Source organism: Mchenga conophoros, unplaced genomic scaffold (assembly GCF_057382185.1).
Source record: "Mchenga conophoros isolate Kocher_MC1m ecotype Shallow Benthic unplaced genomic scaffold, M_conophoros_male_GT1.1 unmapped_scaffold_5, whole genome shotgun sequence".
In the NCBI taxonomy this organism is placed as follows: Eukaryota; Metazoa; Chordata; class Actinopteri; order Cichliformes; family Cichlidae; genus Mchenga; species Mchenga conophoros.
Window position 1 is genome coordinate 673,357 of NW_028182332.1, and position 69,144 is coordinate 742,500.

General features: G+C 43.0%; 3 protein-coding genes across 3 annotated transcripts; 1 reads left to right on the forward strand and 2 right to left on the reverse strand.

Annotated features, from left to right (window-relative positions):
- Nucleotides 1–14,187: 14,187 nt before the first annotated feature.
- On the forward strand, nt 14,188–27,402 carry LOC146546203 (protein NLRC3-like). Its single transcript, XM_085266620.1, has 7 exons — nt 14,188–14,424; nt 16,242–16,318; nt 16,435–18,226; nt 19,737–19,913; nt 22,929–23,105; nt 26,119–26,292; nt 26,968–27,402. The coding sequence occupies exons 1-6, from the start codon at nt 14,315–14,317 to the stop codon at nt 26,282–26,284; spliced, it is 2,499 nt and encodes an 832-aa protein (XP_085122746.1). The 5' UTR covers nt 14,188–14,314; the 3' UTR covers nt 26,285–26,292; nt 26,968–27,402.
- A 6,745-nt stretch (nt 27,403–34,147) lies between these two features.
- On the reverse strand, nt 34,148–39,081 carry LOC146546204 (uncharacterized). Its single transcript, XM_085266627.1, has 3 exons — nt 38,402–39,081; nt 34,337–34,574; nt 34,148–34,191 (listed from the first exon to the last, which is right to left on the reverse strand). Exons 1-3 carry the CDS (start codon nt 38,591–38,593, stop codon nt 34,148–34,150), a joined length of 474 nt encoding a protein of 157 aa, XP_085122753.1. The 5' UTR covers nt 38,594–39,081.
- A 14,981-nt stretch (nt 39,082–54,062) lies between these two features.
- Nucleotides 54,063–60,069, reverse strand: LOC146546205 (histone H1.5-like). The gene is made up of 4 exons (XM_085266644.1): nt 59,991–60,069; nt 57,615–57,757; nt 55,455–55,673; nt 54,063–54,119 (listed from the first exon to the last, which is right to left on the reverse strand). Exons 1-4 carry the CDS (start codon nt 60,067–60,069, stop codon nt 54,063–54,065), a joined length of 498 nt encoding a protein of 165 aa, XP_085122770.1.
- Nucleotides 60,070–69,144: the final 9,075 nt, after the last annotated feature.

A 69,144-nucleotide genomic window follows, 5' to 3' on the forward strand; every position in this document is an offset into this window, starting at 1 on the left:
TCATTACTCACCTGAAATCTTTCTTTGCCCGTCACGGCATCCCAGAGGTCCTCATGTCTGATAATGGACCACAGTATTCAGGTCAAATCTTTACAGACTTTGCAGCAGCATACGGCTTCAAACACATCACAAGCAGTCCCAAGTTTCCGCAAAGTAATGGAGAAGCAGAACGTGCTGTGCAGACTGTAAAAAATCTTCTGAAAAAAGCAGCTGATCCTTATCTAGCTCTTCTTGCCTATAGAGCTACACCACTGCAGTCCGGATACAGCCCTGCAGAGCTTTTAATGGGCAGACGTCTGCGAACCACACTGCCGATGCTTCCATCGCAGCTGGAGCCCACACTGCCGGACAACGCACTGCTCGCTCGAAAGGAAAGGGAGAAGAGGATGATGGACATGGCAAACTTCAACAGGCGCCACCGCGCAAAACCTTTATGCAGCCTGTCCCCAGGAGAGCGAGTTTGGGTGACTGATGTCAAAACTACAGGCACTGTTATCCAAAATCACTCTACACCCCGATCATACACAGTGGAGTTACCACAAGGGACTGTGAGGCGTAATCGTGTGCATTTGATTCCTTTAAGTTCACCTGTGCATGAACCTGCTAATGTGCCTGTGTTGCAGAAGCCTCAAACACCCAGTGTGATCCCTGCTACACCTGTTAACACTGATGTGGTCAGAACCAAGTCAGGGAGGCCAATAGTTAAACCTAAAAAGTTAGATCTGTAAGAAAAAAAAAAGGTTGTTGTTATGTAACTGTGTTATAAGGGTTTTGTAGAGCACAGTAAAATAAAGCTAAAAAGAGTTGTTAAGAAAAGAAAAGAACAAGAAAACAAAAACAAAAGGTTAAAAATGTAATGCAGATTGTTTGCCAGATGTTCTTGTATGGCTTTGAAAAAGAGAAGTTCTGTCCTGAGAAAAGGAATATTCTGTTTTTGTTTAAAAGGGGAGATGTGGTGTATTCATAATTGTCTCTGGTACATTTGTTGTATGGGCAGTATGTGTTCACTGTTTGATTGTGTAATTACGTGTTACGCACTGGCAATGCATGCCGGTAGATGGTAATACAGGAAGTAAAAGAGATGGTCTTACCGCACACAGTGGTCCCGCGTACTTATTCAGATTCAGAGTAAGAATCACACAATACCCTTTTTCAGGCTGGTGGCGAATTGAATGGTTATATTGGGACCAGCACGCAATGTGGCGCAGGTCTGGGAGGTTTGTTCAGCAGCCTGTTTAGAATTGCTGTACTGGGCCCTATTTCAGGAAGCCGGTTTAGAAAACTCAGAGTGAAAAACGATACTCAGGGTTGAGTAACCCTGAACTGTCCAACTCGGAATATTCGGTTTCAGAAAGGCTGATAACAATTAGTTCAATCAACGCGGAGTTGCTTTAACCCCAAGTTAAGCGCGCGCACGAGGATACATAAAGCCCTGATTAGTGGAGCACAGATTAAGCGAGTCACCATGGAGACGGAGGGAAAGAAGGCGCGGTCAACGTATCTTACAGCGCTTGAGGCCGAAATTCTGATGGCAGCATATGCTGATAACATGCAAATTTTGCGGAAAAAAAGTAACACAGCCTCAGCTGCAAAAGAAAGGGCGCATGCATGGCAAAACATAGCCGACAGAGTCAATGCGTGAGTGTTAATTTAAACATTGATCTAGGGATTTCCACCCATTTAACACGTTATTTTATTATATTTTATTTTATTTTTTATTTTATACATTTTATTTTGTGATGTGATGTGAGCGCAGGTGCAACCCAACAGGCCCCAAACGTGCCTGGCAGCAAGTAAAAATGAAATATAAAAATATAGTCCAAACAGGTAAGGTGTAATTGTATTATGAGCCATAGTGCTTGGTCTGTTTGTCCCATGTAAATCAATTGCAGTTAGAGGCTACATTAATTTTCTTTCTGTAAGCACTTATTGAAATTATCTGAGCACATTACAAGTACATATTTGCTTACTCTGTATGCTCAAATGTGACCCCGTTATAGCCAACAGAAAAAAAGCGGAGGCCTGAAAAACACCACCACTCACAGAGGCTGAGCAGTTGGCCCTCAGCCAAAACAGTGGGCGCCCTGTGGCTGAAGGCATCTCTGCGGGGACATCCTCTGAGTCAATTACCCCGCAAGACACAAGTGCCTACATAAGAGGTAAATTCAAAATAATACATGATGTGCATACATCCTTTCTTCACAGTCACCTTTGCAGTGCTACTCATTCATCTGATAAACTCTTTACCATAATGAATTATTTTGTAGTGAAGTTATTTTCCTACTGATTTTGCCTTCCCTCAGTCTTGGTTGTCTTTGAGAGCATAATGACAATGAAATGTAAGGTGATTGGTATGTTTGTTAATTGCCATTTGGTCCCTTGTAAGTTATAAGTGACCTGTATAAACCTCATATTCTATCAGTTGATGGTGATGGTGTACTGCATCTGGTGCAGCCTCCTGTTGAGCCAGACCAACATGCAGTTGTGAGTAATACTCCACAGATTATATGAGTTTACAGTAGAACAGCAATGTTGTTAATTTCTTTACTACAGGAAAATAATGAAGAAACATTGACAGCTGTTACAGAGGAGAAAGCAACAGAGACACTTTATGAGGTTTACATCTTTTAATACTTTGTGTACAGGAAACACAGGCGACCAATAAAGCCAGTTGAACAAAAAATCTGTTTTTTCGTCTTTCAACATGTTGAGGTGATGGGTCAAAGGAAATGATTGTGACATATGGTGTCTCTGACTGCGCTTCCATCTTGTATGTCCGTGGGAGGGTCAGGATGTTCATGGTTTGGATCACTGCTGATGTTTGGTTCAGAAGGACAGTGTTCTCCTCTAATTGTGGCAATGTTGTGAAGAATCACACATGCCACAATAATGTCACATGCCCTTTCTGGGGTGACCCTGAGTCTTTGCAGGCACTGGAACTGGGCCTTAAGCATTCCGATAGTCATTTCAACTCTGGCTCTTGTCCTGCAATTAGCCAGATTATATCGCTGCTGTGGGCCCGGTTCAGGGTCAGGGTAAGGGGTAAGCAAATAGGGTAAACATGGATACCCCCTATCACCAAGCAAGTAGCCAGTGAACTCTCCTAAGACAGAAGGATACACTTCAGTTCAAATGTCCCTGAAGCAATTGGTCTTTATATATTTTAAAGTATTTTCAACTCACCATGTCCAAATTTTGTGCTCAGTGTACATTCACGAAAAATTTGTGAGTCATGGACAGAGCCTGGCCACTTGGCTTCCACATTTGTGATAATGTTGGCAGCATCACATATGATCTTCACAGTGCAGAGAACACAAATTAGCATCCATTACTATAATGAAATAATTTGTTAGTTTGAAATGCTACAGGGAACTATGTACCTGTACATTAATGCTGTGGAAAGACTTCCTGTTCACATAGTCTCCTTCATTTACTGAAGGAGCAATGATTGGAATGTGAGTGCCATCTATACAGCCAATCACGCCTGGGAACCGTGAAAATAAATTTAAAATTTAAGTAGTAGTTCAAGTATCACCACATCATGAATTGAGTTTTGTTCATCCTAATACCTGCAATTTTGTGGCATCCCTCTTTGATGAATCTTGTGGGTCTATGACCGGGGAACACCACAAACGAGTACAGGAGATGTTTCAGTGCAACTGTAACATTCCTGACTGCCCGACAGACGGTAGCCTTGGAAATGTGCTCAGCGTCACCAATATTATACAGAAAGCTCCCGTTTGCAAAAAAACGAAGTGCAATACAAATAATATGTACAGAACTGAGAGGATGTCCGCGATGTGTCACATGAGCAATATTAGGCCTGAGGATGTTATTCAAATGAATTATAGATTGTGCTGAAAAACGGTAACGTTCACACAGAAAATCATCAGGTAATGATAAAATGTCCAAACGCGCTCTGATCACTCTCTCCCGGCGGAGAGCTCTGCGGAGAATTTGGGCTTCAACATCTACTGGCTCTTCAAGGAAGGGGCACGCCATGTCTGACACTTCCTACAGTCAGGTTTCCGACAAAGAGGCGGAGAAAGTCAGGGTTAGTTGAAGTAAACCTGCTAGGGGGCAGGTTAGCTTCACGGAGTGTGTCGTCATAGTGACTCACTCAGAATGAATCTAAACTCGCTTTGTGAAACCGAAAACCCAGAGTTTTCGTTAACTCAGGGTATACTTACTCAGAGTTTGCACTAAACCGGCTTCCTGAAACAGGGCCCTGTTGTTTAAAAAAGGAGTCAGCATAGTCAAACCCCACCTAAAGAAAGCAGCATCAGGCATAGTGTCTGATGTGATAGCCAACATAACCAAGCCAACATCTACTAAGCAGGATGGCAACGGCTTGTATGTGTATACACCCAAACCTTCTAAGACCCCTCCCACTGCACTTCTTTTTTAGCTGTCTGTACTGTTGATCAGTCAGCGGGATAACACCTTTCAAAACATTGAGCGATATCTCACACAGAGCATTAATAAAATCCCTGCTTGCATTACAAATAATATTCCTCCGTACGCTGGGTGGGGATTTATACAACAACTCCAACAGTGCAATGTTTCTCTGCATCCGTGAATACGACATCCTTTTTACCGCTTTAGCCGTTTTTTGGGGATATAAACAACTTGAGGATCTGACAACAAATTGGTTCTGAGTCTTAAATACTCAGGCGTCTTAGATTTATAATCGATTAGAAGATACCCGTATGGGGTGGATGTGGCATCATTAAAAGCTTCTAAGAAGTATTTTGTATTACCTGGAAACATCTGTCTACCTAAAACTGAAATTTGATATTTATCTCTCGGGTTGTTAAACAGAGTTAAATAATTAGTGTTCAACGAAGTTGTTGCATAAACAAATTCTGAACTAAACACATGCAGCTCAAGTTCCTATGATGAACGTATTGTGTGAACACATTTTGAACTTCTATGCTGTCAGACGCAGTATTCATCACATCGTCGATAATGAGCAAGTTGTTCTTATCCGGAGGTAAAAGGACATCGTCACTCAGAGACTCCGGTATACCATTCACAAAGGTGATTTTTCTTATCTGAAGAAGTTGATTGTATAAAGGTTGCCAGCAGGAGTAGATGTAAACAATATTGTCAATTTTGGCTGAAATAATAGTGGATGCTTTTTCAATGATGCTTTTGACAAAGAAAGTCTTTCCACAATTACTCGGCCCGCTAATAACTAAACTAAAGGGTGCTGGAGCCTCCCATCAAAGGCTTGATCCTGATCAGTATCCATAAGGGAGTGTTGTATAGTCAGGCAGAACCCTTCTCTTGTTATAGACCACCTGAACTTTTTTTACAACTGTTTCATTCCTGAGATGAAACCTCTTCTTATTGCGTTTGATGGTGTCAGACTCTGCAACTAAACGCGCATCCCTGTTGGCCACAAATGCCTTGACTAAGCCTTTCAACGATTCGTGGGTAACAACTTTAGAATTAACATCATTGAGTGTTACACCTTTACACTTAACCTGAGTCTTGCCCTGTTTTGTGTAATAACATTAGCATTTTGGACCTCCAGAGACAAACTCAGTAATGTGATCATCCTCTCCAGACCCGCCATCATTGAGCTCATCAGTCAGCTCACCGAGGTATGATCCTAAAGGGGGTACCCACTCCCCGGGATGAGAGGTGAAGATAACTGAATCTGTGTCGCAGTAAAGAATGCGTTCCTGCAGCTTGTCTAACAAGTCATACAGAGTGAGCCTCGCATAGGCCGTAGTCATAGCACCGACAAAGACATTCACATCCTTCACCCGCGACCCTCTACCATCAGCGTGACACCACTGAACCATTGCAACATCATCAGAGATGAAACAAAACTGGCGTCCGTCATAATGGTCACTGAACATCAGCTGTGTGAATCTGGCGGGGTCTGTAATCAGCTCGCAAGATGGCATATTTGTTCGCATGCAGAATCACCCCCAGAGAGAGTTCAGAAGCAGTTTATTACAACTTCTGATTGCTTTGTTTACACAAATCTTAGCAGGGTCAAGTCTGATGCCTTCTCTCTCATAATAGTCTTGAACAAACTTCTGCTGCTCCTCAGCTGTTTTGACATTTTTCGGGTATCCAGATGCCTGCTGCTTGAATTTCAAAAATGTTTTGACATACGGCTTAAACAGTGTGTCAGTCTTATTAGGGAGGTGCCAAACTTCAGCGATGCAGACAATCTGATGCCCTTTTTCAAGAGCCTTTTCAAGCTCAAAGGAAACCCAAGTACCTGACAGTTGCCTCTCACTCTCAGCATGCACACAATCACTGTGCTGGCGCTGCTCTTCAGCACACGTTCTGCAGAGAGGAAACATCAGCTTATTGTGGCACTTGTAGGGCAGAACAGGATGAAATAGACCCCTTGGAGGAAGCACAGTGCACTTAACAAACCCGAAATAATTTTCAACTCTGTCAAAATTGTTGTATATGATCTGAGGGTGACCTATTGGATAATTTTTCGTGCACTGCACAGTGGGGTAAAGACTTGTAAAATCATAGTATCTGATCTTTTCATCTCCACCATCATCAACCTGGTGGTACAGTTTCATCGCATTTGTCCTCCCCCCCAGAGGGTCAGGCTTTTTGTATTTGTGCATAAAGTCCTTGACTGACTGATCAGTCGACTTTAATGATGACCAATCACCAGGGTGTCTTTTGGAAGAAACAAGGTTTTGAAAATCCCCATGCAGTATGATGCCAGGGTGGCGTGTGAAAATGGATCAATCTGCGTGCACTCCATCAAGGTCTCGCGGTATATTTTACAAGCCATTCTCAACACTTCGACATCATTAATGCAGTACTTACGCATTTCAGCCTGTAAATCAAATGGTTTCTCGCAGGCAGGCTTGTACCACGCCATAAATTTCTCCTTTTCAAATTCAGATATTTTTTCATACCTGTAAAAAGACGGGGCAGGATAAGGACCTACAGAGAATTCGTCAGCCCTTGTGTAAAATGTGTGTGGAAAGAAGCCTTTTTCAAAGTCCTCGAATCCCAAGGCAGAAGGTGTTTTGGCCAAACGCATGGGCAGAGAGCTAAATGAGTCCATCCATCTCTGATCATAGGATTGGTCATACATTAGAACGACACGACTCCCTCTCATTGTTACACCCGGAGCAATACCCTGTTTAACGAGGTATTCCAGGAGAATATAGCTGTCGAAACCCGAAGAATTATGGGCTATAAATGTATAGCCACGGTATTTAGGCCTTCTGTAGTGGATACATGAATTAAACCTGATTATAAAAACACATCGAGGCAACGAAGACCAGCTTACACTCAATATTAATATGAATACACAACATACACGCAACAAAGACACACTTACACTCATGAATGTGAAAACATGACATAAATTGGAGTTTCTGGCCAGAGAGAGAGAAGTGTGTTGTTTAAGCAGTGATGATAATAATGAAAATGTCTTAGTTTTGTCACTTTTAGGTGAAAAGCAGACCTGGATCAATTTCCCACATGCAGCAGTCGGAAGCAAGTTATAGTTTAACATCACTGGAAACGTTCAGGCCAAGTTTCTGGCTGAATTGTTTACAGCGCCATGTGTCACTAAACCTGACAAGCGAGCTCTCACTCCTGGCTGAAGACGAGGAATGCAGCTCCAAAGAGCAATAACATGGCAGTTAAAGAGAGACAGTGGAGAATGCAGGACAAAGCTGAAAGAGAACTTCCTGTTATTGGACTGTTGAAGTGGGAGAGGACAAAGGAGTGAGAGCAGTAGGTGAGAACACAGAGGAACGCTGTTATTTAATGTGGGAAATCTAAATTTGGGTTAGCAAACCTGGGGAAAAGAAAACTGACTGCTTAAGTGGGAAAATTGTGAAGGAGTCTGAAACACTGCAAAAAGAAACATACACAAAATCACACACACAAACAGAAAATGTATTAACCTTACAAAGACTTACAAATACAAGAGAGCTCATGAAGATTAGACAGCATCTTCAGCATTTGAGTCTGTTTTTCATCTTGTCCAAGTCGCTTAGTGTGATGAAAAAGTGATACAAAGATCATTGGACTCATAGCAAAGTAGTTAAAAATGATCCAGTTATAGCAGAGAAATGTGTAGGAAAGGCAGCTTTGAGAACATGCCCTGGTGGATCTGCAGCTCCACTGCACAGACATCGATTAAACCTGACTAATAACACACATGCAATGAAAATCAGCTTGTTATCGTTCATCAGTGTTAAAATAGTGTGAATGTAACACACTTAAACCCTGAAGTTGAGGAATAACTCAGGGACGTTTCATGACAATAGAGTGATTCTTGTGAAAAGGAAAAAGTGATTAAAGCTTAAAGTAGTTTTTAGAATAGTGAATTAGAAGTGCTCCTGTACAGATTGATCAAAACAAGTGATTACTGTAGAAAGAAAATAAAATAATTCAATAATGTGGCGATGTTTAAATATGCATTTGTCTTGTCACGGCAACTTCTTGAGATATGACTCAGTATGCAAATGAGTTGAATGACTGGGGACAGGAAAAGAAAAAGAAGAACTTGTGTTTCCTGTCTGACTGGATGAGTGAAGCTTGCACTGAAACACACACTGTGACTGTGTGAGAAGAAAGGCTTGGTAACAGACAGGATAATTAAATAAAGTGTTCAGGTCTGTGACTAAGTGCAGTCGTCCAGATTTGGAAAAGAAATTTAGAATTTAGTGATGATAGATGGTTATAACGTCTTTAGAAAGGGCTTAATGAGAATATCAATGGTCTGCAAAACTGTGCAGCTTTTAACAAGATTTTCTGTGTATTGAGCAGGTGAGACTATGTCAGTTGACCTCAGACTGTCAGGACGCTGAAGAACTTGAGGCAAAACTTTTCTGTGATTAAGATTTTTGGGGTTGTTGTTTTAGTGATGGGTTGATTCTGTCGGTTAGGTTTGGGTTGTTTTCTTATTTTAATAGAGGGAGTTTTATTAAACATGGACATGGTTAGAACTGGGCCCTTTAAAATGGTAACAGTGCACTTAGAGAAAACCTGTCAGGTGATGATGTTTTGTGCTCTGATGAGCTAATAATCAGCTCTCTTTTTCTCGGTTTTGTTCTAAGCAGGCCTGAAATATTGAATTAACAGCGCTGTAAAAATTTTCGGGAGAACAAATATAAGGTGAGCTTTTCCAGATTACAACTGGCTGAGGAAAAGCCGACCTGTGGGGACCTGATCAGGTTGTAAGTCCCTGTCTAAAATGATTGCAGCGAGTCAATCCAGTCCAAGAGCATAAAGAACTCTTTTCCTAAAAAACAAAAAACAAAACAAAATAAAACAAATGAATGAGCTCACGTTGCTGAGGGTGGAGAATCTGATTATTTGCGCAGGAATCTCCACTATCAGCAATATCTGGTGTGAATGCGTGTGACTGGACTGTGACTGACGATGTGGACTAAAGGTTGGACTGACTGGACACTGAGATAAAGACTGGACCAAGAGTAGGATGAATAAATGCTGATAAATAATTCACCACGCTGGCAAGAGAAAGGGGATGCTTTGCTTTGCTTTGCTTTTGCCTCGAGAAGGAGGAGCGCAAGTCTTAATTCTGGGGCTGCTGATTTTGGGTTGCTGATGTTTGCTTTGAGAAAATTCTGTTTTATTGACTGGGTGTAGATTATGGTAGTACATTATATAGTGGGGGAAATACCAAATGCTAAAGGGGAGAAAATGTTGGATGTTACTCATGTTACTATTAACAAAAGCAGGCCACTGTAGAAGTCAATTAAGTTTGATAGAGGAAAATAATTACAAAGACTTGTCCAAGTGACCAAGGTTTTTTCCCTTTTAAACAGTAAATTTTTAAAAGAGCTGGTACTGGAGGGAGACAGGAGCAAAGTAACGAAAGCATATATATTTTGGGTAAGTCTGATAAAGTAAAATAAAATGTACCATTACATTAAGAGAAGCAGGAAACAAAAAGGAGACCAGTCCTGACGGTGCATTACACTAGGACTGAGGACCTGATTGAGCGTGCCACTGGCTTCAGTGACAGTAACCTCTGGCTGGACTGGGTGGCTCAAAATGCTAAAGAACAACATGTATCTGATTGTGTTGCCTGTGCTTCAGCTAGACCACGTTTGTTCACGGAGCCCGCACCACTGTATCCAGAGGACAAGTGGGGCTATGACTGCATGTTGCGGTTGACTAGAGAAGCGGTGAGCACTGGCAACTGGACTATCTTGTCCAGCTTATTTCCCCTAATTCACAAGCAAACGCAAGTAGGACCATTCATGCCCAAACAAAACAACTACACATGCTTTAAATTCTCAACGGATACGGTAAAGTACAAGTTGGGAGAGATTGAAAGAAAGAAAGAAAGAAAGTGTGTACATTATTGTACTTTATTGAGCCCCGTGGGGAAATTGCTCTCTGCATTTAACCCATTCACTCAGTGAAGCAGTGGGCAGCCATTGGGCGCCCGGGGAGCAGTGTGTAAGGACGGTACCTTGCTCAGGGGTACCTCAGGGTAGCTGTTAAGGGGAATCGAACCCCCGACCTTCCGATCATGGGGCAACCACTCTACCTACTGAGCTATCCCTGCCCAGGTTGGTGCTCTGTCACACTCACGGGGAGAACCACAAACAAAGTAAGCCAAACGAACACTTTAATTGGAACATGGGCAAGAAGTGGGCTCTATTATTATTGTGGACTGCTACAATATAGCCTTCATCATTAACACTGCATTAAAATGTTTATTAAAGCTACTGGCATTAGACTAAAACTTTTATTAAAGGTGCAGCTATAATCATTGTATACACACATTGCATATTGTGCTCATGAAAGAGTTGATGCTCAGTCTATTCAAGGTCTTAAGCTTCGTTTGGCACGATGTCCCGATGATCTATTGTGTAAGTGACTTGGAGCAGCAGACGGTTAAACCGCATACACGCTTACAAACACAAATGATTTAAACATGGGCCAGGCCGAGGGCCTGGAATTCGTTTAGCTTCTAACTGCATTTGAGCTGCCTAGTAACAAGTGACAGAAGAAGAGTCAAGAAATTGTAAGTCCCCAGGAATCATCTGGAAGGTGAAACAAATTGCCATGTATGGAAGAATGTGACAGAAAGAGGAACGTCTCTGTCTGTTTTTATGCTGATAGGGTGATGGTGTATATCTGACCCTGGATGTGTTTAATAAAATTAAAAGTGTTGCTCACACACTTAAAGAACATTGAGATCAAGTAAATTAAGATTGGTGTATGAAGGAAATCTCTGTCATCCATAGATCGGGTTTCCTCCTGAGGCGTGGGCAGCAATAAGCAGAGTTCATCCTTTAACATATAACAAAATTAAAATATTCTCGAGCATGATCAACGGTTAATCACGGTACCGGCCTGAGTACCGGGAGCAGTTTGGAAGAACAAGAAGACGCGGAGACTGTTCTAGATTGTCATTCCAAACTGACTAAAAGTTTATTCTTCTGTGCAGGGTTTTTATAGGCAGAAGGGTTCGTGTGTCAACAAGTTTCAAGTTACAAGTTACAACCATATAAGGAAGTTCCCCCTAGCTCTGAAAGGGGCCTTCTATAATCTCAACATACTTTTGACAGGTCCATTAAACACTAGACATTTAGAATCCTTTAGTGATATAAGTTTGCACATGGTAGAATACTACATGTAGTTATTTGCATTAGGAAATGTTTAACCATATATACCTAAAGGCACATAATCAATGGTGTGTGATTTTTAGCAGGCTGCACTGAGGAATGCACTGTCCCACGGCAGGATCAATGCAGCTATGCCTGTTCCAGTTTAAGTGCCTTCTTTACATATAGATGAACTGTTGGATTTTCCAGACTAGCAGGCCAAAGGAAGTTGCCGTGGGGTCACAAGAAGAGGGGATGAAGTTTAAAACAAAGGGCATTGCAGAAACAGGGTCCTTTGTATAATATCATCAAAAACAATATCCTGTAAATGCTAACCGTAGTGCTAAAATTCACAACAGTGTATATCTTACCCTGGGTGTGTTTAATAAAATTAAAAGTGTTGCAAGTAAATTAAGATTAATTAAAGATTAAGTAAAGTTAATATAAAGGATAGAAGGATTTTTAGAATAGGATCCTTTACAGGAGAAGATTTCAGGACTACAGCGACCACATTGGTGGCGAGAATCCTGGAAGCCCGAGACCGAACGGAACCAACCAGAGAAAGGGGAACCAAAAGAAGCACAGAGCACAGAGAACCATAGTTCCAGAAAATGTGTTGTTTAGGAAATTAAAAGCTCGTTAGACACAGGTTAAATGTGAGCATAAAAGTAATGAAGAGTAATGAGAGGGACTTTAGGAATAGTTGCAGGATTTCTATGTTATGTAAATTGCCCAAACACAGTGTTCAGGCCGGATATGCTCTACCCGTTAAAGGGGGCAAAGAAACCAGGACTAAGTTTTGAAGATGAAACGGGTTAACTCTATAGAGGATGTTTCCAAAGATTGACAAAATAATCTAGGACCTTTTACCAGAAAAGCTAATTGTACCTGTTTGGAGTTTACAGTGAGCACTGAGGGAAGTCAGAAGTGGGTTTAAACTGGGATTCTGGGTAAAAAAGGGGGTGTAGGAAGTAGATTTAGGACATTTCACAGGTGCTGTCTTAGAGCTTGATTTATTTGTTGTGGATAGAAGTAATTATGACGGAATAATAAGGAAACATTGAAAACATACAACCCGTTGAGGGGACAGATAGGGTTGGGCAATTGAAAGGTTTCATTTTGTTTAGCATAATCTCTTTTGGTATATTTTAGCCTTTTAACATGCAAGTAAACTTAATGGGATAAATCAGGAATTATGTCGTGTTTCTTAGGAAACACAAAAAGCGGGAGAACTGTCATGTAATTAATATATTCTTAGTGCTTATTTTCTGATTATATTGTTTTATGTACTTTAATAATGAAGGTTTGTAAAGCAAGGCCACTTTTGACTCACAAACTAAGTGCTCAGCCAGACTGAAAAACAGGAAGTTAGTGTAGAAATATACAAGCATATTAATAAATACAGCAAGCCAGACAGAAAAGAGGAACTTGTACCATATAAGGAGTTGTTGAAACTGTGTGATGTGTAAAGTACCAAAATAACACCTATATGTGACACATTTTTAGATTCTAATGTTAGAGATCCTGCAACTGGCGAGACCTCTTCCCTCTGACCCCTCCCCAAACCCTCAAACCCTCCTACCCACCTCGACATACAAACTCTGTGTGGCTTCACGTGTTCTGTTGATGTTTACATGATCGAAATAACTTGAACACAAACACAAACAAACAAAGAGGAAGACCGCACCGGAAGGAAAAAACAGACAAGTCCCAGCATCCTCTGTGTTTAGGGAGCAGCAGTGAAAGTGAAAGTATTGAGCCTCTGTTCAGAGCAGCAGGAGGAAGGTGGAGCTGAGGCAGGTGAGTGTTTACATGAATATATTTCTTCTTATGACATAAAATAATTCCACGCTGTTCATGTCTGTGGGTGAAATGTGAGGCCGGTCGGCTCCTCTGAGCGCTGGTTTCCTGTAAGTAGAGAGGAAGTGAGTTTAGCTGAGCCTCCGTTTAGTGTGAGAGAGCAGGAGGAGAGTGAGAGCTGTGCTGAGGCAGGGTGAGTGTTAACACCGCTCTGACATTACTGTGTCTCTGTGGCGGGAACAACAGGCTCCGTCAGTGGAGGCAAAAATAATCAGACTTTGGTTTTTCAAAGGAAACAACTTTATGTCGGAAGTTCCCGCACGCTCATTGGATAACGATGTGTCAATCTCGAGCTATTAGCCAATGAGCGTGCGGATTCACAGAAAGTAAGGGAATATCTGTGGTCTGATACCGCGGGCTCATGGGCTAAGGACTTGGATTGACAAGTCAAGCGCAGATGATTGTGTTGTTTCTTATAAAGGCTTGTGTGTGTGTGCCTTCCTGTGTGTGTCCTTGTGTCAGTGGAACTGAATCAGTGTGTTAGAGAAAGTGCTCCTCTGCTGTGCCGTCATCGTGTGAACGCTTCTTTTAAAGTTGGAACTCATGTTTTTATGATCTGCTTCATTTCATTGAACCTTTATTTCTAACCATGAAGTCCCTTTGAGGTTACAGCCTCCTGGTTAGGTTTAGGCTGTTATTGTGCTTCAGGCTGAAATATGAGGAGTAAGGAGTGGGGCTGGTTAGCCCTCATGACCCTCACCATAACACCTACGTCACAGGACAGTGTTTACCACAGAAACTCCATGAAATGATCAATGAGAACTTTAGAAACCCGTCAGTGTGATGCTTCCAGTACAACAGCACCTCTGAGTGTGTGTGTTTGCCTCTCAGACTAACTCCACCCTGACATCAAGAAGATGGAGGAAGAGGATGGAGCAGGATCTGCAGCATCCAGCTGTGTGTCTGTGAGGAGTGACTGGTCCAAAGAAGAACCTCCAGACTTCAGTAATGAACCTGCAGCAACAATGTAAGAGAGCTGCTGACTCATTTATTCAGTGTAAATAAGGATTTTTGATGCAATGGGAGAAGAAAAATGACAAAAACAGTTTAAAAAATAAGGATTAAAATATTACAAACTATGTTTTTGAGTTTCCTGATGTAGTACAAAAATATATGAACATAACTGTATATAGGACAGATATTTTACGGTTCTTTTAGGCAGCACCAAAAAACAAAAAGACTATTTTTAAGCTGTCTGATGTAGTGAGTCAACATGTCACACTGGGTCAAAGGTCAGGGAGTAAAAGTGTGTTTTAAAGGAGGTTTAAAAGCAGCGAGTGAAGGAGCCTGTCGAGGTAAATCGTTCCATAACTGATCAAATTCAGTTGGTGGACCTCTGTGTGAAATCAAGCATCTGGTTCACAGAGAGGATAACCCTCACATGGGCTGTACAACATTATATAGGGAGACAAAAACAGAGATTATCGTAGCCATCGCTCTCTCGCATGGACGTGGCAGTCTTGCTGTCTGCTGCGAATCCTCCCCGTACCTCCGTGACCTCGTCTGGTATCTGCTCCCTCCTCTGTAAGAGACAGTAACGGAAAACACGTCTCTGCCTAGTCTTGAAAATCTAATCTTATCATCCATTGTTCTTCTAGGGCCTCTTCTTCTTGTGGCCTCAGCTAACTGCTAACATTTAAATGGCTAACATTAACATGTGTGCCAGCCAGGTTAACATTTATGATGAACTATGATTAATTAACTGATGTTGAAACTGGAGCTTTACTGACCTCTGAAATTCCTCCTAAAGTGTTATTCAGTATTGTGACAGTCAGCTGCTTCAGCTGCTGCTGGGATGGGCTGTGGCAAAGAGAACAGAGAAAATCCAAATCAGAGTTTTTCTCTGAATTAAAAGCAAGGAAACAACAATATATTCTACATGGTGAAACTGATGGTTTGTGGTGTTTGGGTCTGTTTTTCTGTATTCATGCAGATAAAGTGTAAACTCAGATGAATTATACCATCAAATGTTAAAGGAAAATATCAGGATGAGTGTCTGTGAGCTGAGAAGGACGTGAAGCGAGCAGTTTATCTCAGAGCTGAAGCTGCTCTGTGTGCAGAGATGAGCTCAGATTCCTGCTGTGATTGATCAACAGTCACAGAAATGTAGACTTGTAGTTATTACTGCAGTATGGTCACAGCAGATACTGATAAACATGTATTATGAGGATGGATGATCAAGTTTCTCACTCTCTCCTTTAAATCTCAGTTTTTTTCTTCTTCACAGTTTATCTGTTAATTTATTAATGAATAACACTGAAAGAGTTTCTGTTATATTTCCCCTTGAACATCAGCTTATTAGGGCGGCATTAGGAAATAGCCCCCCTCCAAAGAATGAATAAATTAATGATGATAATAATAAAATGATTAAAAAGCAGAGCTCAGAGTGGTAGAATGGTCAAACATGGATCCACGGGTGGTTCAACTGCATTTGAAGACGTGACTAAAGCAAATCTTTCAAATAATCCCACCATCAACGGGATGTTGTCTCCTTTACTACGGTTACTTTACTTGGTCACCGTGTGAGTTTCTTTGAAATGAACCAAATTCTTTTATTTGTTGGTTGTTGCATATTTAACCTCTACAGTCAGGAAAGGAGGAGATGAGGCCTCAACAATGTTGGGTTGTAGCTGTGGTTCAGGTTAGAGTGAGTGTCCATGGAATAAATGTAAGTCAGTGAAGTGGAAACATGACTGTGTTCAAACTTTGTTTTCCTTTTTATAATGAGTCTAATCAAAGGTGGACAGAAGTATCTCCACTTTGACTTTTCTGTGTCTCCATCAGAGCTTCTGCACAGTGTGGAGAAAGATCCAGAAGCAGAGCTGGACTGCAGACAGCCAGTCAGAGCAGCTGTGTACAAAGTAAGACTGAACATCTGTCTGCTGATGGACTCATTTCTGAAAACTGGACTTCTTGTGTTGTTCAGACATTGAAGAGTTTTCTTTCTCTTTAGTCTCTTTGTTTTTCTTTCTTTCAGCAGATGTTGGTCTGCAGGAGGTTTTAGATGAACATAAGATCAGTCTGAGGAGGAGATGTGAACGTGTGACTGAAGGAAGTGATGAAACAGGAAGTAGAACCCTCCTCAACACCATCTACACTGAGCTCTACATCACAGAGGGACAGAGTGAAGAGGTTCATACCCAACATGAGGTGAGGCAGCTGGAGACAGCTTCCAAGATGGACGCCCTCCATGACGCTCCAATCAGGTGCCAGGACATCTTTAAAGCCTTACCTGACCAACAGAGACCCATCAGAGTGGTTCTGACCAACGGCGTGGCTGGTGTTGGAAAAACCTTCTCAGTGCAGAAGTTCACTCTGGACTGGGCAGAGGGCTTGGAGAACCAACATGTCAGTGTGGTGGTTCTGCTTTCATTCAGGGAGCTGAACCTGATCAGAGATGAGCAGTACAGTCTTCTGGAGCTGCTCCATGTTTTCCATCCAACATTACAGAAGGTCACAGCAGAGAAGCTGGCTGTCTCTCAGCTTTTGTTCATCTTTGACGGCCTGGATGAAAGCAGACTTTCATTGGATTTCACCAACAGGAAGCTGCTGTCTGATGTCACACAGAAGTCATCAGTCAGCCAGCTGCTGACAAACCTCATCCAGGGGAATCTGCTTCCCTCGGCTCTCGTCTGGATAACTTCCCGACCTGCAGCAGCCAATCAGATCCCTCCTACATGTGTTGACAGGCTAACAGAAGTACGAGGCTTCACTGACGCCCAGAAGAAGGAGTACTTCAGGAGGAGATTCAGTGATGAAGAGCTGTCCAGCAGAATCATCTCCCACATGAAGACATCCAGGAGCCTCCACATCATGTGTAGTATCCCAGTCTTCTGCTGGATCACTGCTACAGTTCTGGAGCACATGTTGACTACAGAGCAGAGAGGAGAGCTGCCCAAGACCCTGACTGACATGTACTCACACTTCCTGCTGGTTCAGACAAAGAGGAAGAAGAACAAGTACCATGAGGGACGTGAGACGAGTCCACAGGAGCTGACGGAGGCTGACAGGGAAGTTCTTCTGAAGCTGGGGAGGCTGGCGTTTGAACATCTGGAGAAAGGAAACATCATGTTCTACCAAGAAGACCTGGAGCAGTGTGGTCTGGATGTGACAGAGGCCTCGGTGTACACAGGAGTTTGTACAGAGATCTTCAAAAGAGAGTGTGTGATCTTCCAGAAACCAGTCTACTGCTTTGTTCATCTGAGCATTCAGGAGTTTCTGGCTGCTGTCTACATGTTCCACTGTCACACCAACAGGAAGACAAAGGTGCTGAAGAACTTCTTGGGACAAAAATACAACGAGTCCTCTCTGGATGATTTCCTTAAACGAGCCATGGAGAAATCCCTCCAGAGTAAAAATGGCCACCTGGACCTGTTTGTTCGCTTCCTTCATGGCCTCTGTCTGGAGTCCAACCAGAGACTATTAGTAGGTCTGCTGGGTCAGACAGAGATCAGTCCAGGAACCATCCAGAGAGTCATCAACAACCTGAAGTGGATGAACAGTTATGGAATCTCTCCTGACAGAAGCATCAACATCTTCCACTGTCTGATGGAGATGAACCACCTCTCAGTACATCAGGAGATCCAAGAGTTCCTGAAGTCAGAGAACAGATCAGAGAAGGAACTCTCTGAGATCCAGTGCTCAGCTCTGGCCTTCATGCTGCAGATGTCAGAGGAGGTTCTGGATGAGTTGGACCTGCTGAAGTACAACACATCAGTGCCGGGACGACAGAGACTGATTCCAGCTGTGAGGAACTGCAGAAAAGCTCGGTGAGTCCAGATGTGATCTTTAACATCATTGATCAGTGTAGGTTAGTAGTTTAATGTTGAAAATAAAATCAGATTGTAACCACAAAGTGTTTGTGTCCGTACGCTGCAACCTTCCACACCATTCCTTTATTGTACAGACTCAGCAGCAGCTCCATGGATCCCAAATCCAAGAGTGGAGAACAGATCTGAAGTGTGTCACATCCATGCAGTCACAGCTGTTTCCACCATGTTTCCACTGATATTAATCCTGTTCAATGACACGTTTCATATCAGTGAATATGTTCTTTAGGACGTCCACTGACATGTTTAAGTGTCCTGCTGGAAATCACTCAAATCATCCATGAAATCCATGAAAAATCCTTTTAGTGTTTCTAACTTCACCCTCTGTCCTCTCTCTCTCTCCATCCTCCTCACTGCTTCTTTCACTGATAATCACACAAACATCGTATTCAGCTACAAAATAACACAATAATATCATCTGATCATCATTATTATAAGAGCAGGATCCATATTTGATATCAGAGTAACACACTGCTTGGTTATGTGCAGCCATCATCAGTGACTGTCGGTCAAACAGAAGCTCTCTGATTGGTTGCTGACCTTGGTCACCTGTCCACTCTCACCTTTTTGTGTTTGCTCTCTCTTTGCTGTCTCCATCCTCTCTCTCCTTTCTCTCCCTCTCTGTCTTTGTACGTCACTCAGGTCCAATGGAAACAGTGACATTTACAAACCAATCAAAGACAAACTGATCCATGTCAGGTTATAACAATATTCAAAGTGAATACAGGCTGCTGCTGGACACAGACAGGTAACATCATTTTGACTTGCTGTCACCTGGATCTGGACTCATAAACACTGAAGCCCTGAACAGGAATACAAATCATTTTCTGCCAACTAGCGACACACCAGCAGATAATGGCTCAGAAAGCTAAAATGAGCCAATCATTTCTGTGTTTAGTTCCCCTGAAATCAGATCTGATATCAGCAGCTCTGAGTTCATTCATCATTATTGTCCAGTGATGAGATTTCTGCTCCGTTTGGTAACAGTCAGCAGGTTTTTCCTGCGTGTGGACATGAACAGTCGTACCTGACAGCAGGTAGCAAACAGAGATCATCTTTCCAGCTGGAACTCTTCACTGAGCTGAACTCATTCAAAATGTTCTGGACTCAAAACAGGAAACAGTCCAAATGTGTGTCTTCACTCTGACTCTGGATCAGATCTCAGTGACAGACTGTGGACATTATGGAAGCCTAAATGTGACACCATCTTCCTCCTTCATCTGCAGATTAAAGCCAAACAAAGATTCTCATTAAAAGTCTGCAGGTCTGAGAGAGACTCAATCGTTGTGTCATGTCAAACACAGTAAGAGGAGCTGAAGCACAGATGTGAAGAGCAGATTCATCAGATTATGACCTCACTCTGTTTTGTCTTCATATACATTCAGTCTGTGTTTATAATGCAGATTTTCTGCTTTTATAATAACACATTTTATATTTTCTATCATCACAGACTGACTCAGTGTGGACTCTCAGAGTCTCACTGTGAAGTTGTGGCCTCAGCTCTGAAGTCCAACCCCTCCCATCTGACAGAGCTGGACATGAGTTACAACTTCAACCTGCAGGATTCAGGGATGAAGCTTCTGTGTGCTGGACTGGAGAGTCCAAACTGTCGACTGGAGACTCTGAGGTGAGTTCACTGACTGCGGCTGTTGTAGTTTTTCTATATTTCAGGTCTTTGATTGATGTTTGAAACTTTCTTTAGTTCCTAAATGTTCAGGATGTGTCTGAAGACAAATGTGAAGAAGTCTGAGTGCTTTCAGAAATGTTGTCTTTCCAAACGACTGAACTTCAGTTTTTCCTTTTGGCTCCAAACAGAAGTGACAGACTTGAGCAGGGTTCATTTAAAGGCTGACAGAAGTGGAGTGGTGACGGGGAGATGTTTGACAGGACAGTGTTTCAGCCTCCACAGGTTCATGTTGTGCTCCATCAGTCAGTGAAGATGAAGTCAGTGCTGATGAGGCTGTAGAGTGTGTGAGGGATGTGAATGAGGATGATGAAGATCTGATGATAGCAGATAAAAACAGGCTGCAGAGACTTTGAGCCATACAGGGCACACAGTGTGTGTACATGTCACCCTTTTTAACTGAGTAGTCCAAAATCAGTCAAATCCACAGTAATCTGTCATACAAAGTCAAGGAAAAAAACAATATTTGAGAATCTACTCTCGTTGGGTTCAGTTAGGATCATAAGGAGACTGGCAGTGGTAACTCAACTTAAAGAAGGAATATCCCTCCATTCAGAATGAGACACTGACAACAACTTAAAGGGAGAAAAGTGATTTGAGTGTATTCAACATTTAAATGCTCCAAAACATAGACATGAACAAAACATTTAGACCATTTCAACCATTTAAATCTCAACAATGTACAATATATCACTTAAAGTGTCCATAAATGTATCAGGTAGGCTGTCCATTTCAGTTCAGTGCACTTAGTATTCAGTGGTCTTAGTAAGTGTTAATTGATGCATCAGTTTTTTGTGTTAAGTAGAATCAGATCTGACCCAAAAAAAGAAAAAAAGTAACAACATAAAGTGTCCTGAGATCTCAGAAAAAACGTTAATCCAAAAAAAAATTGCAAATCGTTGTATCCTACCACCCTCCAAGGAAACAGGTGGCCTTCAGATTGAGAACGTCCTTTCTAGGCACCTCCAGTGGCATCCAGTCCTTAGATGGCACCGCTCGGTCCTTGCAGCAGATTCCTACCACGTAAAAAAAAACCAGCCTGCACACAACGTGCAGTGCAATCACTCACTTGTAAAATAAAACGTGTTTCTCTAGTGTTATCCCTTTTTTTTCCCCTCACACATCTATACAGTTCTTATTGGCCAATAACAATTTATCAACAACAAAAATACATTTCAATGCAAATCATGAAGCATGAAAAGTGTCTCCGTGGTGTGTTAGCTAAAACTTCACATGTAAGCGCATTAGCCCAGGGAGCACATGTGGGTATGCTAGCATACTTTCCACAGGCTAACACAGCTAAGCAATCGTTAGCAGGTTCTAAGACAAATATCACATTTCCGACAAGTATCCTGACTGGTTTTATGCCCAGAAACTAGACTATGAATCACAACTTAAACTGCAACTGTGAGACTCACCAGGATATTCTTCATAGAAAACATTAATTCCGTAGCGCAACACGTTACAAGACTGAATATCCACACAGCTTTGCGCATCTAGCTCCGTGCAGGCGGATGCAGTGAAAGAAAGTCACCACGAACGCGCTATGGTGCATTCACGGTACATGAAAAGAAATCAGCATTTAACAAAACAGTAAAACTTCAAATTAGAATAAAAACAGAATACAATTGGCAATAAAATAACCATGGGTTACATACAGAACAGCTGAAATCATTATGGAGACCTCACTGGAATATGGAAGCATCACAGTACAGCTTCAGTGAAGCTTTAAAGTCTCTGATATGAGATGAGAAATGAAGCAGCCAGAGCTTTTTCATGAGTGGAAATCCACGGTGACTGCTGCTGCTACAGCCTCCAGATTACCCAGCAGCTCATCCTGCTCAACATTTTCGCACCAACTTTAATGGAAGTGTGATGTTTTCAGCTGGAGTGATGGTCAGGGTGGCCTCCCTCTCCTCTTCTTCTCCTCTTCCTCTTTCATTTGTAAAGCCACTTCTGCTGCTTTCATTCATTTGGAAGTCCTGTAGCTGAGTTTGGGAGAGACTAACAGCCTCGGCAGCAGAGGGGAGAAAGGCTGTAACACCACCACTTTACTCTGTTCTACCTGTCACATCATTTTATCAGGAAACAAATCTGCTCATGTTTTTACTATGTTTGTCTTGAAGATGTAAGAAGATCACATGGTGCTTTTTATTATTGTGTTGGTTTGTTTCCTGTCTCTTGGATGGAGCCCAGCTGTGCGTGGCCCCTGGGCCTGTGGTCAGAGTGTGTGCTGGATAATCCGGCCCAGGATGAGGCCAAACTGACATGGGATGAAATGTCTGTCACATAATTGAGCTTAGTGTAGTTTCATTTCTGCACAATTTAAACGCAACCAAAACTTTGTTCTGTCTTTTCTATGTTATACTGTAGACTTTCTTTGATACTGTGTCCAAAAGGAGCAGCTTTTACTTTGAAGGGGAGGCGTCTCTGTTTCCTCTTCAGGTTGGATGATGGAAGCAAATGAGTGTGTGATGTTCTTTCAGTGTTGCACTTTGTAAATGCTCCCTGAGCACTGGTCTCACAGCCAGCTGCACATAGAGACCAGTGTTGTTAGTCCAGGTCAGAAGATGACTTGTTGAAATGAAAATGAGCTTGTAGTTTGTCTGCTTTAATAATGTGACTGGAAAAAGGTGTTGGACTTCAAATATGTCCATTTCTTTCACACTTCACCTTTAAAAGTGAAGCCTCGTGGTTCCTGGAAGGAAAAACACGACTTTTTCAAGTCTTTGTCCTGTTTTTATGATAAATGTACGACTTTAATGTGAAACATTCAGAGTTTTTTCTCTTGTTGTGTTTGTTTGAAGCTGCTTCCTGTTGGCTTCAGCTGTTTGGAGTTTCCATTTTCTAAACTTCTACATTCTGAACCTTCTTCAGCTCTGAACAGATGATGAAACACTGAATGATTTCAAGCTCACACTTTGTCTAATAAACTTACATCTTTCATTCTTTATACAGATTGGAGCGCTGTGGTTTGTCAGAGATCAGCTGTGATTATCTGGCAGCAGCACTGAAGTCCAACCCCTCCCATCTGAGAGAGCTGGACCTGAGTAACAACAACAAGCTGCAGGATTCAGGAGTGAAGCATCTGTGTGGTTTCCTGGAGAGTCCAGGATGTGGACTTGAAACTCTGAGGTCAGTCAGCATGTTTTAGTTGTGCTGAGATGAATATGATGTGAAAGTTGTGCTGACACTAAACTGCAGACATCAGGCTGATATTATACTGATCCACACTGAGGATCTTCATGGTAAAGTCTGTTTTCTTCTTCTCTGGTTTAGTCCATTGACTGCAGCAGAACAATGTTCACATTTCAAACAGTGAGACTCAACGTATGGCCCGCGGCCCACACGCGGCCTGCCCACCTTTCCTGATTCAGAGAGAGGGGACCCTGATTAACTGTGTAGTGTTCTTCCTCACAGTTCTAAGTATCAGACACAACAATGAATAATCCACAGCTCACTGTCTTTAGCAGGTCAAAGGTCACGGCACACAGCAGACAGTGGGAAATATTATAATTCTGATCATTTATCAGCACATATCCATATGTATAAAAACAAAGCTGACACTGTGAGACTTGATCAGAGGTGTGATCATCACAGCAGAGGCCTTTGTGTCAAAGTCAATGAGGTCAAACAGAAACACATGAAGCAGATTTTCCTGTTCTGGCTTTTTATAGCAGATAACCTTCAAAATATTCTGCAGTCCATCAAAAACTGAAGCAAACCATGAATCAACATGTGAACATGAGCTGATGCTGCTGAAGTGAAGCAAAGTTACAGAGGTTTGATTACAGACACAGCTGAGAGTTTGTAATCTGTCATCATTTTAAAAGGTTTAAATTTCTTCAGTATTGAACAGCAGAAATGAGGCTTTGTTTTGGGAGGCCGACAGCAGTGAACACAACAGCAGACTGGTGCGTAATAAGCAGTGAATAATGCAGGAAACAGATTTTTGAAGGTAAACTGTTCTTGAAGTACCTTCAAAAACCTTCAAAGAAGAAGAAAAATCCTCCACTGGATAATTCACTGTGAAACTCTCCAACTCTTCATTCCACCTTAAAGTCTGTCTGACACTGAAATCCAAAGCAAAATGTGCGTTTGCTTTACAGACAGCAGTCCAACACAAACATACACACATCATCCAAAACACAGTCCAACATCCAAATCTCCTCCACTGCCAGCATGAATGATGGGAAAGAGAAGGAGGAACACTCTGACATTCAGGGTTAGAATGAGTTTCATGAAGCAGACTGTGAAGATCAAAGCTGCATTAGAAAGCTTACATGAATGAATGAGTGGACAGAAGTGGACAGAGATCATCTGAAGCACTTCAAAGGCTTTAAATCAGCACATTTCTCTTTATTCTTTATCAACTCTGTTAGTTTCTCTCAGTTTTCTGTGGAATGAAGCTAACAGCAGGCTAATAAGATGCTGACCAATAGGTTTCTATTAAAGGTTGTAATTTGTATATGAAAAAGTGCTTTGGCTCAGCAGGGATCAGCTTACAGGTAGAATACAGCTGCTGGATGGGATTAGCATGTCATAGCTATCTACCAAACTGCTAACTGGGGGATTTCAGGCCATCTATGGATCATTTTTGCTAACTGTTTATTCAGCTTAGGCTCACAGGGCTGCAGCCTGTGCCCTAGCTGTCATAGGGCAAGAGGCGTGGTCCACCTGCACAGGTGAGCAGTCCATCACAGGGCCAACAGAGAGAGACAGAGAAGCACTCTCTCACATCCACACCTACAGCCAATTTAGAAGCACCAATGAACCTAAGCAGCATTTCATTGGACTGTGGGAGAACATCCAACCTCCACAGAAAGGCCAACAAGCTTCAACCTACAACCTTCTTGCTTTAAGGCACTAGTGCAAACCACTTTTCCCCATTTCAGCCCAAATCCTGCATCTTCCTGTTTCTGACTCCAGGCCAGCTCCACTAACACTTTCTCATCAGACACTGCCACCTAGTGGAGGAAGTCTTAGTTCCATTTGAAGCTTCAGATTACAGTTAGTTCCTTTACAAAGAGGTGGAGGTGGTGGGGCCACAGCACCATCATCACTGAGTGCCATAGGACACTTAACCTTTGTTTCCATATGCTGAGAACTTCCTGTTGTTCCAAGGAGGACTGGAAAATGTGTGAAAATCGCCCAGTCACTTCCTCACAGCACACTTCAATCATTTCTCTCCCACAGCATCAGGACCAGGGCTTTTTCTCTCTTTGGTCCCGCTAAGAGATTTCCACACAAACACCTCATCAGTGGGACTCTCAGAGCTACCAGCCCTTTGCTACAATCACAAAGCTCTTCATTGAAATCAATGATATCAAAGCTGGAATCCAACGAGTCCAAGTCTTCTGCTGATTCAGCATCACATTCATCTTTGCTCCTTGTTCTGCATCCCCACCATGGACTTCATTCCTTTCCAAGCCAGCCTTGAGTGTCCTTTATTCAGCTCATCCTCTGCTTTACTTTTACACCTGATTTTAGCTGCTTTATCTCTCTTTCAACAAGTTTCTTTGCCTCAATCTTTTTCTTCTCTCCCTCATAACAAGACAGCTTCTTCTGCCTGAGAACATGTTGGAGTGATTTACTAATCCAGGGCTGCTTATTGGGGAAAATACTTCCTGTTTCCAAAGTAATCCCCATTTTCCCCAGAAAGAAATGTAAGTAGAAATCGATGATCTAAGTGAGAACATGAGCCTTTAAAACGTCCCAGTGGGTGCAGAGTCTTTGGTCCAGACTGGAACAACTGTGTGCCCAGTTTGAGCTCTCTTCAGTCCTGTGACCTGACAGACCCAGAGGGGCCATCACATCACACTTAGAAGCTCCCCTAATGGAGCCACAACACATGTCCAACACTTAGTCTGTCTTGTTGGACCAACTGGAAGAAATGATTCAAGGACTTAGTCACAGAACAGAGATTCAAATCTCCAAAATCCAACTGGCTGCATCAGGACATATAGTCTGAAACTCTGCACAGTTTCCTGTTTGAAGCTGCTTCCTGTTGGCTTCAGCTGTTTGGAGTTTCCCTTTTCTAAACTTCTACATTCTGAACCTTCTTCAGCTCTGAACAGATGATGAAACACTGAATGATTTCAAGCTCACACTTTGTCTAATAAACTTACATCTTTCATTCTTTATACAGATTGAGGCTCTGTGGTTTGTCAAAGATCAGCTGTGATTATCTGGCAGCAGCACTGAAGTCCAACCCCTCCCATCTGAGAGAGCTGCACCTGTGGGGAAACAACCTGAAGTATCCAGATGTGAAGCAGCTGTCTGATCTTCAGCAGAGTCCAGACTACAGACTGTAGACTCTGAGGTCAGTAGAGTGATGGAGTGAGTGGGTGGTGCTGTCAGCAGTATTGTACTAAACACAGTCAGTATGAAACAAAGATCCAGTGTTTCCTGTAAAGCTGCAGCTTCTCAGTGAAGCTGTGAGAGGAGAATGGTGACAGGCTTCAGGATTGGACACAAACACTTCCTGTTTCTGACCTTTATGGTCACCATAGTAACAGATGACACGCTCTGATCAAACACTGTCAACAGCCAATCAGCTCTCTGAACAAAGCAGCACGCAGACCAATGACTGCATTCATTTCCAAGTTTAAAGCAGTGAAGAACACAGTCTGTAGGTGAGGAAGAATTTAGTGAGAGCAGATGTTTGGATGGAATTCCTCCAGTTAACAGCTGGAACCGTCCATCTGGTTTGTTGGGCTTGTTGTTGGGGTTCCTACAGAGCTCAGAGTGGACACACCAAGGTTCTTCTAATGAATGAAAGTCCAAACTCAAACTAGGAGGGAAAAACATTTTCATCAACTTCAATAAAAATCCAAAGATTAGAAAAAGTGAAGCAACAATGAGTCCTAGTACAGTCCCAGCACTGAAGTCCCTGCTGCTCTTTATACTGGATGTGCTGCATCACTGACTGACAGCTGATGAAGAGTCTCTGGAAACACTCGTTTATCTCCTCTACTCTTCCTTCTTCTCTCTGCAGGTGGAGGTGATGATGGTAAACAGGACGGTGTGTGTGCTGAGAGAGGAGGAGCTGTGTCCTGATGATCCAGAGAGGTTGAAGCAGCAGCAGCTTGTGTGTAGAGACGCTCTGACTGGGCCATGTTACTGGGAGGTGGAGAGGAGAGCTTCATCCAGTAGTGACTGACAGAGGAATGAGAAGAAGTGCAGATGACTGTCAGTGCTGCAGAGTGAACTGCTCTGAGAACAGCTCCACTGTCAGACACAATGTAGAGTCCAGCATCATCCCTGTGTGTCCCTCTGGATCTGACAGAGGATCATCAGTGTATCTGGACTGCTCTGCTGCTGCTCTGTCCTTCTACAGTCTCTGCACAGTCTCTGTCTGACTCTGGCTTCAGACCCTCCTGGATCAAACTCACCTGGAAAGACTTTCAAACATCACTCAATAGATTTGAATACAGAATATATTTGATATATACTGTAGATGTACTGTGGAGTTGCAGTTTGTCACTTGTAAATACAGTGTGTGAGCAGCTGTGAGCTGAAAGATCTTTCTAGAAACACGAAATGTTTTCACTCTTCTGTTGCTTTTTCATATATTTCCACAACATTAATATTGATCCCACCTGTCTCACCTGTTTCATGCTTTTATACATAATAACAGGACACGTGTGATCTGAGCGCTGCTGTGGTTGCTGTGCTGCACGTCTTCATTTAGATAACAGAGACATCTAGTGGTTCAGAGGGAGAACTGCAGGAGGTGGAGCTGTGTTATATTTAGGCGCAGATACAAATATGACAAGTATCAGTGTGGGATACAAAAGGTCACATCAGTCAGCAGAGGGAACAGTGATCACACAGCAATGTAAGAATAGAAACATAACAGTGAATGTGGACATGTATACAGATGGAAGCAAACAAACAGGATGTAACACTACATTAAAGCCACAAATGGGAAGAAAACAAAGCCAAAGGAAAATATATTTGATCTCAGGAATCCAAATCAGATGCTTTAGAGCAGGGGTCGGCAACCCTGGGCACGCGTGTCACAGTTGCCACGTGAAGGGTTAACTGATGGCACGACCATAGCTGGACTGGCCATCGGGCATACTGATGGTGATTTTTTATTTTTATTTTTGTAACAGTATAAACAATGAAAGATGGCGGATTGGCTGGATGCTGGTCGATGTGTAGAAATAACTCAGTTGTTTGGTGGTGGTTATAGCGGAGCTTCCACAGAGGCAGCAGGCGGATGAGGGAAAGGGGAGGCAGGAGGAGCAGAGACCCGAGGTGGCCGTCGGTCCGAGTGTCAGGTGAACTGAACTTCAGGTAAGAAGTTATGACCTGCAGTCTATCTGGGTCAGATATAAACCAAGTTTAGGTGCAGTTTATTTTCCTTGTGCTGACTTTTTACAGTCAGTTACAATAACTCGTACTGCTACTAGCTAGCATGACGGAGTTTCTATACAGCTGGGTGGTGCTATGATGTTACTGATAGTGAACTTTATTTTAGTAGAGTTTCCAACCGTCCTGTAAAAAAACAGAATCGTCTCGTATTCAGAGAAAATGTTACTCGTTTCGTGTTGAGCTGAGAAGGAACACAGTTTGTCCCGGACTTCAGCTAGAATGGAAAAGACACAAAGCTGGATTTATTCTGTGTCTTTACACTGTCATTCTCTCCCCTCCCTCTCCTGTTGCTACTTCAATCACGAAACTGATCAATGATCAGCTGATCGGCTTTTCTCTCTTGTTTTTTTATCATCCACTTTGTGCCAGAAAGAGGAAACCAGCGGATGTCGCGTTAAACAACAGCAGCACGTTTAAGCTTGATCAGCTGTTGTTAGAATTTATTTAACATTAATTTCCAGTATCAGCTGATGTTTGCTGGAGCCACAGCTGTAAAGCTGCTGGTCATGATGTCGGTTTGGATATGTGGTGAGAGGGAAACATGAAGATGAAACCAGGAGATGTCCTTACTGAATCATCAGAGCTGAACAGGTGATGGAGAAACAGGTTTACCTTTTAGGTGACATGAATGAGTTGAAGGGAAGTTATGAGCTGTTTCTGAGAGACAAATAACACCAGGATACTTTTCTAAGCAGCTGACAGTTATACCAACAAGACTCTGGAGTTCATGGAGCTGCATTTCCACCTGCTGGACATCACTACCTGACAGGTTTAACTGTCTTCAGAACATTGCAGAGGCCTTATTGACAGTATTCGGCTCTACATATCTGTGTGAGCAGATTTTCTCTCACATGAAGAGAGTCCTCAGGTCTGAATGCTGGACACTCGGAGACCTGTGTCTCTGAGTGGGAGACCAGAGATCACATTAACATGTGTGTCCCTGTATTAACAAACATGCCATATTGGCTCAGTTTATTTTTCTTATCATTGTTGTGAGGAGACAATAAATAGCATTTGTATTTTCTGTTGTACAGTTCATTTGCTGTTATGGATAAAAAGTCTTTTTTTGTTTCAAAATAGCTGATAACTATTCGCTGATAGCTGCAAACATCTGTGCAAAAATATAATCCTATAAAGTTGGTCTATAAAGTGTGTAATTTATTGCAAATGCAATCATATGGCACATTGACTTCTGAGGAAATGTTAGATGCACTCATCATCAGAAAGGTTGCCGACCTAAACCAGGGGGTTTAGAGCATCATAGAGTTTTTGTGGTTTGTTTTCTTTAAGTCATTTCACAGATTTTCTCTATAATAAAAATGTCATCGTCTCTGTGTGAACTTAAACTCTACATGTGGTGTCAGCTATAAACAAGCTCTAGAGTCTAATAACGATGCTTTTATTATTGTCTGGTATCCAACCTAACCCTGGGCCTCTGGCTGAATGTGAAACACCAGCAGATGTTAAAAACTGTCTGGGTTACACGTGCATCACGTCGTGTGCTTCCTAACATGGATATGATTGGAATCTGGGCCTGTTCAAGCGGTGCTGGTATCATTGTTGTTTCTGAGACTTTCCAAATCTTTACTGGATAAAAACGTAGCAACTGATGGATTTAACATTTAGCACTCAGACTGTCCCAGAAAAGGCGGAGGTCTGGAAGTTTATGTGAAGGTCTGTCTTGCTGCTCAAGTCTTGTTCTCTCCATCTGCACCTCAGCCATTTGAGATCTTGGCCTTAACTATTGATCTGTTTGGAAATCAGACTGTTGTTGGCTGCTATCAGCCTCCACCTGCTTCCCCCAGCACATCACCGTCTCTGGTTCAACTTTTATCTGAGCTGCATTTTAATGACGTCTTTCAGATGGATGGTTTTCATTGGGACTGGCTTTCTTCTGTGTCTGATGATTTTAAGGCACGCTGCTTGTTTTTAAAACTGACTCAAATTATTTAAAGCCTCACACGCCTTGATCCTAAACACCCAGATAAATCTGCTCTTATTGACCTTTTTTAACTAATATGCTGCGTAAGTTTTCCACATCTGCAGTTTTTGCCAACGACCTGAGTGATCACTGCATAGTTGGTGCTGTGAGAAACACTAAAATCTCACGCTCCGAGCCCCGCATCAGTTTGAACTGGGGTCGTATTAAACAGGCTGACAATGTCAGTTTGGGAACATTTACAGGAGAGTTGTGTCTACTTTGTGGACAGACACGCCCCTTTTTGCCAGGTCAGGGTGAAAGGTCGGGACAGGCCTGGTTTGGTTCAGTACCGGCCGATCTCCTACATGAGAGAAACCAGGCCTGGGCAGGAAGTCTGGCTCTGATGCTGATTGGCTACGTTTTCATTAGCTGTGTAATCAGATTACTGCCTCCATCATCAAGATCCAATGTAACTATTTTTTACTTTAACGACTGACAGTCCAAACGACCGTAGGAGGTTTTGGCAAACTATAAAGTGTCTCTGCCAGCTGTGACTCCTCAGAGCTTCCTCCTCACTTAAATATCGACTCCACTCCTGTGTCACACAAAACTGAAATGTTGCTTTAACAAACACTTTGTTGCTTCTTGTTCTTTGTTCAGCACAGTATCTGATGGTAAACCTCTTGCACACAACTCTGCTCGTAGTTCCTGCTTACTGATACCTTTTCCTTCACACCTGTCACAGTAGAAGAGGTTTGTAAGGCTTTGAATAGCCCCAACACCAGAAACTCGTCCTCACAATCGTTCTCCTTCCTTCTTGCACTTGGCTGCAAATATCATAGCTGAGCCAGTGTCTTATATTTTTAATCTTTCTCTACAACAGAAGGCTTTACCACAGATGTGGAAGTGTGCCTCTGTACTCCCCCACTGAAAGCTGGTGATTCTTCAACAGTTAGTAATTACAGGCCAATTTCCAAACTCTGTGTCTTATCTAAGGTTCTTCAAAGGCTGGTAAATAATCAACTTCAAAGTTATCTGGATGAAAATAGGATTTTATCTCCCTTCCAGTCTGGTTTTAGGAAACTGCACAGTACTGGAACTGCTTCGATAAAAGTTCTCAAAGAGTTCTATGAAGCGCTGGATGCAAAGAACTACTGTGCAGCTCTTTTTATTGATCTATCAAAGTCTTTGACACTGTTGACCACAACAAAAACTCTTCTGGCACAACTTCACCTACTTCCAAGCTGCGTGGAGAGGATGAGGATCTAACAGCACAGGAACTCCAGCAACACTCAGCAGCAGCTGCTCGTCCCTTGGTTTATGAGCTGAGCTGCTGACCACAGCATTTTATGTCATAGATTACTGGAAATAGGCCTTTCAGACCGAGCAGCTGGCTGCTTCTCTAATGTTCTTTTGGACATCAGCAGTGCGTTCAGCTCAATGGTCTCTCTTCCAGCTTTTTAAATGTCACTAAACGAGTGCACAGGGTTCTGTCCTGGGCTACTTATGTCAACGGTGTGGCACAAAATCTAGATGCATCTGTTCATTTTATACCATCAACATAGTTTTCAAACCATTACAGCAGCTGTTGATAGTATTCAGTCTCAGCTGGCTCAGACTGGCTTTAAATGTCGAAAAAACCAAAGTCATGTTGTTCACAAACAGAAAGAGGGTCCGGCTTTATTTCCTTCTCCTGTATCTGCTCAAAGTATTTCTATTGAAACTGTGGCCTCGTACACAGACCTCGGTATTGTGGTTGATGACAGTCGTTCCTATAAGCCACACATTGAACATCTAATAAAGACACTGAGGCTGAAGTTGGGCTTCTCTTCCAGGAACAGATCATGTTTCACAGGAAAAAGCTTGTTGCTGCCACCTTTTTTTTACCTGCCCTGGATTACAGTGACATGATTTATATGAATGACTCTGCTCGCTCTCTTCATCTGTTGGATTTTGTCCATCATGGGGCATTAAGATTTATAACTGTCTGTAAACCTTTAACACACCACTGTACTCTGTGTTCTCTGGTTAACTGGTCCTCATTGGTCTTACACAGGATGGTCCATTAGTATCATTTTATCTATCAATCTGTTTCTGGGTTACTGCCTCCTATTTATCAGAGTACATGTTAGGCAAACAGTTTAGTCACAGCCTGCAGTCTCAGGACATCATTACATCCACTGTTCCATCAGTTCATGCAGAGCTTGGGAAGAAGGCGTTCTCCTTTTCTGCTCCGTCTTCATGGAAAACATAACCGAAGGATTTAAGGCTCTCCGTTGATTTCACTTGCAGACTTCAAAAGACGTACACATGTTTTTGTGAAACCATCTCTGGGAACTTGTTCTCGTTTTTAATGTGACTGAGTACATTACACAAACTTTTCTTTTATTGTTGTAATTTTAATATGTGTGTCTGGAACAGGTCTCTCTTGTAAATGAGACATTGAGTCTCAATGAGCCGACCTGTATAAATAAAGCTTCAATTACAAAGTCCTTTGTTTAAAAGTTCCTTCAGCTGCCAGTGGGACGTGCTGTGGCTCTATCGGTTGCTGAGCCTTTATATTGTTTGTTAGAAACTACAAATATAATGGCTCACTGTATTTCAGAATCAGAGAAACTTTATTAATCCAGGAGGGAAACTGAGTTGTCATAGCAGCAAATATACAAGAAACAACAAGCACTCATATAAAGTGAGTGTAGAAACAGTTATGAGAGATACATATTCAGATAAATAGAGAAATACAGAAATATAGGTATAAATTGTTACGAAATCAGTTTTACCCCGGTTCTTTTATTCGTCGAGGCATCCAGAGACGGCACCAGAACTCAGTAGTTATTTCACAAAACCTTTATTCATCTTCATTTAAGAATAAGAATCTTTACTCTTTAATGTCACAAATTCCTCTTTGTATGTAACATAACAACATACATGATGCAGCTGCAGCAACTGAGGCGAGGAGAGAGGCAGCAACAAGAAAACTGGAAGAAGGAGACCAACAACACCACCTGTGGAAATCTTTCCCCAATCAAGCGTCATCATATCAGCATTTCATCAAAAGCACACATGCTCCGACCTGACAATGCAGAGCTGTGGCAAAATAATTGAATCATTTATTAAACAAATGAGTGCATCAAAAATAAGAGTGGAGCTGCAATGAAAGAGAAGTGAACTTTCTTCAGTCAACACAAAGTTTTCCCTCACAGGTGACATTTAATTAAAGTGACTTTATTACCACACACACATTCAGAGGCAGTCTACAGGAGCAGAGCTGCAGCTATTCAGCAAATGTCTCCCTGCAATCCTCACTGTAACACCTACATTTGAAAATGAAACCACCTCTGCTGTTCACACATGAAACGTCGTGTGAAGAACCAGTTTTCCTCACATCTCTGTTTTAGTAACTCTGAAGTCTGAACTTTTGATTTTTGCATTCTGTTTGTGCTGATAACTGTCAGTGGATGATTTTGATCCCAGAGAAATCTTTAACACACATGTAGTGATGGGACGTGTGCACTGAAACTGTCACGAGCTGAAAGCAGGGACTCAAGCGCAGAGCAGGTTGATGTCTCAGAACACGATTTATTTACACACCCGTGCAATAATATATACAGTGACAGGAAATTCAGGGTTCCAGGGGATTAGGGGAAGGCTCTCTCTCTCTCACGCTTGCTCACGTCCTCACACACGTTCGTACCGCGGGGAGGTCACAGGTCCGGGAAGATAAGCTGGAACAGGGAAAGGGAGACATCAATCACAAATCACGAAGGCATAAAGGTGTAAGACCACGGGAGCTGGAAAGGTAGACTAACGTCAGTAGCGCAATCATCCCGCGATGAGAGGATCTGTGACCCAGCCTCAAATAGAAGATGGATAATCAGCTGATCGCCAACAGCTGTGAGAGCCAAGGGCGGGAGCCAGCTGTGAGCTCCGCCCAGGCAGAGAGATAGGGGGAGAAAGAGAGAAAAAACACAAGTGTAGCCTTGTGAGGCCGGCTGGGCAGGCACGGGGACCATGACAGTACCCCCCCCTCAACGGGAGCCTCCCGGCGACCCACCAGGCTTACCTGGATGCCTGCGATGGAAGTCCCGAAGCATATTCCTGTCCAGAATAGCCGCCCGAGGCACCCAGGAACGTTCCTCTAGCCCGTAGCCCTCCCAATCCACCAGGTACTGAAAACCCCTGCTGCGGCGCCGGGTGTCCATGATGCGGGAGATGTCATAGACCAGCTGACCACCCACAAGCCGGGGGGGCGGCGGGGGCCTGGCAGGAGGACACAGCGGGCTGGAGAGCACCGGCTTGACCTGGGACACATGGAAAACATTGTGAATCCGCATGGTACGAGGCAGCTTGAGGCGAACGGACACAGGGTTGACAATGGAGTCTATGGGAAAGGGGCCAATGAACTGAGGTGACAGCTTCTTAGACTCCGTCCGCAACGGCACAAAACGGGTAGACAGCCATACCTGTTGACCGATGGAGTATTCAGGGGCCGGCGTCCGGTGACGGTCAGCGAGAGCTTTGTTGCGCTCCTTAGTGCGGAGTAGAGCGGCCCGAGTAGCACGCCAGGCCCGGCGGCACCTGCGGAGGTGAGCCTGAACAGAGGGGACAGAGTGCGCACCTTCGACAGCTGGGAGCAGGGGTGGTTGGTAGCCCAGGGATGCCTCAAAGGGTGACCTGCCCGTGGCGGCGGAGGTGTGGCTGTTGTGGGCGTACTCGATCCATGGCAGCTGTTCACTCCAGGTCGATTGATTGTGGGAGGCAACACACCGGAGGGCAGCTTCCAACTCCTGGTTAGCCCGTTCGGACTGTCCGTTGCTCTGTGGGTGGAAACCAGAAGAGAGGCTGACCTTGGCCCCCAATGCGGTGCAAAACTCCTTCCATACTCGGGAAGTGAACTGTGGTCCCCTGTCCGAGACAATGTCCTCGGGGATCCCATGGAGCCTGAACACATGTGAGGCGAGGAGCCGAGCCGTCTCCAGAGCCGTAGGGAGTTTAGGAAGGGCGACAAAGTGTGCGGCCTTAGAGAAACGGTCGATGATAGTTAGTATGGCGGTGTAACCTGCAGAAGGAGGCAGTCCAGTGATGAAGTCCAGCGCGATGTGTGACCATGGTCGAGCCGGCGTAGGGAGAGGTAGAAGATGGCCCGACGGAGGTTGGTTTGACCGCTTGTTCTGGGCGCAGGCGGGGCAGACGGTCACAAACTCCCTGGCGTCCCTCGCCATGGTGGGCCACCAGAAGTAGCGTCGAAGGAAGGACAGGGTACGGAAGACCCCGGGGTGGCATGAGAAACGGGCAGTGTGAGCCCACTGGAGTACCTGGGAGCGGACCGCCGAAGGGACGAAGAGGCGGCCCGTTGGGCCGGTCCCAGGATCCGGTTCAGTCTCTTGTGCCTCCTGAATGAGGGATTCAATCTCCCAGGAAACGGCTCCAACCACCCAGGCCGCCGGCAGAACTGGTTCGGGTACCGACTCCTCCTCCGTGGTGGAAAACTGCCGGGACAGGGCATCCGGTTTCACGTTGCTAGATCCGGGCCTGTAGGTGATGGTGAAATCAAAGCGAGCGAAGAACAATGCCCACCTGGCTTGCCGAGAACTGAGGCGTCTGGCCGAACGGATGTACTCCAGGTTCTTGTGATCCGTCCAAACAATGAATGGGTGAGCAGCCCCCTCCAGCCAATGTCTCCATTCCTCCAAGGCGAGTTTTATGGCCAAGAGTTCCCGATCCCCGACGTTGTAATTGCTTTCTGCGGGTGAGAGACGGCGAGAGAAGAAAGCACATGGGTGAAGCTTACCGTCCTCCTGTTGTGAGAGAACCGCCCCCACCCCAGAGTCAGAAGCGTCGACCTCCACCACGAACTGCCTTGTGAGGTCCGGCTGCCGGAGGATGGGCGCTGAGGAAAACCTCTCCTTGAGCTGGACGAAGGCTCGCTGAGTGGCAGGGTCCCACAGAAAAGGAACCTTCGGAGAGGTGAGTCTAGTGAGAGGGAGAGAGATCTTACTGAAATCGCGAATGAATCTCCTGTAGAAATTAGCGAATCCCAGAAAACGTTGCAGTTGGCGGCGATTAGGAGGGACTGGCCATTCAACCACCGCACGCACCTTCCCAGGGTCGGTACGTAGACTTCCGTTCTCAACTATATAGCCCAGGAAAGCCACCGCAGGCGCGTGGAACACACACTTCTCCCCCTTCACAAACAGCCGGTTCTCCAAGAGGCGTTGCAGGACCTGTCTCACATGCACCTGATGCTCCGCGAGTGACTTAGAAAAAATGAGGATATCATCCAAGTACACAAAGACACAGCGATTAACAAAGTCACGAAGCACCTCGTTCACCATGGTCTGAAAAACAGCGGGAGCGTTGGTGAGGCCGAAGGGCATAACAAGGTACTCAAAGTGCCCCTGGTGAGTATTGAAGGCCGTCTTCCACTCATCCCCCTCCCGGATGCGAACCAGGTGGTAGGCGTTGCGCAGGTCCAGCTTAGAAAAAACAGTCATGCCCTGGAGCAGCTCAAAAGCAGAGGAAAGCAGCGGCAAAGGATACTTGTTCTTGACAGTGATCAGGTTAAGGCCGCGAAAGTCGATACACGGGCGCAACGAACCGTCCTTCTTGTCCACGAAGAAGAACCCAGCCGCAACCGGGGAGGAGGAGGGACGGATCAAGCCCGTAGCGAGCGACTCAGAGATGTAACGCTCCATAGCGACCCGCTCCGGCTGGGAGAGGCTGTACAGGCGGCTAGACGGCAACGGAGCCCCCGGAAGGAGATCGATAGCGCAGTCATACGGGCGGTGGGGGGGAAGGGACCGCGCCCGATCCTTGCAGAACACGCCACGCAAGTCATGATAGACCCGCGGAACCGCCGAAAGATCTGGGGGGTCGGACGGCGAACCAGAGGGCAGAAGCGGAACGGGCGCTGTGGCCGCCCGAAGGCAGGACATGTGACAATTAACACTCCAACCCAGGACGTCACCCTTCTCCCAGTCAATGTGCGGGTTATGGAGCACAAGCCAGGGGTGACCGAGAACCAGCGGAGTGAGTGGAGCCGTGAATGCAAAAAAACAAATCCTCTCCGTGTGATTGCCCGAGAGAGACAACGAAAGGAATTCCGAGACATGAGTGATATCGGGCAGGCGGTGACCAGAGAGCGCGTGCACGCGGAGAGGGCGTGACAAGGGCTCCAAAGCGATGTTCAGCTTGGCGGCGAGCGAGGTGTCAATAAAGTTCTGCTCAGCCCCAGAGTCAATGAGTACTGAAAGCGAGTGAAAAACAGATTGTACTTGAAGTTTGGCCGGTAAGAGAAGTCTGGGGAGAGGGTTTTTACTAGACAGATCGCCCACCAGCACCCTCTCAATCACTGGCGAGCGCGCCCTTTTGCCAGCGTCGGGCACGAGGAGACAGAGTGACCCTTACGGCCACAATAGACGCACTCACCGGCGGCCAGACGGCGCTGGCGCTCTGCAGGCGTTAGCCGCGAGTGTCCAAGCTGCATGGGCTCCTCCTCATCACCGGCGTCAGAGTTGCGCGGCCCGCGGCCGGCTGGAGAGGCCCCGTGATAATCCAGTGATTCCTGTCCCGTCCGTGTGCGCGCGCTCCGGTGTGCACGTACTCTGTCATCCAGCCGAACGCACAGGGTCATAAGCGCGTCTAGGGAAGAAGGCAGTTCACGAAGCATCAGTTCTTTCTTTATGTCTTCGTTAACATTAGAAAGCAAAGTACTTTTTAAAGCCTCCTCCCCCCACTCTGTCTGTTCAGCTAAGGTGAAGAAGTCAATAGAGAAATCAGCCAAACTCCGCTTGCCTTGTTTGAGCGCGAGCAGGCGCTGGCCGGCTGTGAGCGTGGTGGATTTTCTATCGAAGACGCCTTTGAACTTATCCAAAAAGTCAGAATACGTTATGTCAGGGTTGGCGTGAAGCACAGCTTGAGCCCAAATCAGAGCCCGATCCTGGAGTAGTTGAACTATATATGCAATCTTAGCACCATCGTTAGAAAAAGCTTGCGGTTGCTGACGAAACTGAAGGGCACATTGAGTGAGGAAGCCAGCACATTTATCAATTTCTCCGGAGAAAGCTTTCGGTGTGGGTAGAAATCTGTTAGCTTGGGAAAGTGAAGAAGCAGGAGGTGTGGCACTTACTGCTGAGGCCGAGGCTTCCTGGAGAGGAGCGGCGGCAGGTGGAATTGCCGGCAGGGGTGTTCGTTGGGCCACAGCCTGCGTGAGAGCAGCGAGCTCGCCACGGAGATGAACAAACATCTGTTCGTGTCGCTCCAGCATTGCGGCCAGGGTGGCGAGAGTGGGAGTGGAGGCCGCCGAGTCTGCTGAGTCCATTTCCTGGCGGGATGATTCTGTCACGAGCTGAAAGCAGGGACTCAAGCGCAGAGCAGGTTGATGTCTCAGAACACGATTTATTTACACACCCGTGCAATAATATATACAGTGACAGGAAATTCAGGGTTCCAGGGGATTAGGGGAAGGCTCTCTCTCTCTCTCACGCTCGCTCACGTCCTCACACACGTTCGTACCGCGGGGAGGTCACAGGTCCGGGAAGATAAGCTGGAACAGGGAAAGGGAGACATCAATCACAAATCACGAAGGCATAAAGGTGTAAGACCACGGGAGCTGGAAAGGTAGACTAACGTCAGTAGCGCAATCATCCCGCGATGAGAGGATCTGTGACCCAGCCTCAAATAGAAGATGGATAATCAGCTGATCGCCAACAGCTGTGAGAGCCAAGGGCGGGAGCCAGCTGTGAGCTCCGCCCAGGCAGAGAGATAGGGGGAGAAAGAGAGAAAAAACACAAGTGTAGCCTTGTGAGGCCGGCTGGGCAGGCACGGGGACCATGACAGAAACAATGGTTAGGAAACAGAAATCGCCTGAGAATCTGCTCATGTTTAAGATTTCTTCTTTACAAACATTTTCTATGGCTGTTCCCAGTATGACCAGTGATACAAAGCATGGGAAATGGGGATTAGTTCATTCAGACAAATACACTTTTTAAAATGTAAAAATAAAGAAATGAATCAATAAAATAAAAAGTCAAAGAAATAAAAAATAAGGGTCTGAGGCGTCTGTCTCACAGTATCCATGGCAACAATTTACTTTCTGTTCCTTCATATCAGAACCACATCTTTGAAATCAAAACATTTAAGATTCAAATTCAACCACAGATGTGTTCAATTAAATATTAAATGAAGCAGTGCAATGTTTTTATCACTATCCAAGTTTGAACTCTAAGTAGGAGATTTAAAAAAGCAACACACACACACACACAAACACACTCACACACACACACACACACACACACACACACACACACACAGTATGCAGACATGATTTAGGTGATGATAACATGACGAATGCACAGGGATGATTGATGTCCTTTTTCTTATTCTATGCAATGATGAACTTCTTGCTTCAGGACCTTCTTGATGAATTTGTTTTCTAATCCACAGTTTTCTACCTGATCTGAGTGTTTGAAGTAAAATGTGTTGCTTCAAATGTAAAAGTTAAACAGACAGAAAGCATCAACGTGGGCTTCAATCAGTGTTTTGTGTTCATACAGGTCAGCTGTTGCACACAGAGGTCCTGGATTTACACTGTGCCCTGGTTCCTGTGTTTCTGTATGTAGTTTAGTCTAAAGTGGATCCTCCTCATGTACAGACTGAATTATCTGTTCAACAATCAGCATTTCTGATTCATGGATTTCATTTGTTTTTGCTAGTTTTGACTGAGATTTCAACATATCTGTGGTGGCATCTGTTCAGTGTTATGGAAGTTTTACAGCACTAATCTCACTTCACTCTGTAACATAACAGTGAACAATATTACTATTAGAAAGATTATTAGAGAAGCCACAATCAGATGATTCCCTATGAGGTGTCCTTGGTTATAGTGTGAAGTCATCTGAGGGGAGAGAAGAAAGAAACACTTCAGTGTTAATGAAAAAGTCATCAGTCTTCTTATGGGAAGAGACCTCCACCAGACCAAGACAGGTAACCATCCAACACGTTCTCATCCCAAAACCTAACAGACCGATGCCATGTGACAAATCGATGCCATGTGACAAATCGATGCCATGTGACTATTAAATTCTGTTCTTTTGAATTCTTTTGGAGAAAGACTTCCGGCTCAGAGTGGTCAAGTTCAAAAAATGATCTTTATTGTACATTTCCGGAAACGGAGACCTGTAGCCACTAACACACGCTCAGGTCTGAAAGCATGAGAAGCCAGAATGGGTATACATAGTTCTGCTATAGGTCACACACAGACACACACAGTTTCCATCAAAACAACTCCTTCTGCTCTGACTAATGTGTGTGTGTGTTACGTAGTTCTGCTTTTTCTGTCTGGTTTCCTGTATTTTATTAATATGCCTCTGCAGCTCTGCACTAAACTTCCTGTTTCTTAACCTCCCCTTACTAAAGCCTCTGTTGCTAGGCGACCTGTCACCCTCTGACCTCTCTCACAGACTTTATTACAAAGTACAAAAACAATCTAATCAGAAAATAAGCACTAAGAATATATATTTATTTCATAACAGTCTCCCCCCTTTGAACTCATTTTATGAGTTTACCTAATGAACTGACTCCCTCAATAACTACTGTGAACTAAAAACAGATATAATTACCTTTGTCCTGGTAAAAAGGTCCAACATTACTTTTGTCAGTCTATGGAAATGATCTCTACACAGTGAAACGTTTCCTCTTTTAAACATTTCCTCCTGGTTTCTAAGCATACACTTACAGTTCACTTCATTTGTCCCTTCGCTCCCTTTAATGGGTGGAGCATATCCAGTCTGAACACTGTGTTTGAGCGATTGACATAAAAATCATACAAACTATTACTAAAGCTAATCCTCCCATTACCCTTCATTACTTTGTGCTCACATTATAGCCTCTGTCTAACAAGCTTTTAATGTTCTTTTCAATCTGAACAACACATTTTCTGAGAGGTTTCTCTGCTCTGTGCTTCTTTTGGGTGCCCCTCCTCTTGGGTCCTGGATTCTCACCAACCCCTTCGTGGTTTTGCTGTGGTTCTGGAATCTTCTCCTGTAAAGGACAGAAAAGGAAAACACCTCTCTCTGCTACGCCTCAATAATCTAATATGTTCATCAATTCTTCTCTTGATTATTCAAAGTTGGTTCAAACCATCACATTCGGGACTCTCTAATCAAAAGGATTAGCCTAATTATTATTTCTGTGTGTAAGCGTGTTTGCATTCACCCCTAAGCACTCTAAGTCCTTTTCCTACCATATTTCAATCCAGACAGTCACGCTGAACGAAGCTTATGACCTTCACAAGACTGAGTGGCAACTCCTATCAGTGCAATTGCAATGTGTGTATGAAAAATGATTATAAGCGCTTATTCTAGTAAAAGAAATCATAAAGAAAACAAACATTTTCAATCAGTTAAGCTTAAGCATAAAAGCAGTTACTTATGCCTAAGTTTTACCGTAGCTAAATGATCAAACACACAAAAAGTCACACACTGATCATATAATCCATTGTTTCAAATTAGACCTAAAACTCCCCCTTTTGACACATCTTCATGTGTCAAACAAAAGCACAACTAGAAAATTAAAAGAAAAAGGTTCATCATATCATTTCTCAGGAAACCTCAGCGATTCTCCTCTCGAGTATATTTGCTCTGGGCCTGCAAACCTGTGTTTAAATAATAAAATCAGCTTAATTATCATGTTTGATCTTTTCAGCTCCTGGCTCCACCCAGAGCCTGCATCCCCAGAATGACCTAGAAACAAAACCTGTATATTAGCATCAACTTCACATTTAAACTCAGTTCCCCCCCTGTCCTTCCCTCACTGTGATCCACTCTGTGCTATAAGAAACTAAACTTAAAACACAACAGTTATCAGTCATGTGCTTCATACAAAATCTGCGTATGTTTTAGTTTCACGTTGATCCTCTGAGTGTCATGGTACTTCTTTTAATTTGACTTTATCAAATCGAACCAAAATAGGTTTGCTGTCTTTACTTTGCTCGTTTTCCTCCAGCACCACCTCGTATCACCTGCCCTTTCCCTTGGACCAGTGTTTGTTATTCTATAACTGGATTTGGAATGTGACAAGTCCACCAATCCCCTATATAACTCCTACATTTGGCTTTGGTTCTGTTTTCCTTCTATAAAATGTCATTGACTTCTACAGCGGCCTGCTTTGGTTAATGGTAACATCAGTGATATCAAACATTTTCTCCCCTTTAGCATTTGGCATTTTCCCAACAATATAATGTGATACCATCATCTATGATAGGTTTGTATCTTGAACCCATCCGCTGGAACGTTGAAGACAATATAATTACACTGCTAAGCAAGACACAAATAGGCAAAGTTCTTCATGTTACTCATGCACAGGAGAGACCGGACAAAGCGCCGTCCCTTCGCTTGACCCCTGAAGGAAAAAAATGTCCATCCCGGTTTTCCCTCCAAGGCACGAGCGATAAGCAGAGTTCTGTCCTTTCCTTCTAAGATTCCTAATTATTTAAAGTAACACTCAGGTATGCCATTCAGCGTGTTAGTACGAGCTCGGGAGCAGCTTGGGAGAACAAGAAAACAGAGACTGCTTTAGGTTGCCTTCCCAATCGACTCAAAGGTTTATTTAGTACATAACAGCTTATATAGAGGAAAAAAGGTTCGTGTGTCAGCAAGTTCTCAGTTCAAACCGGTACAGACCAAATAAGGAAACGTCTTCCTGCCTTGTGAGCAAAGAAGTATCCTGTGTGTAGTTTATCAGTTCAGCTACAATTTATGATCATCCCAGCAAAATACACTCCTAGACATAGAATACAGAGTTCTTTCATTAGTGAATTCTGAAACAAACCACCTGGCCTTTAACGAGCCTTTTTCTAAGAGATAAAGAAGGGAGGATGGGAGTAAGGAAGTGGTCTCGTCTCTGTGGTATTTTCGACCTTGGGGTACCAGCCTGTGAGTCTTACACATCAATTCTTGGGTCAGAGAGAAAGAGAAAAACAACTAGTAAATGGGCCTTATTGAGTAACAGTTTTCACTACAAAGCAATATCCTGTAAATGCTACCGTGGTATCAAAATATCACAACAGTTCCCTCCTTTTATCATGAAATGATAACATAGTATAAAGACAGAATGTAATAACATAATATAAAGACAAATCATAAACATAAAACAAATCATAAATGTAACTGGTCCTTCGAGCAAGCTCAATATCAAAAATTCCGAGAGCGTATACATGGTATCACACAACAGACAATAATCATCGAAAACATGCTGCAACGGTTACAAAGGCTACAATTAGTTCCCTCCATTTTCCAAACGTGTCCTGCAGCCACTTGTCTAGCCACTGACCGTGACCTGCATTGGCAATTAGTTCTATCTTCAATGCTTCAAGTCTATTCATAGCTTGTGTGAATGAACCGTTAGGAGCGGTATTATTGGGAATGAAAGTACAGCATACATCAACGGTCACTAGACCACAGGTACCGGTCCAATTAACAGGTAAAGCTAATCTAAGGGTATTATTGCACATCCAATAAGCATGTGGGATTGCTCTAGTTAGGCGCGTGACCATGTGTGATTTAACTAACTCCCCCCAGTCAGTATCATTTAAGACACCCTCTGGGGGAACAATGATCGAGTCTCTGCTCGAACTTGAACTGTGTGTGTGTTCCTCCAGATATGATACAACTTCAGCCACAGAGACAGCTAGCCATGTCTCATTACAGCATGCACCTGGGGAGTCAGAGAAAAATGTATAGTTATCCTTTGTATAATCTATGTGTGTGTCTGGGCCAGTTAACTTTAGTCTGCGCAGACATATCATACTAGTATTAAAATGGAAAGGGATCTGTCCTAAGGGCAGTGAGGGTTTTAACCTATTCTTAGGGCGTTTCATTGGGGCGCAGGTCCCTGCGGTGTCATTAGATAACTTCAATAATTCGCCTAATGGAGTCTCAGGGTTAGTTGGTGTGTGTGTGTGTCTAAGTAAGCAGTCGAGAGGGCTCAGAGTCAACTGTAAAGTGTCTTTAAGGAGAGCATTATCTCCGCCGATTTTCTCTAGTCCCTCAGTGAGGGGGAAACCGGATATGGGGTATCCTACTATTACCTGTTCTGGATTAGCCTTTGAACAGACATAACAGTTACTGTTTCCTAAATCACGAGCGGCTATTCTGGCATTTTCATACCAGGCGTTAGCTCCTGCTCTATGGGGTGCATAAAATCGTTTATTAGTGGCGTCTATGTTGTCATTTACTGATTTTAGGGAACGTAATGAGTGCATTAAGTAGGTGTCTTGCAAAATAGAGCATGAGGTATCGTCAGCAAAATATGACCTGCAGAAATATGAACATGGTTGCAGTTTACAATACAAAATAGCAAAGAAAAATCCTAAGGTTAATGCGATAGATATGATAGATAACCTAAATATATAAGAAAAACAGTTCTTCAGTCGTCTTCTGGCCTGGTCCCAGGTTCGAGAGACATAGAATAAGCGTCGTATGATGACAATGGGCATTTCATTTTCTCCATTATCAGGATGGAATGAGTCTAGCTTTATCAGGTTAGACATCATGTGGTACTTCCGGCTTTCTGTTCCTGCTGGATGTTTGAGTACCTTGTTGTTGTTCTTTCAGGCGTTGTGTGTTAATCAGTGATTGTGTGTGTGTGTATGTACATTGGATCCTGGCTGTCATGATCCTGGGTCCTTTTGACCCAGCGTTTTGTGTTTTCTCTTCGCGATTTTGGTTCTGTTCTTCCTCTGGTTAGTGTTTACTCTGTTCTGCCCGTGTGTTCCTGTATCTAGTCCGCGTTTCTTAGTTTGTGTCCTTTCATGTGTAAGTTCCTGTTTTATTGTGAAGGTCTGTGTCTTATGTGAGTGTTTTCAGTTTGCCTCCCTAGTCTCGTCATGTTAATTACTCCCAGCTGTGTCCCCACCTGTATGTAATCCCCCTGTGTTCTCTGAGTGTATTTAAGTTGTGTCTTCTGTCATAGTAGTTGCTGGTTCGTCTGTGTTGTTTCCCCTCGGTCTCCCTGTATGTATTTCCCCGGACCTCCCTGCACCGTCATTCTTGGTTTGTGTTGTTAGTTTACCCAGTTTAGGTTTCAGTTTCATGTTCCTAGCGCCTTTGTTGTTTGCATTTTTGTTGTTAATAAACACTCACCTGCACCAGAGCTGCCGCCTTTTGGTCCTATATATATTCCACACGGCTTGCCCCCGCAAACCGTGACACTGGCGCTGGCTCGCCGGAGATGTCGTCTACCCGTGTGTTTATTTGCTCTGGTTCCGGGCGTTGGCCCGCCGGAGATGTCATCTGCTTGATCCAACGCCTGAGATGGTCCGATTGGGCTGGTCTTAACCCTGCTGGCATGAATCCACTGAGGTTGTCCGTCTGTGAGGATGCTGGTTCTTCGTCACTGCCAGTACAGTCTGGGGCTGGAACACGCGCGGCCTCCCAAAGTGTCCTTGGTTTTAACGACTTCACCAACACGCATCTCCTTGTCTCCACTGGTGGAACTGTGGAGGGGAAAGGCTGAGAGAGACAAACTTTCTGATAGTTATTATTCAGTTTTTCTACCAGGTTGTGAACATCAGTGGACAATGCAATATACATCACCTTCTACTAGCGGTGCCCCTCTGGAAGCTGACCATGGTGTTGGAAATAGTCTTATTTCAAATGGAAATAATTTGGTTACTGCAGATGGAGTCATAATGTATGAAATGGAAAATCTGGTTGTGGTAAATGCTGATGTTTTGCTTTTGAGCTACCTACATTAGTTCGTGCACATGTTAGACAGGTTGCTAATATGCTTTTTACTGCATGTGATGTTTTCTCAATTACAAATCTTGATTTTATTGCCCCTATTACCCCTCTTTGTCCGACATGACTCACACAGTGAAAATGTCGGGCAAGGACTGGCATCAGGGAATATGGGAGGGCAATCAAACCCTTAAGATTTTGTATAAGCCATCTCTGTCATCTAAGGTACAGTCATTATTCTCCCAATAGGTGTAATCACATGCAGAGGCTTGCTCTTGTATGAATTTTAAATCAACATTTGTTTCTAAATAGTCTGGGAGTGTAACAAGTGGCAGCTGTAGGGGCACAGATAATACTTCCTGCGGAGGTGGGAGCTGTGATGCAGCTGCAGCCTTGGCTGTCACGTCTGCTAAGGCATTACCTGTTGCTTTGTCTGTGTCAGCTGTACTGTGTCCTTTCGTTTTTACAACTGCAACGGCCGATGGTAGCTGTATAGCCTGAAAAAGTCTTTGAACAAAATCAGAATTTAGCAATTTATTTTCCATCAGCAGATCTAAATCCTCTCTGTCTCCACAATGTGCCAAAGTCATGTACGACGCCAAATGCATAGCGGCTGCCTGTGTAAATCGTCACACGCTTATCCAAATGTAGCTCACAGGCGCGTATTAAAGCCATGAGCTCTGCTTTTTGTGCTGAGTGAAATGGTAATGAGTGAGCCTCTAGTATGATGTCAGGCACTGTCACCACTGAATAGCCACAAAGAAATGAGTTGTCACTCGGCCTTGAACAGGACCCGTCCACATAAACCGTGGCTGAGTCTGGGATAGGTGTTTGCTCTAAATCTGGACGTGGTGCTGTCGATTCCTGTATACGTGTCATGCAGTCATGATCGTCAAGCCTGTCTGAGCCATCCTGTCGGTCAGAAGAACACAGCATAGGATCAATAAATGTGCTGGCGAATCAGGTGTGCTGCTCGCTTTTATAGTGAGATTTGCATATGTTGTGTAGTTATGTTTGCTAGAATGGTCATGACCTGGTGATTGGTGTGTAGAATAGTGTCATGTGAGAGTGTAAGCTTCTCGCAGTCCCTTATCATGATAGAGCAAGCTGCTACTGCCCTCAGGCAGGCCGGCATTCCCTGAACAATTCAGGCAGCACCTTTGAGTGGCGGAGGTCAGCACTCCCTTTAATGCATTGAAAGAGGCAGTCATTTCTGTGGATCACAGTATTCGAGGAGGCTTCTCTTTTTTACAACAGTCACGCAGAATGTGGTCATGAAAAGAACAGTCTGGTATCCACTGTCTGCAATAGTTCACCATGCCCAGGAAGGACAACATTTCCTTCTGTGTAGTGGGCCGAGGGACGGAGGTCACAGCTTTGACCCTGTCTGCAGTCATGGAACGTTTTCCGTGAGACAGTGTGAATCCCAAATATTGAACAGAAGTCTGACAGTACTGCATTTTCTTTGCTGATGCTTTGTGGCCAGTCTTTTGGAGGTGCTGGAGAAGCATGTGTGTAGCAGTTTGACATAGTTTTTCACTTTCAGCACAGAGGAGGAGGTCATCCAGTACAGCCCTGGAGGAGTGAAGCTGTCCAGGGTAGCACGGACCACCATTGAGAAAGCAGCAGGGCTGTCTACCATGCCTTGGGGCAAACGAGTCCAAGTGTACTGCTTATTTCTATGTGTGAATGCAAATAACGGCTGTGTGTCTTCATGCACAGGTACTGAGAAAAAGGAGCGGAGCATAAATCCACCACGGTAAAATGTGTATGCAATGCATGTCAATATGTTGTGAACATCTGAAACGAGAGGTGGCAGAGGAATGTTGACTGCATTAATTTGCCTTAAGTCTTGTATGAAACGCCATACGCCAGGTTTGTTAGGCTTTGGCACAGGATTGACAGGAGTGTGGGCTTTATTACTCCTGTAGTCAATAAATCTCCTATCATGACATCTAGGGCTGAGGCTTTTTCGACAGAAATGGGACATTGCCTGACATATACTGGCTTGTTGTTTTTCATGAGCTGTGCGTGATTAGGTATAAAGCCAATATAAGGTATAAGGTAGATCTATGTGTCGACATGGTTTAGTTATCGTAGCCTATGTCTGAGTTATGTGACAAAATCACTGTTTGACCTTCACTTGTGTGAGCAGTTATCATGTTGTTGAACAGTGTGAGAGAAACAAAAGTGTGGCTTGTTGTATTTGTACACGTTTTTTTGGCACAGTGTGTGACATAGAGTACCGGACAAAAAGGATGTTGAGTTCATTCTCTGCTGAGGGTCCAGCTGACACAGAGGATGTTCCTTCTCCATCATGTCGGTACATAGGGCAGAGAAAACATAAGCTGTTATCAGTGTCAGCAAACATTTCACCCTTTATGTTAAATGAAATACACAAATTCATTTTTGCTCTGGGTGTCTGCGGCTGCTGGAAAACTGAGCCACAATAAAAACACATATCTCTACTTTTATCCTTCCGTCCTCTGAAACTTCCTTGCTGTGCTGGAGCGGGTAATCCTGCATACATTAGTTTCTCACTTTCCTCTGAGCCTTCTACATCAAAATTCAACTTTATCTTAACACTTTTAGCTTTCGTGGTAGTATCTGCACTGGCCTTCAGTTTTACTGACCTGTTTTCTGGCGATAATCGTTCGGGATAGGGCTCCGGAAATAAATTAGAATGCATTGAACTTCTTAAGTTGTAGACAAAGTCAGTCCCGTAAGCACTTCCGCATGTTCTGGATACGTGATCATGGACGTCTTCACCGATTCGCGGACGTAGGTTACACGTAACCGGAAATGGGAGTTGTACTGAGCCGTTATTTGAGACTTTATTTTGTATTTTATTAATTTTTGGTTTTACAGGTACTTTAGATTTTTTATCGGACCTGTCTGTGGTCTTTGAATAATTCTGACCCATGTTCAGTGATTTCCAGAGGGGTTTACACGCTAGGAGGATTTAGGTTAGTATTTTCGCTGCGGCACAGCTGAGGTCACTTTAAATTTATTGCTAGCAATTTTTGTTTGGGTTAGCAACTCTCACTTAACGAGCAACTTCTCGCTTAACGAGCAACTTCTCGCAAAACAACAGGCAACTTTCTGTGTCTTTCTGCTTTTAATTTACTGCTTTTAACCCTTGTATGGTAATCGGGTCTGTGAGATCCGTGTTCAGTTTTCTTTTCTTTCGTTTTTTTTTTTTTTTTTTTTTTTTAACAAAATTAAAATATTCAAGACAACAGGCAACTTCCTGTGTCACTTTTTGGTGAGCAACTTCTCACTTAACGAGCAACTTCTCGCTTAACGAGCAACTTCTCGCAAAACAACAGGCAACTTCCTGTGTCTTTCTGAGCGGGTCCACCAACACCACACAAGGGTTAATTTACTTTATTCGGGGACTGAGGAAGTCGTCAGTGTATCTCTCTGGATCACTAAGTGAAACTTCGTCAGCATATCCCGTTTCTTTATGGATCGATCACTGAGAGAGGCATAATACGGTCTCATATAAATATTAAAGACGTGTATTTACCTTTGTCAGCGGATCCCACTTCTGACACCAAATTGAAGGAAAAAAATGTCCATCCCGGTTTTCCCTCCAAGGCACGAGCGATAAGCAGAGTTCTGTCCTTTCCTTCTAAGATTCCTAATTATTTAAAGTAACACTCAGGTATGCCATTCAGCGTGTTAGTACGAGCTCGGGAGCAGCTTGGGAGAACAAGAAAACAGAGACTGCTTTAGGTTGCCTTCCCAATCGACTCAAAGGTTTATTTAGTACATAACAGCTTATATAGAGGAAAAAAGGTTCGTGTGTCAGCAAGTTCTCAGTTCAAACCGGTACAGACCAAATAAGGAAACGTCTTCCTGCCTTGTGAGCAAAGAAGTATCCTGTGTGTAGTTTATCAGTTCAGCTACAATTTATGATCATCCCAGCAAAATACACTCCTAGACATAGAATACAGAGTTCTTTCATTAGTGAATTCTGAAACAAACCACCTGGCCTTTAACGAGCCTTTTTCTAAGAGATAAAGAAGGGAGGATGGGAGTAAGGAAGTGGTCTCGTCTCTGTGGTATTTTCGACCTTGGGGTACCAGCCTGTGAGTCTTACACATCAATTCTTGGGTCAGAGAGAAAGAGAAAAACAACTAGTAAATGGGCCTTATTGAGTAACAGTTTTCACTACAAAGCAATATCCTGTAAATGCTACCGTGGTATCAAAATATCACAACAACCCCAGTCGCTCTCGTCCGTCTTCCCGTAACACTGTCCTTTTATTGAGGTTACATGAATATGCATAGGTTCATTAACATATGACGTCTACATACACACAAAGAGTACCTTGCCTGTGTGTGTGTGTGTGTGTGTGTGTGTGTGTGTGTGTGTGTGTGTGTTGCTGATCAAAGGGTCAAACATCCTTGGTCAGGAAGAGGGTAGACTAGACCCCCCCCCCCGGTGAGGAAGTCCAGCAGTTCATCTAAACAGAAAAGCACTTAGACTAGAACAGACGTAGCTACGTTAATCCTACCATAAAACAATTAAGACAAGATGTGACCTCTTCCCATGCTCCCAGGATGTAGGTGTGCATTCTAGTGTGGAATACACACCAAGCCTCTGTAGCCTGTTAAAGATCACACAACTTATCACTACACAATTGATTATACACCTCTAAGCATCTATGGTTAAATATTTCTAAGCATAAATGACAATCAACAATACAAACTCTAACATTCCCCCGTTTTTGACCTTTATGCTAGAAAGTTCCCAGTTATGAATACCTCATGTCTGACAGTTTCAATGCAAACATTTTTTTACTCAGCATATGTCAAATCACCCTAAATTACTGTAAAAGTTACACAGTTTAATAAATGTATTAGCAGTTACCCCATTCATTGAGCTCATCTCATGGCAACCTGTATCTTACGAGCAACCAAAGAAATTGTTAATTTAATAGTGAAACTAAGAAAGTAACATTTTCAAACACATCTCAGCTTGGTGGTGCTTCCTCCGGGTGTGCAAATCACATGTCTCTCTGCAGAGTGGTTTGAGTTCTGCAGGGCGTCATGAATGTCTCTTCCAGTTGTTTCGTTGTCCATAGGACCAGAGTCCAAATGTATGTAGAATAAACATTCAAACATACCAGTTAGTGTTGTTGTTTGTCAACATGGGTCTCAGCTATTTCCAGAGCTGCAGACCTCTCAGCACTCTAGTTTTATGGCCTCCCATTACCTCACTTCAGGCCTTCGTCCTGCGAGGGGGATATTTATGACTCCTTCATTGTCCACGCTCTGCAGAGAAACACCTCTGCGGAAAGGGTGCAGGGTTCCGTTGTCTTACTGCTGTTATGATCCCAGCAGCCTTCAGAGTGTCATCGTATGCACATAGGAAACTGCTGTCATCACCACCATAGCTTCCGGTTCCTGTGCTTCCACAGAATCATGATGTCATCCTCGAACTCCTTCTGCGCTGTCGATGGAGCTTGGCACGCTCCCCTCATCCCACGAGTTTTCATGTTCCAACGCTGCTGAAGGTTTAAGGCAGAGCACGTCGTACACCTTAGTTGTCTTCCTCAGCGTCAATATTGAATCTTTCATTTCATTTAAAATCTCCTGGAAGCTCAGTAGCACAGCTCTCTGAGTGATGTCTGCTGTGCTGAAGATGATCTCTGATCCTCCTGAAGCCTCTCTCCTGGCCTCAGCTCCCATCTTGTGGACGATCCTCTCCTCTATTTTGCAGGCAGTTTCATGGTCCTTGCTGTGGCTCCAAGGTCTGATCTCATGATGGGCCCCAACCAGCTTGACCTTTGACCTCAACCACTGCCTGGGCTATGCCTGGAATGTTTCTCGCTTCTCACTGCTGCACCTGTATTTCAGAAAGACTTCTATGTGGAGAGCATGTCAACAATCATCAAACCACATTCTTTAGTTCAGTGAACTTCACTTATAGGCCATCAAAGCCTCATCTGAACATGGATGCACCACTTGCATAGATTTAATACTTGTAAATAAACGGCTAATCACACAAATCACTGCAACAATAATAGTAAACATTGTTTAATAGTAAACATTGTTTAATGTTAATTCCTGGACCCCTCCTCTTGACGCATGGACACCCCCACGCGTCAACTCATCAAACCTTGATCCCTGTCTTAAAGAAAAAGGTCAGCTAGATCATGTCCCAGGCAACATCAGGGCATCTCCTCCGGAGTAGCACCACCCTGGACCTATAATCCTGCAATAAAGGATGTTAGCGCGTGTTGCATATTAAGTTTGCTTAACACCTGGCTCTCCCAGGAGCCTGCATACACACCATCACGGCCTGGAAAGCAAAATCTGGAAGTGAAATCAAACTTCATACTTGTAAACAATTGTATCATAAGAGTAATAAGCATTCAACATCAGCAAGACAAGTGTCATGTGCAGGTTTTCTCAAATCAGTAACTACAACTATTACCCTAATTCACCTCAGACATGGATTATCCCATGTACTCTGTTAACATTAATGTAATCAGTGACTTCTCTTAAGCAAAGTCACTCCACTCATATATTATTATTATGGGTTCAAAAGTGGCCAGCAAATGAGCCCATAATAGACTATTCCATAAATACCGTAATCTCTTATTTGTTTTACTCATGTCACTTGTCCGCTTAAGCTGAATCTTCTAAACGCAGTCTCAGAAAAACAAACATTAGCAATACACATTGACTATCCTGGTGGGCAGGCGTCGGCCATCCACATTCCAGAGGTGCCATAAAACACCATAAAGTTAACACTCGCTGTGGAAAAAGTAACACTGGTCTCATCACAGTATGTCTCAAACTATATTAATTTCTCCATCAACATATGCCTGTAACTACAGTTTTCTTCACACATAAACCCAGAAATCTTGTAGTAGAGAAACATTAGCCAGTATTCCTATAAATCACATGATCAAACACATGAAGAACCGTAATGCTGTAAAAACGAAAATGTAAATGTTAGCGCTTGCGCAGGCGTATGCATACTTTGTCACAGCTATCTCTGTGAGCACACAAGCTAGTGAATGACACACACATAGTAAATTCACAGACACAGAAAATGGCATTTAAAATGTTAAATCATCACGCAACCTTGAGTGTTGCTGTCATCTTTCTGCTCCTGTAAAGGGAAGCACACACAGACTCATCTGCGCCCCTGCCAGGCGGGGGTCAACTTCACACAGTCGTGTTACATCAGTAAAGTCTTGTCAGCATTTGTCAGCTTTTACCAGTCAGTCAGTTTGTTTTCCTTTCACTCACTCATTCATGCATTCATTCTTTCTTTCTTTGCTGATAGTGGAACCTATCGTCGCATTTAGTTTCCACTCTCAGCAAAATGACGTCATTTCAAAAAGAAAAAGAAGAACTTTAGTTTGGATTACATCTGTTAGATTTGTATTGTTGATTGTCATTTATGCTTAGAAATATTTAACCACATATGCTTAGAAGTGTATAATCATTTGTAGATTGAAAGAAGCTGTCTGTAACAGCTCTGTGTAGCATGAAGGGGCAGTGCGGTCACTCCCTCTACAGAGTGTTCGGGCATAGATTACACACCTCCTAGGAGAGGTCGTATCTTCTCTTGTTGATATATGGCACATGTATATCTCTTTAAGTATAAGAGCCTTTTGTTCAGATGGACTGCTAGACTCCTAGCACCAGCTTTGGGGAGTCTTCACAGGGTCACATCTGGACCACACACACACACACACACACAGTATTCTTTGTTCACATGTATACCTATGTAAGATGTCATATGTTAATGACCCTATGCATATTCATGTAACCACAATAAAAGGAGTGCTATGGGGAGCCTGGCTGAGAGTCTGACGGAGGCCCCAGCCAGATTTCCCTCATGCATGAGTAAACCAGCCTGCTTGTGTCTTGCTTTGCAGTGTAATTATATTGTCTTCAACGTTCCAGCGGATAGGTACAAGCTACAAACCTATCAACATCGCTGACTCCTTTTGGACTGGGACTGTCATTTAATAATTGTCCCAAATAAGTGGCTTTCTCCAGAGTCCATTTAAATGTGGAGAACTCACTTGGCACAATTTCCTCGACGACGTGTAGCGCTTTTAATTCCCGACGTGCAGATCTGCTTAAAGAACAGAGATTATCAAACAAAACTTTCAGTGCACTGTGAAAGTATCAAAATAAAAAGGCCTTGTTAAGTCATGACACAAACTCCTCATCTCAGGAGGGTAAATCAAACCATTAGCATGGTTCATCATGCCATCATACTAATTGGCAGGCACAACTTCACAACAAAAGAAAAATCATCAGTTAGATTCACTCCAAATCAACCATCAGCTGCACAAAACAACATAACCTTAATGCCTTATTAGCTATGAGTTTAATCACCAGGTCTGTGCTCTTCACTCATTTAGGTCACAGATCTATTTTATTCAGTTTTCCTTTTCCCTTCATCATAAAACATGTGACATGCTGTCATGCACTTCATAAAAAAGTTTGTTCTGACGTATTCAGAGTTGTGTATCTAAATACAAGATTCACTCGCACATCAAAGCAGGAAACTCAGTGTTCTAGGGTCTCCATTTAACACAACAAACTCCAACACATCTCATTCATTCGTGCTAAAATTCAGTCACCTTTCATTAATCTAAGAACGATCAACTATTTTGCATATCAGCTATTAACCCACTAGGATGACAGGACGACAAAAATGCATGTTCAAAATAGTATCACAAAAGACAATTTCCCTCATACAGTAAATTACTTATGCTGCCTCAATCAAGCAGCAAGCTTCTCCCAATTTACTATATCAACAACTAAATTTATTGTCTGATCACTGGTTGGTCAAACCAGAATCTTTTTTCCCACAAAAGTTAAACTGTTGTCCTGCAACCTAGAGAGTCAATTTTTTTTTGCATTGGATAAATTCAGTATTTGATAACAAGTGTCTGCTAAATTGACACTATTTTAACACTGATGAAAGATAACAAGCTAATTTTCATTGCATGTGTGTTTGTTATTAGGCAGGTTTAATCAATGTCTGTGGAGCTGCATCTCCAGCAGAGCATGTTCTTAAAAGCTGCCTTTCCTACACACTTCTCTGCTATTATTTAATCATTTCTTAACTAATGTGCTATGAGTCTTCATGAGTCATTTTGTGTTTGGAATTGTTAGTAGGGTTAATGCATGTTCTGCTTGTGTGTGTGTGATTTTGTATATGTTTCTATTTTCGCAATGTTTCAGACTCCGTCTCAATTTTCCAACTTAAGCAGTCAGTTTTCTTTTCCCCAGGTTTGCTAACCCAAATTTTGATTTCCCACATTAAATAATTCCTATGTGTTCTCACCTAGTCTTCTCACGCTGTTGTCCTCTCACTCTTTTGTCCTCTCCCACTTCAACATTCCCAGCAGTTCTCCTTCAGCTTTGTCCTGTCTAGTGGCTGAAGTGCTGCTGCTGCCTTCTTGGGCGACTTCTTAGCAGCTGCTGCCGGTTTCTTGGCTTTGGCCGCGGCGGGCGTCTTAGCTTTGGTCTCAGTAACCCTGTTCATCTTGAAGGATCCGGAGGCCCCGGTGCCCTTGGTCTGCACCAGAGTGCCCTTCGCCACCAGACTCTTGATGGCGGTCTTGACACGGGCCTTGTTCTTGTCCACATCGTAGCCTCCGGCAGCCAGAGCCTTCTTGAGAGCAGAGGCGGAGCCAGACATTTGAAACACCCGGGGCTTAGCCCTAAAGGGTAGTACGCATGTGGGATTTTTTTTTTTTTTTTTTTTGGGGGGGGGGGGGGGGGGGGGTGTTAGAAATGACTGAAAGATTAATAGGCTCTGTTTTGAGTTTCAAAAAAGAATGACTTCACAGAGGGAAAAATATATATCACATATGCAGGACACCTTAAACTAGTTTTTTAATTAAGCAGCAAGGCAGAACAAATTTTGGGCTGTATCAAGACACGAGGACTAAACCCCAATTCAACCAGACCCAGAACTGATCCTGAATTAAAACAGGACTACAACAGTTCAAAATCAGGACTACAGAATCAGAACTAGATGATAGTAGTACTAAAAATCATCATATACCTGCACTACACTTGTTTTTTTAATTCTAAGAAAAGTCCACTATTTAGATTGAGAAAAGTTTATATAATTATTTAGCCTTGTTGCGCAAAAAAGCCTGCATAACTTAAATGTAGAATTTGAAAAATAGCAAACCTAAAAAGAAACACTAGGTACGAGATACATGAGGACCTATGATACGGTGATACTTTTGGTAAACAACCATTTGACTAACATGTGTGTCTCAACTGCTCTTGTTCCACCTCTGTTCTGTCCTCATTCTCCATCTCCCTCTCTGTTCCTCTCTCTCCCTCTTTGTGCTGACAATCATCAAATATACAGTTGAAACCAGATATTTACACACTCTTCAGATCAAAACACAAACACTTTTTTAATTGTAACATCAAATCAGACTAAATGTTTATTTTTTTAGATTGATAAATATAAAAAACATATTTGTTAACTTTAAGAGTAAAGAGAGAAACTATCTGTATTTCTTAATTGCAAATGGCACCAAATTGTATTCCACACCTATGGAGGTCCACAATTCTTTTCCTGGTGTTTTGGTTGACATCTCTTGATTTTCCCATGTCACAGAAACAGTGTTTTGCCTTATATGCATCCACAGCTGTGCCACCAGTTTACTCACATGGACTCTACTAACCTATCAGAAGCTTCTGCAGCTCAGAATGGAATCGTCTGCAGTTTTCTTATTAATTAACAATAAACTTAGTGTACATGTGCTCCTAATTTTGATCAAAGTGATAAAAAATAGACAGCTCTGTCTCTCTTTATTCTGACATTTAACTAATTCAAAATATATTTCAATATTTATCTAAAACAAAAGTTTACTCTAAATTAATGTTGTACAGTAAAAATGTTTTATGTTTTCCCCCTAAAGTGTATGTAAATATCTGGTTACAAATGTGAATATCCTGCTGTGTACTGAAATCCCTCTTGTTTTGCATAGAAATATACTGAACAACATACAAAGCATAATATATAAAATAACATTTACCTGAGTTTTTTCTTTGAAAGAAGCCTCGAATGTCCATTCTTATATTTCAGTAAATATGAAATAAACACATGTAAGCTAAGACTCTCTAAAAACAATAGCATTTGTTCGGCTTTTCATTTCGCCATTTGTTGATTCACTTGAACAGCAAGTAACATAATATTGGTCAAGTGATCAGTTTGATATCAATCTTTCGTGATGCACCGTCATATTTACATTATTTGTACGGTATGAATGATTTGCTTTGGTACCTGGTCAAACTTAAGCTCTCCTTATGGCTGGCTCCGTTTCTTCAACAGCGTACTCACAGGCAGCAGCTGCCCCGCCCTCTTGCTCAGTCGCTTAGTGTCTGAGCTCGGATCATACCAATATCAGGGGGGATTCACGCACAGTCGTAAATTCCCACAGTGTGCACTATGTGCTTCGAATATTGCTTGCACTTTTTGTTTTATACAGTTGTCAGCCAAGCATCTAACTATGAAAAAATTACACCCCAAAAGACCCCGGGCTTCTGACAAAAAGACCCGGGCTTAAGCCCAGTAAGCCACCCCCACGCTCCGCCCCTGCTTGAGAGCGGCCGCGAACACGCCGTTGCGCTCCTTGGAAGTGGCCATGGCTTTCACAATCAGCTCGCCCACGCTGGGGCCGACCTTCTTGGGATTGGAAGTCGTCGTCTTCTTCTTCTTGGCCTGAACCTCTGCACAGGGCACAGGGCGTGTTTATGATGGAGCCTTTCCCACCACAGCGCCGGCACGTTGAGCGCATCATGAAGGGTCCATTTCTTTCATGTAGCTATGGTCGCTAGCCAGCATGCTAGCCGCATGTGGCTTGCCCGAGTCACTCAGTCCTTTCTGAGCATTTCGACATGCTGCCGCCGCAGAACCTGGCCTCAAATCCAGCAAGCTTAGCCCGCTGATCTCCAAAAAAAAAGTCCTGAAAGCCTGAAAGACGTCAAATAAGTGTCTCGTGCTAAGCGCTCAAACAAAAACTCTTCTTCACGCCGCCATCTTGCTCGCCCTTCCGTGGAATTCATCCAATCAGACAGGAAGATGGGTTTGCTTTTCTTCTTTTCTGATGCTTTGTTAGGTTGCTTCTGCAGCCTCTGCTCCGATACTGCCGCTGCTGATCAGGTTTTTTCAGGGAAGAGTGAGAGTTTTGAGACAGATCGTGCTGTAAATAAGTCAGCCAGAAACTTGGCCTGCATGTTTCCATTGATGTTAAACTATAACTTTCTTCCGACTGCTGCATGTGGAAAATTGATTCAGGTCTGCTTTTCACCTGAAAGTGACAAACTAAGACATTTTCATTATTATCATCACTGCTTAATCAACACATATCTCTCTCTCTCTCTCTCGCTCTGTGTTTTTGTGAACAATCCTTTCTTAAAAGCAGAAAATGAAATTATAGTTGTTTTTTTTGGTTGATCAACACAAAACCTTTTTCCTATGATTATTTTTTTTTCTTACAATATAAATTCTCCCTCTTATTCACTCTTTTTTTTTTTACAATAGCTGGCGACCTGCAAAATCACCGCTGTCACTCACAATCAAAGGCAATTACTTTTGCACAGTGCACAAAAACACTGTGATGTCAGACACATTCACACTCACTTTGTCACCTGCATAAATAAATCATATGGCTGGAGATATGTGCCATGGTGATCCTTAGGCATGATCACACGTTTATTTAATTATTTTCAACCCAACAAAACAAATAAACAAAAACATGATGCTGATGCTACACACACGAGTCAAGGTGCAGGAAAACTGCTCACGGGAACGCTGCACACTCATAGCTCTGTTTCCCTCTCTTTGAGTAGTTCTCAGACAGCTCTTGATCTGATAATGTGTAGCTTGCTCATCAGCTCAGAAGAAAAAAAACCGCAACGCAACATCACACAGTAGTTGCTCTGCCCACAGCGGCAAAGTCTTACATTTTCATATTCAACACAGCTTCTCCATCATGTACTTTTAGATGTTTCATACAGGGTTCAGCATATTAGTTGTTTTCACAGGTGTGCTCTACATCTCAACAATGGTTCATAATAAGACGACAGTCTTCCACACAGGTCAAGTGCCTCTATGCACTTCATTAGTTTAAATATTTATCTATATCACTTCACCTCATATGTCATTGTACTGAATTTGAGCAACCACAAGCGTAATGTAGATTACTTTTAACAACTATCCACCTCAATTACGTCTATGGTCTCCACACGCTCTTCAAGGCTGGTGTGTTTTCTGAAAACTTCTAACATTTGAATCTCTTCCATTTATAAGCCTGCGATTAACCGCACGGCTCAGGTCCGCGTGAAACCCGCGTGACCGTGCTCACGTGAACCCGCGCAGCTGTGGAGCCGTCGCTCCCTCTCTTTTTTTACATAAATACTTTGTGCTGCCAGGAGCAAAGTCCAGCACAAACGTCTGCCTCCCTCCGACTCACTCTTGGTTGCTTAGAAACCCATGATAACAACAACAGTCGGTGTCACAGACCACATGTTCTGCCCCGCACACACTCACACAACAACAACAACAACGACGACGACAATGACAACAACACAAAATAGGCCTACCGTCCAGCACAATCTCTCAACGCCTCACAAAGTGGCGGAGAACTCACCTCTCGCTGCACAAAGTAGCGAGGAACCTCTTACCCCACAAAGCGGTAAGGAACCTCTTGCTGCACACAGTAGCAAGGAACCCGGGTTTCGCTCCACAAAGTAGCAAACTTCTCAACTCCTCACACAGTGGCGGAGACTGCACAACCACACGGTTATAGAGTCGGGCTCTTCTCAACGCCTCACACAGTGGCGGAGGCTGCACAACGACACGGTTATAGAGTCGGCCTCTTTAAACTTACTTGGCGTTGCTTAGAGTGTAATATCAGCCCGAATCCCGCCGACCGTCATTCATCGAGGAGAAAAGACAGACCGCGAATCCACAGGAACTTCCTGGCTGACGTCAGTCTTTCAGCGTTCCTCTCCTCCCCGCGATTCCAGGGCTCCGGCATCGAAGGACCAATTAATGATAGGTTTGTAGCTTGAACCCATCCGCTGGAACGTTGAAGACAATATAATTACACTGCAAAGCAAGACACAAATAGGCAAAGTTCTTCATGTTACTCGTGCACGGGAGAGACCGGACAGAGTGCCGTTCCTTCACTTGACCCCAGTTGCTCTCGTCCGTCCTCCCGTAACACTGTTCTTTTATTGAGGTTACATGAATATGCATAGGTTCATTAACATATGACGTCTACATACACACAAAGAGTACCTTGCCTGTGTGTGTGTGTGTGTGTGTGTGTGTGTGTGTGTGCGTGTGTGTGTGTGTGGCAGGTACTGCTGACATCCTTGGTCAGGAAGAGGGTAGACCCCCCCTCATCCTAGATAACACAGTAAGGAAGTCCAGCAGTTCATTTATACACAAAAAGCACTTAGACTAGAACAGACGTAACTACGTTAATCCTACCATAAAACAATAAGAGAAGGTATGACCTCTCTCATGCTCCCAGGATGTAGGTGTGGAATGCACACCAAGCCTCTGTAGCCTGTTAAAGATCACACAACTTATCACTACACAATTGATTATACACCTCTAAGCATCTATGGTTAAATATTTCCAAGCATAAATGACAATCAACAATACAAACTCTAACAATATGGTTGTATTAATTAAAGACATCCCTAATGAATTAATTATTTCAGTAATTAATTTAAAAATGTACATAATCAATTAAAGAAATATATTAATAATGAATTATCCATTAATTTCATTTAAAATGTTTCATTATTTGTTTATATACACTTCTAATTAGTTAATTACATATTTAATCAATTATTGGTTTGTTTTCTATTTTAATTATTTTACTGACACATTTAATGAATTATTTAATGATGTATTTATTTAATTCACGTTGCTACTCCTGGCCCTGCATCGCTGTTCATAAATACATTTTATTTGTCAGCTTCACCCATCAAAGTCAGGGGGCGGGGTTAATGCTGATCAAGTCAAAACCATTGCTTTGGTCTGGTGGGCGTTCTTTTAGTGGGCTTTTCTGTCACGGCCTGCGTGGCAGACTATGATGAGGGGAAGGACAACCCAAATGCTGGACTCTTTGATGAGGTCAGGGGAAATTGAAACTCCTCCCTGCACGAGGAGGGCAGGAGTTGGTGCACGCTCCGCACCATGACCCTTCCCGAGACCCGTTACGTTGTCGCCACCCCATCTACCGTATCCGGCAGTCCCCAGGTCCGAATTGAGGTAAGTACCGTCCTTTTCTTTTTTAGGTTCAGGTAAGTACCAAATTATATTTAATTTTGCCGAATTTGTGTTTTATTTGTCCTGTTCTTTAGGTTTTTTAACTGTTTTTTAATAAAATTTGTCTGTGCTCAATGAAGTTAGTCTCTGTGTCGTTTTTGTTTCCAATTTTTAGGCTTTTAAACTGTTTTTATCCATAAATTATCCAATTTTTAGGTTGTAGATTTATGATAGTCAATTTTTTAGGTTTTGAATCTTTTAGGCCAGTAAATCAATATGTAAATGAAAAAACATCAAAAGAAATCCCCCCCAAAAATAACAAACTAAAATAACAAACTAAAACAACAAACAAAACCACTTTTTAGTGCTGACGCATGGCTGTAGCTACGTTTCGGCTGGATTGTGCCTTCTTCAGGCCGTGCACATGCGTCGCTGGCCAAATCAAAATGAAGAGACTCTTCTCTGCCCCTCCTTTTATATGTGCTGTGGCTCCTCCCTCCAGCAGCCGCTGAAAGTACCGGATGTACGTCACTTTGCTTTTTTTCTTTTTTTGTGTTTTTCTCTTTTTCTTTTTCTGGTTTTTCCTTTTTCTTTTTTCTTGCTGCTTACTTTTACTTAATCCTTTGCTTCCCTTCTTTCCTTCTCTCCTTTCCTACCTTTTCTTTGCCTTCTTCCTTTTGTCTCCTAATCCCTGCATCCCTTCCTTTTGCCTTAAAGTCCCTCCTTACTCTTCTCCCCTCCATTGACTTTCCTTTGACAGTCCCTGTTTTCTGGCCTCTATTTGTCTTTACTTTGGCTTTATTTCTTTGTCTTTGTGGCCCATCTATAATTTTCCCTCTCTTGGGTTTCTATTTTCCCTCTCTTGGGGTATCATCATCCGCAACTGGGGATGGAATTGGGGTACCTGTACAAAGGGGTCAGCATTGGGGTTGGGGTTAAGGTCAGGGCCTAGGCTGGGGATGGGACTAGAGATAGGGCATCAGTCATGTGGCTAGGGTTAAGGTTAGGGTAAGAATGTGGGATGGGGATAGATCAGGCCGAATTGGCATTGGGATTGGGAATCAAATTTGGGGTCCAAATTAGGGGTCAGAGGAATTCAATTAGGCATCCTGAGCGAGATGCAAAATAGAGGTGAGGGGTAACCAGATAAGGAATGGAAATGGCTTCGGCAACGGGCCCCAGTCAATCTGGGAAACCCAGCGGGTCCATGGTAGGACCTGGCGGGTTAGGGGAAATCAAGTTTGGGAGTCCGGTCCCCGAAGGGGGTTAGGGTTAGGGAATGAAGACTGACTCCTCCCCCCTCTTTCGAAGGCAGGAGGACGTGCACGGTCCATCCCCCAGGTGACCCGTTGCTGCTGGAAGTTGGACCGCCCAGGACGCCCCTGGCGCCTCCTGCGACGGACCACCGTCCACCCATCCTCATCATCAAAAAAAGCCATCGAGCCCGATGGGCTTTTTTAATGTCTTGTTGTTTTTGGAAACTTATGAAATGTGTTGATTTTTATTATTGTGGTATCGCCTTTGTTATATAGTAATAATGTCGCCTTTGGTATTTAAGTAATCAAAAAGTAAAAATGTTAATGAAGGAAATCAAATAACATGAAATAAAAATTTTTTAGTTCTTTTGTTACGTATTAGTTTTGTATTTATGAATTAAAAATAAAGAGAATCAAATTAAATTAAATAAAAGCAAATTGCAATATGTGCCGCCGCGACGTTTCGGCCCTGAAAAGGGCCTTCTTCAGGCTATGGCACAAAAAACAAGCAAAACAAACTTCTGTGTGTTTGTCTAGTCTCTGTGATGTTGCTCCTTCTGTGTCTCAAGGCGAAATGCCCTTTCTGTGTGTAGCAGCTCCTTTTATACCCTCTGCTCCAGTTAGATTTTCCATTCGTCTTTTTTATCCCAATTGCCGTTTTATTTAAATAGCCCTTTCCCATTAGTTTTTAAAAATGCTTACTCCATAAATTATGATAATTCCCAGCATGTACTTAATTAATGTAGGCCCAAATCATTTTTAAACCCAATATTAAAAGTCCAATTTAACATGAAATGTCTAATAATAATTTTTAATCCCAAAATTTATGTCAAATGTTATTACATATGAATTTTTTACTTGTAAATTTTTAGACCCCCAAATTCTGCATGCCCCTTGCACATGAACTACAAATATGAAATTTTAAATCCAATAATACCCTAAATTATTCAAATTATCAAAATTAAATTATGAAGGGTTGCAATTCCCCCATTAATTTGTATGATTACAATGACCCATTGTAAACATTGAACCCCTTCCTCTTCCCATCTTCCCAATAAGGGTTAGTATGGGGGGCGGGGAGTGAAATGGGGTAGGGGGGATATGGTTAGGGTTCGGGCTGGGTGTGCGGGGTGTGGTTAGGGTTAGGGCCAGATATAAGGGTGGGGTTAAGGTTAGGGCCAGTTGTCAGGGTTGGGCTGTCATAGAAAGATAGGGTTAGGGTTAGGGTTAGGGGGTTAGGGTTAGGGGTTAGGGTAGGGGTTAGGGTTAGGGTTAGGGTTAGGGTTAGGGGTTAGGATGAGTGTTTGGGCCCCTCCTCCAATTGGAGGCGGGCGGTGCACGGGCCATCCCTCGGTAAGGGGCCTGGACCTTGGATTGTCCACGGCGTCCGCCATGGCGCACCAGGGTCCAGTCAGAAGTCCATCCAACCATGGTGAGTTGGATGGAGGCAAGTGTTTTTTTAATTGGTTTTTCTACCAAAGTTTAAATTAAATTTTTAAAGTAAATTTTTAAAGCTTTAACTTAAATATGTAATTTTTAACTTAAATTTTTAAAGAAATAAAATAAAAAAATGAATTGGTTTTGAAAAAAACCTTTTAGTTATTAAAGAAAAAAGAAATCAAATTTTAATAGGCCAAATAAATGAATTTGTGTGCCTATGTGGCAACGTTTCGACCTGTGAAGGTCTTCTTCAGGCCAGGCACACAGAAAAACAAATGAAAAACAGGCTTGCTCTCAGAGGTCTGCTCTGTCCGATGGCTTGGAATGAAATGAGCAGCGAGTGCCTTCCCCTTCTATTTATACCCTCCCACTTTTTTCAGTTTGAATTTAGTTTTAGAAAGCCAAATTAGTGTTTTTACCCTTTCGCTTTTAATTTTTCGAATAGAATTATTACAAATGTATTTTTTAATCACTCCTCACTGGCAAAAACATATTTTTAGAAAGATTTTAACTTTTTAACCATGTAAATAATTTATAATCGTAGAAACAATTTTTTAACCACATTTAACCATGTCTACTGTATTTTTTTATTATTGTGTATGTAGTATTTTGTTGTAAGTCATGAATTGAGTGTTTTTAATTAATTGTAAATAATTTTTATCCAGTAATTAGGGTTAGGGCCAAATCAAAAAATATTTAATTATGAATTATGAACCCAATTAATTAGGGTTAAGGCCAGAACATCAAGTGGTTAGGGTTTGTCACGTGGGTTGGGGCTAAAGTAAGGAATAGGGTTGGGGCCAGATTAAGGTTAATTAGGTTAGGGTTAGGGCCAGATTAATGGAGTGGTTAGGGTTAGGGTTAGGGTTAGGGTTAGGGGTTAGGGTTAGGGTTAGGGTTAGGGTTAGGGTTAGGGGGGGTTAGGGTTAGGGGTTAGGGTTAGGGTTAGGGTTAGGGTTAGGGTTAGGGGTTAGGGTTAGGGTTAGGTTAGGGGCCTATTGATCTTGTACAGTCACTGTTGTGAGTCCGGTGCACTGGCAACAGCTGCCTGGTCACTGTCACTCATGTCTCACCCCTTGTGGCAAACCAGTCTATTATCACTCTCATTAGAAGAAGAAAATTTCAATTGAGGACACAATATTCTTTTTTTTTTTTTTTTTTTTTTTTTTTTTTTTTTTTTTTTTTTTTTTTTTTTTTTTTTTTTTTTTTTTTTTTTTTTTTTTTTGCCCCAGCATGTACCTCTCCAGCTTTTATTGTCATGTCAAGAGTCTCATAAAACAGCAATAATTGTCAATACAATTGAAAGGGAGCAATTCAGACTGCGTTCAGGCCCCGTGGATGTTGAGTTCGCAGTCTGGAAATCCACAATCTCTCATATCTCCTCCTCTGGCCCTCCGTCCATGTCGCACAGGCTTGAAGTCCCGTTATACTCAGATGTTGTAATGTGTGAATTTGGAAATGCAGTACTAGTGGAGTATCCAGTCCATTCCTCTCAATATTGTAAATATGTTGTTTTAACCTCTCCAACAGAGTTTGACCTGTTTCACCCACATAGAGTAGACAACATTCTTCGCAACAGATGCAATAAACAATGTTGCTCGTGTTTAGGGACATTCTCTGTAAGATGGATGCCCCTATTTTCCCATAAGGATTATACAAGAACCGTTTCGGTTTAAAGGCCCAATGGTTGGGTTTCCCCGATCTTATACGTCTCATCTGTTCTGGCAACTTGGCCCTGACGAGCATATCTCTCAGATTCTTGTTCCTCCTGTGGGCTGAAATCACTCTGCAGTCTTGGAGTCGTATCAAACCAGAGGTGTATTTCTTAAAGTTTGTTTTGAGTTGATGATGCAATGGTAGATAAGAACGCGAGTAAGTGGTAACTAGTGGCATAAGTCTATTCTGTTCTTCCTGTTGTATCTGATTTTGAGTCTGATTTCCCCTCATTGCATTAGAGTTTAGTCCAGCAAGGGTACTGCTCTTAATTGTTCTAAGGAACCTACTAGAATATCCCCTCTTCCTGAGGCTCCGGAATAATATGCCAATTGCATCCTGAAGATCTGATTCCTTTGAAGAAATTCTAAAAAACCTGATGATTTGGGACTTTATGATACCCTTGAAAGTGTGTTTGGGATGGTAGCTGCTCTTATGCAAGAGGGCATGGCAATCTGTAGGTTTAAAATAAACCTTAGTGGAAATTTTCAGATTTGGACCCAGTTGTTCTAAAAATACTGTCGTGTCCAAGAAATTGACCTGTATTGGATGTATTTCATATTTGACTTTAATGGAGGGATGATGACTATTCAAGATGTTGATAAATTCAGTGAATTTATGTTCACCATGGGGCCACGCCCCTATGATGTCATCTAAGAACCTAAAATAGAAGGTTGGTTTATGCGGACACTTTCTCAGGGCCTCACATTCCCATTGGCTCATATATAGGTTAGCATAAGAAGGGGCATATCTATGTCCCATAGCTGTACCCTGAACCTGTAAATATTGTCTCCCCGCAAATTCAAAATCATTACACCTCAAACAGATTTCCAACAGCTGCAAGAGTTCTGCGTCCGGTCTCTTAGGATCTGGATGTTGTTCCAAGATATTTTTTATTGTGCTTAAACCTAATTCGGTATTAATGTTTGTATAAAGACTTTCAATATCAATTGTGAAGAGTTGCGTATTTATTGGTAATCGTATTGGTTTGATAAGTTCCAGGAAGTGATATGTATCTTTCAAATAACTAGGATGTTTAACCGAGAGAGGTCCCAGAAAGTGATCTATATAGAGGGAGATGTTATAAGTCGCACTGCTACAGTCCGATACAATGGGCCTCCCTGACGGAATCACGTTTGGTACTGTCCACGTCTGGGGATCTTTATGGATCTTCGGAAGGAGGTAAAACTGTCTATTCCGAGGTTCATCTGGGCCATATAGAAAATCCCTTTGTTTTGCAGAAATATATTTTTTATTATATAATTTACTCACGATACTACGAACTTGGAGTTGTGTGTTCTGTTGAATACTGTTCTCAATAGCTCTGTAGTATTTACCATTAGCCAGCTGTCTATTAGCTTCCAGAACATATTGATGTTTATCCAAAATCACAATCTTGGAACCCTTATCTGCTGGTTTAAAAATAATGTTTTTATTTTGTTGAAGTTCCCTAATCACTTCCATATCCTCGCCTCCCCCACCATCAGTACCCCTGCTCCACAGTCGGAATCCAGCAGAATCCCGCAAGTCGGCTTCAATTAACTTTCTCACTCTCTCATCCAACTGGCCCCAAGTGGGTTCCCAATTAGATGGTAGCGTAAAACGAGTCCTACAGTCCCCATCCTTTTTATCCTCACCAAAATGGTCCAAGAGTTTAATCCTCCTGTGATATAAGGAAATGTCCCTCCGTAACTCCTCCCTATCTAGTATATTTGGGGTTGGAATGTAAGAGAGCCCTTTCTCCAATAGTTCTATTTGTCGCGCAGTGGGTCGGAATAAGGTTGATAAATTTAATATATTACTCCCCTCAGCACACCAACCGTGTTTAGGGGATTTCAAATCATGTATCCCATCTGTAGGTGAATCAGAATCCAATTGAATACTATTAGGTGGATCAGTGAAAGACTGTAAACAGAAGATGGAAGACTGTTTCTCCCTACAGTGAGCCCGAGTAAAGTCTGAAGGGCGATCCCCCATATTAGGCTCAATAGGAGTTAAAAATCCAATTTCAATTCACTGCACCAATGCTTGAATATTCGCCCCGCCGTTTCCTGAGTCCAGTGGATGTTATCTGTGACCGTATGGAATTGGTCCTCGGCTATACGGCTTATTACAGGCAACCGCTTCAACGCGAAGTCATTAACAATGTCTAAGTTGTATTTCTGCTCCTGAGGTAGAAGGTGCGAATAGTTAATCAGTGGGAAATAAATATTTGCATTGGGGAAAACAGACTGAGCCTTCCTGTAGAGCATTCTAAGTTGTTTTATGGATGTTTTATGTGGGTCCTGGTCTCTATTATTAATACCCACCGACAGCACCACCAGCTTCACCAGTGCATGCGGAGGGGTTTTTTCCAAGATCTGATTAAAGTGATAGAACGACGCGCCTGGATAACTATCAATCTGAATCTCTCCTGAGCAATGTGGTGGCATACGATAGAGGTTAGAATCCCCCAGAAACCAAATTGGTTTGTTACATTTAAATTGCCAATCCATGATCTTTCTCCCTTTTCGGGCCTTATGGGTATTTGGAAAATGTACATATTTGTCTTTCTCTCTCTCAGTCATTTGATTTGAGTTGTTTAGTTTTTGATGTAAGGTTGCCGCTGACACATTTAGGGAGCCCGCAACAAGAGTAATTTTTGGGTCAGATGAGGTCGTTTGTGTCCCACAGTCGGCATTATTGCCCTTGACCGGGCCCTGCATCATCATGTTGTTGTTATTTCCCGTTACTCTTTTAGCGGTGTCTCGCTCTCCTGTTCCTGTGTCCATTACAGCGGCACTCCCTTCAGTCTGTAACCTGTGTTTTACTGCTGTGGCAGTAGAATGAGAGAGAAGATGATGGTAAGTGCCACTCTCCTGGTCAAGGCCATGGATTTGTAAATCCGGGTCATTCTGAGAAACCACCACATTGCTTCTAACCTGTGTAGGCTGGTGAAGAGATACATTAGTAAGTTTTGTGAATCTCGGATGATGTTTATTTGATCTTATATTGCCCTCGCTTTTATTGAGTTTACCAGCTGTTTCGATCCGATTACCCATATCTGTTGTAAAGTCACTATCAAATGTTGAAAAGGGGGGTCTATTTTCTGTCTCCCTATGTTGTTGTTCTCTCTCCTCCACAGCTCCTTGTCGTGATAGCTGTAGGGTGGGAGGCGGAGAGACAGACCTCTTTTGGCTACTATCAGCTTCACATGTCCCTGAATGGACCTGGGTGGGTGCAGCCAAATTGTTTTCCTTGATTGTGGATATTGGTATTATAGGGGAGAGGGTTCGATTACGGGTCACCTCTAATGGCCCATTCATGTGAGGGTCTGTTGTTAATTCCTCTCCATACGGAGTGGACTGAGAGTCCCGTAAGGGTGGCTGGACCCTATCTAGGCCCTGGCTGTTCCTCCCTCTATCATCTAAGGCCGCAGC

Excerpts from the sequence above, each read along its gene's own strand:
- LOC146546203 (XM_085266620.1), top strand. The coding sequence starts at position 14,315 with ATGGAGGAAGAGGATGGAGCAGGATCTGCAGCATCCAGCTGTGTGTCT. Across the intron at positions 14,425-16,241 it reads AATGAACCTGCAGCAACAAT|AGCTTCTGCACAGTGTGGAG; the intron begins GTAAGAGAGCTG and ends TGTCTCCATCAG. Across the intron at positions 16,319-16,434 it reads TCAGAGCAGCTGTGTACAAA|CAGATGTTGGTCTGCAGGAG; the intron begins GTAAGACTGAAC and ends TCTTTCTTTCAG.
- LOC146546204 (XM_085266627.1), bottom strand. The coding sequence starts at position 38,593 with ATGGACTCAGCAGACTCGGCGGCCTCCACTCCCACTCTCGCCACCCTG. Across the intron at positions 34,575-38,401 it reads AGGAAGCCTCGGCCTCAGCA|GTCAAGCCGGTGCTCTCCAG; the intron begins GTAAGTGCCACA and ends CATGTGTCCCAG. Across the intron at positions 34,192-34,336 it reads CTTCCATCGCAGGCATCCAG|CTGGCTCCCGCCCTTGGCTC; the intron begins GTAAGCCTGGTG and ends CGGAGCTCACAG.
- LOC146546205 (XM_085266644.1), bottom strand. The coding sequence starts at position 60,069 with ATGCCGGAGCCCTGGAATCGCGGGGAGGAGAGGAACGCTGAAAGACTG. Across the intron at positions 57,758-59,990 it reads GAAGTTCCTGTGGATTCGCG|AGGTTCAGGCCAAGAAGAAG; the intron begins GTCTGTCTTTTC and ends TGCCCTGTGCAG. Across the intron at positions 55,674-57,614 it reads CTCTCAAGCAGGGGCGGAGC|AAGGCTCTGGCTGCCGGAGG; the intron begins GTGGGGGTGGCT and ends TCTGCTCTCAAG.